This window comes from Papaver somniferum, chromosome 7 (genome assembly GCF_003573695.1).
Source record: "Papaver somniferum cultivar HN1 chromosome 7, ASM357369v1, whole genome shotgun sequence".
Classification (NCBI taxonomy): domain Eukaryota; kingdom Viridiplantae; phylum Streptophyta; class Magnoliopsida; order Ranunculales; family Papaveraceae; genus Papaver; species Papaver somniferum.
The window spans coordinates 68,300,765-68,371,728 of NC_039364.1; the positions used below are offsets into that span (position 1 = coordinate 68,300,765).

At 39.3% G+C, this 70,964-nt stretch overlaps 6 protein-coding genes across 15 annotated transcripts; 5 read left to right on the forward strand and 1 right to left on the reverse strand.

Moving 5' to 3' along the window:
• Positions 1-1,185: 1,185 nt before the first annotated feature.
• On the forward strand, positions 1,186-3,436 carry LOC113297545. Of its 8 annotated transcripts, none has more exons than XM_026546041.1 (8): positions 1,186-1,342; positions 1,422-1,527; positions 1,613-1,816; positions 2,085-2,127; positions 2,241-2,275; positions 2,403-2,530; positions 2,845-3,000; positions 3,174-3,436. In XM_026546041.1, the coding sequence occupies exons 3-8, from the start codon at positions 1,814-1,816 to the stop codon at positions 3,220-3,222; spliced, it is 414 nt and encodes a 137-aa protein (XP_026401826.1). In that variant the 5' UTR covers positions 1,186-1,342; positions 1,422-1,527; positions 1,613-1,813; the 3' UTR covers positions 3,223-3,436. The 8 variants fall into 8 exon arrangements, 6 of the variants coding, with proteins under 6 accessions (XP_026401826.1, XP_026401827.1, XP_026401828.1 ...); XM_026546042.1 differs by having other exon boundaries at positions 1,635-1,816; XM_026546043.1 differs by having other exon boundaries at positions 1,477-1,527.
• Positions 3,437-9,731: 6,295 nt separating this feature from the next.
• LOC113294727 lies at positions 9,732-11,750 on the forward strand. Its single transcript, XM_026543102.1, has one exon. It carries the CDS (start codon positions 9,732-9,734, stop codon positions 11,748-11,750), a length of 2,019 nt encoding a protein of 672 aa, XP_026398887.1.
• A 7,372-nt stretch (positions 11,751-19,122) lies between these two features.
• LOC113297546 (xylulose 5-phosphate/phosphate translocator, chloroplastic-like) lies at positions 19,123-21,595 on the forward strand. Its single transcript, XM_026546047.1, has 2 exons — positions 19,123-20,421; positions 21,002-21,595. Exons 1-2 carry the CDS (start codon positions 19,200-19,202, stop codon positions 21,007-21,009), a joined length of 1,230 nt encoding a protein of 409 aa, XP_026401832.1. The 5' UTR covers positions 19,123-19,199; the 3' UTR covers positions 21,010-21,595.
• A 544-nt stretch (positions 21,596-22,139) lies between these two features.
• Positions 22,140-25,780, reverse strand: LOC113297547 (protein NUCLEAR FUSION DEFECTIVE 4-like). Its single transcript, XM_026546048.1, has 3 exons — positions 25,358-25,780; positions 22,889-23,790; positions 22,140-22,777 (listed from the first exon to the last, which is right to left on the reverse strand). Exons 1-3 carry the CDS (start codon positions 25,664-25,666, stop codon positions 22,291-22,293), a joined length of 1,698 nt encoding a protein of 565 aa, XP_026401833.1. The 5' UTR covers positions 25,667-25,780; the 3' UTR covers positions 22,140-22,290.
• An 18,537-nt stretch (positions 25,781-44,317) lies between these two features.
• On the forward strand, positions 44,318-52,308 carry LOC113294728. The gene is made up of 18 exons (XM_026543103.1): positions 44,318-44,671; positions 44,959-45,039; positions 45,508-45,645; positions 46,062-46,172; positions 46,256-46,306; positions 46,417-46,517; positions 47,786-47,876; positions 48,278-48,412; positions 48,515-48,778; positions 48,895-48,938; positions 49,050-49,072; positions 49,280-49,371; positions 49,460-49,543; positions 49,745-49,819; positions 49,897-49,944; positions 50,158-50,253; positions 50,450-50,679; positions 51,282-52,308. Exons 1-18 carry the CDS (start codon positions 44,504-44,506, stop codon positions 52,306-52,308), a joined length of 2,859 nt encoding a protein of 952 aa, XP_026398888.1. The 5' UTR covers positions 44,318-44,503.
• Positions 52,309-52,516: 208 nt separating this feature from the next.
• On the forward strand, positions 52,517-57,679 carry LOC113297548. Of its 3 annotated transcripts, none has more exons than XM_026546049.1 (10): positions 52,517-54,772; positions 54,866-54,945; positions 55,175-55,258; positions 55,407-55,478; positions 55,559-55,667; positions 55,772-55,826; positions 55,963-56,091; positions 56,216-56,333; positions 56,459-56,541; positions 56,637-57,679. In XM_026546049.1, exons 1-10 carry the CDS (start codon positions 52,609-52,611, stop codon positions 57,091-57,093), a joined length of 3,351 nt encoding a protein of 1,116 aa, XP_026401834.1. In that variant the 5' UTR covers positions 52,517-52,608; the 3' UTR covers positions 57,094-57,679. The 3 variants fall into 3 exon arrangements, with proteins under 3 accessions (XP_026401834.1, XP_026401836.1, XP_026401835.1); XM_026546051.1 differs by having other exon boundaries at positions 56,640-57,679; XM_026546050.1 differs by having other exon boundaries at positions 54,869-54,945.
• The last annotated feature ends 13,285 nt before the right edge of the window (positions 57,680-70,964 follow it).

Genomic DNA, 70,964 nt, shown 5'->3' on the forward strand with positions numbered 1-70,964 from the left:
TACCGGCTCTGTTACATCGTTACAGCTCAGTACCAATCAATATCCGACCAAATATCCTCCCAAAATCTCTTTGTGATCAATTCAGGAAACCCGAGTTTATCTTCTTTCTGTTTCGTCGAAGACGATTATCCAGCCCAGTTTACTCGATCCAAGAAGACATCTCGACCCTGTTTAATCCTAGCAAGTCCATCCCAACGATTTTCGGTGATTGAATCTCTCTTAAATACGTCCAATTCTCGAACAGAAATTTCTTCCCGTGACTACAACAAATTCCCGCCAAAAATGATTTCAAAAGGTTGGGGATGACCTCCCCCTAAAAGATAAGGGGGTGTGAATAGCATTCGGCGCCCTGGGTGCAAATAGTAACAGTGGTGCCCCTTAGTAATTGAGTGCCCCTTAACTGAAATTGGGGTCCATTTAGCAGCTGTCCTCCAAAGGTCCAAATACCATTTTTTAGCAACTTTTTCCACACAAGTGTATTTCTCCGAAAATACCTACACAAACATAAAAATACCATAATAAGTATAAAATCAAGCACTAACAATAGAGACACATAGGACAATTTCGATACAAAAATGTGTCTATCATCGTAAGGATGGGTGACTTGTCCCAAACAATTGCACTAATTCATTCCCAGGGTACACGTACACCACACACTTAAAACTAACCCTAGACCTTATCCTTTTCCTTCGTTTCATCCAATGTAGTTAATATCGGATATCGGTTCATCTCGGTCGGGACCGATACACTGGTACGATTTTATATCGGGGATATTATCGTTGAAATATCGGTTCTAAATTTAGAGACTATAATTTTATATTAAACATTTTCTCCACACATTTTCGGATAAGATATAATAGATAACATCAATTTTATCAAAAAAACAAAAGAGTAACTTTAATAACTTGCTTTGAGAGCTACATGCACCTCTACTACCACCTGGAAGACTTTCTTCGCCAAAATTACCCTTAAATTTTATAGAAAACGACCAATACCGTCTCATATCGGGAAATGTAGGAAATTTCGTATCGACCGATACGGCCGATATTATCGGGCGAATATCGTATCCCCGATATCCTTCTTATCGTATCGTTCTGGACCGATATCCGAAATATCGGCCGATACCGCCGATATTGACTACATTGGTTTCATCTCACTCTCATATTCTTTTTTCTTCCATTCTCTCCTCTCCTCTCTCAGCGGCGGCCTTACACCCTTCTCCTCCTTCTTCTTCTTCATTAATAGATAAGAAAATCTAAGATCATTTTCTTAATCTACAGCAAATCGACGACACAGATGCGAGCAAATCGACGACGCAGATGCGAGAAAAAAAAAACGGAAGGTAAATCCTTCAATCCTGTCTCTCTGTAGATTTTTTTTCTTCTGATTTTAGAATTACAAATCAAGTGCTTTAATTACAGACTTGCTGATGGAGTATTCATTTGTTGAACATGGTTACTTTGGCGTTGGATTTAGGGTCGCAGCTTAGGGGCTTGTTTTGCTATTGGAATCACCGAACAACCAAAGGTAAAATTCATCTTTCAAATCCCTGAACGATGCTCCAATATGATGCAATTGGGGCTTGCTTTGATTAATTTATTTGATTTTGCAGCTGATGCTCATGTTTTTTCAAGGTTTTGAGCCAAATCTCGGGATCAAGATTACTCGTTCTCAAGAGATTGAACCTAGGCGCTGCTGGACCTGAGCTTTGATTGATGACTCTTGTGAGCCATTTTTTGTCTTCTACAACGATAGTGATGTTATTAGTAGATACCCACTCAAGGAGATTGTCGAATTCCATGACTCCAATTGCATGGTACTGGTACCTAGATTCTCATTGGAGGAAATCCCTAGTTTGTCAGATGTTTTTGATTACCTTTTTTATGGTTTAGATCTGATTATTGTTTGGTTTTTTTATTTGTAGGTGAGAAACGAATAAGGATTAGAAAATTGATTTTTGTAGTACAGAAATCACTGTTAAATTTTTTTTATGTTGTTGTAAGAAACTGAAGTAGGGAATAATGGTGTAGTCTTTTTATTGTTTACATTGCATTTTTGTTTCATCTGTTCTTGTTTATTTGCAGTCATGCAGCAGCAGAACTGACATTTTTCTCAAGCGTGTTTATGGTCAGCTTATTGCCAGTCATTCTCATATAATTTTCATTGCTTCAGAATAGGATATTAACTGTTAGTTTGATGTTTGGTAAGAACTGATTGGGCGTTATTGTTGGAATTAGCAGAAAGTGTGCAGGAAATGAACATAGGCAAAGATAAAGTAAGTTTTTTAAATACCCAAGTTGTGAAGTTCTTTAAGATCTTCTTGAACTGCATTAATACATGTTTTAAATCCTAGTGATCTCTTATAAGTAACTTCTGTTTATTCTTTCACTTTTTCAATGCAGAGGCGGCATAGAAGGCCCTTCGGAAACGAGGCGCTATCGAAGCATCAGAGAAGTCGTCTCAAACTGCTGCCGAGGGTTTTTGCTTTGCTACCAATGAGAAATTTCATCATTTACTACTTTAATAAAGAGTATGGTAGCACCTGATTGTGTGGGATGTGTTAGAAGCGTACTAGCGTGTTAGAGAACTAGGATTAGTATATATGTTGATACTCAACGCGCATCACGCTGAAGTCAAGGCAATGAAAAGAGTTCTTTTATTCTTTGCCATAGTTAGATATTCTCAACCCCTGTGATACTGCGGTAAAATGAATGTTTCCTTATGATTACACTGACACTTGAAACAACTGTAACCGATAACTTATATTTGCATTTGATTTGGTATCTCTACATTTCAGCAACACATAGGGTTGATTAATAACCTTCTTGCAATTTACTTTCACAGGGTGCTGGAATTCCTAAAAATCTTGTTCCTAGAATTGGTATCGGTGGCCACAGGCATAGAAATAAGTCATTTGAAGGGCTCCAAACCATTGTCCAGCTTCTTAAGACATACAAGGCCAAGCTTGTTGTCTTCCCAAGGCATGCATGCAAATTCAAGGTAAAAAATTTTCTGCTGCATTTTCTATTGTATCATGCTGGTGCCTTTTTTAGGAGCTTCTGTTTAGGCACGATGGAACCATTCTCTGGAATCTATTTTTCTTTTTTAGTATATTAATTTTCATTTAAATTTTGTGGTGTTATCATAATCATACTCTCAAAATTTGTTAACAGAACTATTCCTGGGAAGCTGCTTGTGAATTTTGATGAGGCAGAGAGATAGATGGTGGATCCTGATGTACCACATTATGTTCATAATGACTTAGGAGCTTTAGTACTAATTGACGTTGGTAGTTATTTTTCATGGATCATTGGGAAATATTTCAGTGAATCCAAAAGAGTCGGGTTTTGACGGTATTTCAGAACCTTAAACTTACGATTCATCGAACACCTATTAAGTTCTTTCTAGTCTATAACAATTCTCTTTCCTTTTCTCACATTACTGATTTTGATTTGCGGACATGGTAATACGACTTTGTCAATAAATCAACACGGGTATTTCAGTGAAGATGAGTTATAATGGTGTCTTGAACATTGAGGGTGGTCGCAATGTGATCGCTGTCGTAGGCGTCAAAAATAATTACACTTTCTTACTACTCTAAATATATAATGAAGCAAGGGCAAGAAAGGATCGTTCCCACAGAGAGGTCTTGGATTGTCAATATGTTATGGTTTCTTATAGATAACAAGGGGGAATTTTCTGATTTATATAAAAGTATACTAAAATAAAAGCAAAGCAAAGAAATAAACAAGCAAATCAAATAAGATGAGAATACTGGTTAAGGATTTCGTTTTCATTCACTAACATGTTCTTGTCTTAATAATTAGAATTGATATTTAATCTCTCATTCACTAACTGGTTAAGGATTTCGTTTTTATAACTCTTCTCCCAAAAGGATAATCTTTTTCAATTAGGTAGCGCCTCGTTCTTCTCAAAAGTCCATCTCCAATTGGTCCACCAAGTCCAAGTCCATGTGTGGATGATATCTTCTCTGAATTCTTTGGGTCAAAACTGCTCGTCGGGTTGCTGACGTCATCGCCGGTACTCGGTCACCGTCGCCGGAATATGGTCACCCGGAAACTGATTCTGGCCATCTGACATATCAGGAAACTGTCGCCAGGCAGTTACTTCCAGGCTCCAGCAGCTCAACTCTAGTTCTCTGCAGTTCAACATTCACAAAATACCATCTAAGCCGATTCCTTGTTCTTGCGAAAACGTACCCAAAAGCGTAGCTCCAAACTCATATACCCGGCCGCCAAACTTTACATCCGACTCGTACCCCCTTCATGATTCAGTGAAACTTTATGATTCTCACTTTCCGTTCCGAAATACGACAACCGGAACCAGTACCACCGTCTCGCCATTCTCGGTGTGTTTTCGCACAATTTCTGCAGCTTCCCTCCACTGTATTGCCATCAAGACCACGAGGTTCTATGCAGGATCAAAGCTTTCCCTGTAAACCTAATACATTCATCTAATCCATGTAACCTTCACGATAACAACACTGCACAGCTGCAACGCTGCTTCAGTCACAAGGCCAGCAACACATCACACTCACATCCTGCCATCATTCCACAGTCGGATACAGTATCATCTCAATCTCAGCTGCAATATCGTCTCAGCTTCTGTTGCAATCACCAGTTCCAACTTCCCTTTATGCAGCACAACTGTTCCAGCAACTTGAATTGCAACTGCAACTCAACAAGCCTATCTGCATCTCCTCCATGAATTCAATACCGTCATTCCCCTTCTCTGAGCCCTAACATTCACCTAGGTCAGTACTTTCACTTCAGCCCAAACTCAACATCCAATCAGACTGCACCCCATACATGACCAACAACAACTGCAGCTGCAAATCCAGTTCAAGAAGTCCACCTTCTGGATCATCCTACTCAACATCAACAGCCACTGCATTTCAGCTCAGAATTTCAGTTCTCTGCGCCACAACCATATAATTTCAGCACTTCCATTTGTTCCCTGTATTGCGTTCATTCATTCTCAGCAGCACCAAATGACTGCAATCCAAGTCCTGCAATTACCAACTCATTCTTAGCTCAAACCCATCTGCTCATTCATTCATCTTCAGACCTACACAACCACAATTCATCTGCATCTCAGCACAGCAACTACAACTCCACGGCAAAAGCTCCAATTTCAAGAACACATAAAGCTTAACTGAGTTAATTCCACCATTCCCCATGGATCAGCACCACAACCAATTGCAACCATCGATTGCCTTCAGCTACACAGCCATTCCATTGCATATGCACCTGCAACTGCAATTTCTACCTCATTTCAGTTCACCACAGCAACAACCATGGACTGACTGCAGTTACACAACTCCAGCTGCTTTACTTTCCCAAGCCATATACCTTTCCTGTGAGTCTCAATCCTAACATTCATTCGTCTGCAATTCAATCCTGCAGCTCATCAATTCCAAGGCCTCCTAAAAATTTCATTCACACTGCCTTCAGCCCTCGACAAATTCCATGGGTAACACAATCAACTTCAACTTCTTCACCCATCCAACGTAACCACAACAACCATCTAATCTTTGATTCAGTTCACTTGCAGCTTCAGATTCAAAGTATTGCTTCACATCAGCTGCTCAAAACCCTTCCAGTTCCTTGAAGCTTAATTCTTCATCTTAGTCTCCTCAGCATGCTCAGCATCATCTTGTAACTGCAAATTCATCCAGCTATAGTTCAATTTATCTTCCCAGCTACGGCAGCAGCTCAAGCTTCTAACATCACAACCAAATTTCTTTCACTTGCAACACCAGTTTCATCTCAAACAAGCCATCTAACCTTACTGCCACTTTCTACAGCTCAAAACCAAATCCCTGTATACAACTCAATTAGACCCTTCTCTCCAAAATTTCTCAGATTCATTCTCGCACCAGAACCCTTGCCTGCAGCTCAATCAATCTCCTAACCATTCAAACATCAACGCCACTTTCTCATTTATTGGTTTCACGGTATCATAACAGATCAATTCCATTTCGGACTCTCCTCAGACTCAATTGCCCCACCATTTCTTAACCACAATCTGTGTTCTTCTCAGTTCATAACCACCATAACCTAAATCGACCACCATCTTCACTGCCAATCACCAGTCCCTATATTTCTCTGTCAAGCCATGATTACAAGCACAACCCAACTTCCTTGTTCAGCTCGAGCCCTCAATTCTTCAAGAACAAACCCAGAACTCATCGATTCAACAATTCCCAGATCCCCTTTCTTCATATCTGATTTCTTGACTCAAACTTCTCTCTATTCTTCCATTACTTCACAGCAACAATGAGCTGTTCTTCCTTGTTCTTCTCGGTGAACTGGTTGTCCAATACAATCTTCCCTGACCTTAACCAGCGCGACTCATGCCGGCTTGAAAGAATGAGAGAGCTTGGCAGCAGCATCTTGGTCCGTTTAGAAGAATTAGACTGAAAATCTCCACATAGTTCTGCTAGGTTATAGCGTGAGAGGGGTTTAGGCACCCGAATGATGGATATGGGCCACCCAGTGACAACCCCTTAGCTAAACCTCCTCTATCCCACATAGATACTTGTTGTGTTTGCTAGCTTCGCAGTCCCCACTGACTCCAAGCAATGGATTGAGCCCTTAATTCTATTCTTTCGCTCCAATGACTCCAAAATACCTAATAAACTCAAAACACATGTAATAATACGTAATTTACAAGAAAACATAGCGAAGAAATCATAAACTATATATAAATATCAAGATGTTTTAGACACCTATCACAATGCTAAGTGTATTGATCTCTCTAGAGCGAAAGGACTAGAGATTTCGGAATGCCATCTAGTTTGAAACTGGTAACTTTGTATATCTTGTCTTCTGTTGTATTGGTAGCGATGTTTTACATGAGTTTTGCTTACAGTAACTTGTGTTTGGCAGTGTTGGAAAATTTGTTTTTCGAGGAGCATACTCATGAAGTATATTACAGAGATAAATCCATTATAGGCAACTTGGAATTATATATGATATAAACCAGTTTCCTCCCACAAGCACTCTTGTATACACTTGGGAATTTTCTCTTTCTACTGAAATTTTCCCCATCTGATCATATGTTCCAAAACTAAAAGGAAAATAAGTTCTAGAAATAATTTGCAAATGGGTGTCACGTTATTTAGCATTCTGATCATTATTGTTGTTATTGTTGTTGCAGAGAACATTCAAGCTGGAGATCCACAACCCAGTTGAAGGTGTTCCTTCAGAAACCTTGGATCCAATCATCTCCGCAGTGAGAGCTAAGCTAAGTAAAGATCCAATCTCTCAGCAGCTAGTAGTGAGAGCATAACTAAGTAAAGATCCAGACTCTCAGCCCCCTCAAATCTCCGATTAGGCCAGTGTGTCCTCTATATATGTATATTGTAGTTGGATGTTTTGAATATATTTTGGAATATTTTGAATGTTAATGAGTCGGTGATGTTGAATTTTATTATCAAAATGATATTTGCATTTATTTTTCATGATATTCTTGATAGACTACCCTCTCACAACTCAAATATGTAGCGGGACATGACTTTGAGCAACACTAATAATATCTTGGGCAACTGATTGTGTATGGCTCAAACCTATGAGCAGCCGAACTAAACATGTCTCTAGAGATTTTCACCAACTCAGAACTAATACCTGATACAACCGAAAGTTGGTGGATAAAAACCTTGACCAACAAAAAGGTTGTGGTAGAACCTTTGAACCAACTGAAAAAACTGCGGCTGAAATTCTTGTCCAACGAACATTGCAAAAGCTTGAACTCTTGAGCCACTAATATTTAGTGGGAGGAAACTCTCTTCCATCAAGTCATATAGCGGTTACAACCCTTCACCAGCAGCCGCAACAACTAAAATTCAATAAGTTAAATCCTTTAGAGGTTGACAACGTTTTATAATTGTCCACCTCAACCAATAATGCTCAAGTCTTCAACAACGAATATTTTTGTGGGTTAAATTGTTCAGCAACAAATGCTATATGCTTTACCAACGACAGTTAATCGTTACCGGAAAATTGTGCCGACTAAAGCTTGAGTCGCTTTACTATAGTTGAAAGATATCTATTCCAACAATATGGTTGGTACAGATCTTTAGCAAATCAAGCTTCAGCAGCACAGCCTATCCGTTGCCATGACGGTTGCTATAGAGCTTCGAACACCAAAAAAGGCCCGTACCTACTGAATCTGGGTAGTCACTAATGCCAAGTTTTCTTGTAGTTGCTTCTTATTTCATTTCCATGTATTTTGATGCTTTTATTTGAGAGAATAAATATGGGAGACTTAGATACATGAAATACTATCGGGGTAATTTGCGTTACCTCCCTTGTAAAGATTGGTAATTTGCATTACCTCCCCTAAAAAAATTTAAATTAGCAAAACCTCCTCTCGTCAATAATTCCGTTTATTTCAAGTTAGCTGACTCAGCACTAACTTATACGTGGTTTTTATTTTTTTGGAGTAATTTGTGTTACCTCCCCTGTAAAGATTGGTAATTTGCATTACCTCCCCTGTAAAGATGAGTAATTCCCCAATACTATCCTTGAAGTTTCTGTCATACATTTGAAAGGATTTTATGTTGAATGGTGATTGTCTTTGAAAGCTATATTTAAACTGCAAGTTGAAAAACCATGTTTTTGACATATTTTTCTGCACCCTGTTGACTGCAAAACTGGCACCAATAGGTAAGGATTTAGGCGACACTTTCTTAACGAAAAATGTTTCCCTATGTCTTGTCTGTAATGGGTTCAAAGGGATTAGTGTTTCGAATTATCGTTTAGGATTTCTGGCCTTCAACGTCCAGTACGCAAGATTTGGAAACTGCAGGTTCGCAATTCTGTGACCATCTTTGCGCATACTTTTCACAGACGAAACGAACTCAAAATCTGGATTTTTCAGGTGCATTTGAAAGCTGGGTCTGTCTAGTTTTAAAATTAGGGTAAAGATCAGAATTTGAAGTCTGTGAAGCCTCGAAAACGTAGGCTGTTTGAGACGTCAGTTTTGCGACGTTTCTGCCCAGTTTTTCGATTGTGTACTGTTTGTTTCCTATATATTTGTGCTTTGAATTTTACACTTATTAGTGAGGTGCAGATTAATTCTCTAATTAAATTATTTTAGGCCTGGATATTGAATTGTGGGCACAAAATGTAAGCCAAGAAGTAGGTTTAGGCTTCGATACCCGCCCGTAACCTCTAGAATTTGGGTTAATCCAAGATCCGAATTTTGGGGTGTTACAAGTTGGTATCAGAGCATTAGATCTTACATGGGACCTTAGGTACATTTTCTCTTATGAAAAAGAAAAACTCTTTGATTGGTTGCTTGTTAGGTTTGTTTGTATCGTTGGCTTGATTGATTGCTTGTTATGTTTGTTTGGAGTGTTAGCTTGATTGTCACTTGATATTATGCGATTCTTACTGAACCATTTAGGACTGTTAGCTAAATATATAGGTACCTCTTTGAATTGTTTGTTATATCCTATATAGGATATGGTTGGTGATGTACCTCCTGAAGTCAATAATAAATCTACTGAGAATGGTGGAAATGGAACTGAAGTGCTAGCTAAAGCAATTCGAAAAATGACTGCCAGTTTGCTTGCAAATAAGGTAAGCACGTCAGGTTCTCAGGTACGCGATGATTTTAAGGTGATGGATGAATTCCATAAGTATAATCCAACGTCATTTAAGGGTACACCAAATACTTTGGATGCCGAGAATTGATTACTAGAAATGGAGAAGAGAACGGAATTGCTTGAGGTAGAGGATCGTCTTCGAGTTAAAATTGCTACGTATTACCTTCAAGACGCTGCTGGTCATTGGTGGACAATGACCAAAACGAAGGAAGGGATGCAGAACCTTACTTGGAATGAATTCAAAGAACTTTTCTTCCAAAAGTTCTTTCATGTAGCTTTAAAAAATGCCAAGATAATGGAATTCATACAGTTGGATCAGGAGAAGGAGGGCTTGTCCGTTTTGAGGTATGATATGAGGTTCGATGAGCTATCTCGATATGCTACTGATATGGTGAAAACTGAGCACTTGAAGGCAATTAAGTACCAAAAGGGGATGCTGCCAGATATTCGTTTGAAGCTTGCACAACAAATGCTCACGAGTCGTAATGAAATATTTGAGAGGGCCTTGATTATTGAGACAGCCTACAAAGAGTTTCGAGAACGGAAGGATCGAAAGAGAAATAAGTTTAAAAACATAAATGAGCCTCCTAAGAAGCCAAGGCAAGATAATGCACCGAAGAGAGGATACGTGGTTCACAACAATAATGTGCAAGAAAAGACTTGTTATGAGTGCCGCAAGCCTGGACACCTTCGTAGGATTTTTCCTCTTCTTAACAAACAAAGGTCTCGACACAGTAATCGTGGTAACAACGCTCCACAGAACAAGCCTAATCAAGCGAGACCAGCACCACCGACTAATCAACAAGGAAAGGCGTTTGCAACAGTAAAGACTAAGGGAGATGCCGACAATGCTGTAGTTGAAGGTACACTTCTTTTATTCAATTCTTGGGTTAATGTTTTATTCGATCTGGGTGCTACTCATTCCTTTATCTCTGATCGGGTTGTTTTACGTTTGGATTTGCATTCTGAACCATTAGAGAAAATGTTTCATGTGATAACACCAGTTGCAAGTGTTAGTCTAGGTCGTATTTTCCAGTCTTCTATAGTTCGGGTTGGTGATCAAGAACTATCAGGAGACCTTATTGTCTTAGGAATGACATCGTTTGATGTTATTTTAGGCATGGATTGGCTTGGGAAATATCGAGCCTTAGTGGATTGTTTTAGGAAAAGGGTAACTTTTCTTTCCAAGGATGGTGTATCCTTTTGTTTTGATGCTGTAAGGTATTCTCCTGACTTCGTTACTAGTATTATTTTGTGTGGTATACAATCAAAGTTGTGTCGTAGTCTTAACTTCTTAGCTCATATGGGTAGTGACAGTAAGTCTAGTGGGGTTACTATTGAGGAAATTCCAATAGTTAGAGATTATGTTGATGTTTTTCCTGATGACTTACCGGGAATACCGCCGAAGCGTGAAGTTGAGTTTACAATTGATCTTCTTCCGGGGACGACACCAATTTCAGTTACGCTGTACCGTATGGCACCGACAGAACTCAAGGAACTCGACAAGCAACTGTCAGAATTACAAGAGAAGGGTTTTATTCAAACTAGTACTTCTCCTTGGGGCGCACCTGTTCTCTTTGTAAAGAACAAAGATGGGTATCTTCGTTTGTGTATTGATTACCGCAAGTTAAATGTTGTTACTGTGAAGAATATATATCCACTACCAAGAATAATTGACTTGTTCAATCAACTTAAGGGAGCAAAATTCTTCTCAAAGATTGATTTGAGAACTAGTTATCACCAACTTCTGATTCGATATGAAGATATACCCAAGACTGCTTTCCGAACACGATATGGACACTTTGAATTTTGTGTCATGCCCTTCGGATTTACTAATACTCCAGCTGCTTTCATGGATTTGATGCATCGTGTATTTCGACCCTTCTTGGATAAATTCATTATGGTATTCATAGATGGCGTTTTGATTTATTCCAAGACCAAAGAGGAGCATGTTGAACATCTGCGTATTACCATGGAAAATTTAAGGAATCACCAGCTGTATGACAGATTTAACAAGTGCGAATTTTGGATTCAAGAAGTGCAATTTTTGGGTCGTGTAGTAACTAAGGATGGAATACGTGTGGATCCAGTTAAGATTGAAGTTGTACTCAAATAGGAGAAACCGAAGAATGTGTTTGAAATTCGAAGCTTCCTTGGCTTAGCAGGTTATTATAGAAGATTCGTAGAAGGCTTATCAAGTCTTGCAGCACCGCTGACAAAGTTGAAAGGAAAAGGGGTGAGATTTTTCTGGGATCAGGAATGTGAAAAATCATTTCATACTTTGAAGGAGAAGTTAACTTCAGCACCGATTCTAGTTACACCAGAAAGTTGAGTGGGTTATGTCATTTTCAGCGACGCGTCTTTGAAAGGACTAGGATGCATACTAATGCAGCGTGGACGAGTGATGGTTTATGCTTTTAGACAACTAAAGTCTCATGAACAGAACTAACCAACCCACGATCTAGAATTGGCCGCCATTGTCTTTGCTTGGAAGATTTGGAGGCATTATCTTTACGACGAGAAGTTTGAGATATTTTCTGACCACAAAAGCTTGTGATGCATCTTCACTCAAAGGGATCTGAATTTAAGGCAACAACGTTGGATGGAGTTTATCAAGGATTATGAGTTTAATTTGCAATACCATCCAGGTAAAGAAAATGTTGTCACTGACTCCTTGAGTAGGAAATCAAGATGAACTCTTGCTTGTTTTGGTTTACATACATGGAAGCCATATGAGGCAGTTGAAGGGTTGATCCTAGAAGAGAAAGAAACAGAAGTTCGTGCCTGTAATATAGTGGTGCAATCCGTTCTTATTCAAGAGATAGTGGAGGCTCAAAAGAATAGTGATGATTTCAATGAAATATGCAGGAAAATTGTTGATGGAACTAGACCGGATGGATGTGAAATTCAATCTTATGGAGGATTAAGATACTTTGGGAGGCTTGTTGTACCTGGTGTTTTGAGGAGAAAGTTTTTATACGAAGCTCATAAGTCTAAATACTCAATTCATCTCGGTGAGTCAAAAATGTATAAAGACCTAGAAGGCAATTTTGGTGGAGTGGTATGAAGAAGGACGTCGCAGAGTATGTATCTCGTTGCCTAACTTGTCAGCAAGTGAAGATAGAACATCGTAGACCGTCAGGACTGTTACAACCTTTGCATGTTGCGGAATGGAAGTGTGAGCATATAACCATAGACTTCGTCACCGGACTACCTCGGACAACATCAGGTCATGATACTGTATGGGTAATTGTGGATTGTTTAATGAAGTCATCACAATTCCTTCATATAAAGAAGACAGACACTCTTGGCACACTAAGTCAACTTTATGTAAAAGAGATCGTAAGACTTCATGGAGTCCCTTTGTCCATTGTGTCCGACAGAGATCCCCATTTTACATCTAAGTTTTGGGAAAGCTTCCAAAAGGCTATGAGTACGACTTTGAGCCTTAGTACTGCATTCCATCCGCAGACCGATGGACAATCTGAATGAGTGATCCAGATTCTTGAAGATATGTTATGTGCTTGCGCTTTAGACTTTAAGGGGAGCTGGATCGATCAACTACAATTGATTGAATTCTCTTACAATAACAGTTACCAAGCTAGAATTGGTATGGCACCGTTTAAAGCACTTTATGGGCGACCTTGTAGATCACTGGTTTGCTGGGCTGAAGTTGGTGAGAAGAGTCTTCTTGGACCTGAGTATGTTCGCGAGACTACAAAGAAGATTCAAATTATTCGACAACGACTCCTAGCTGCACAAAGTAGGCAAAAGAGCTATGTTCACAATAGGAGAAGACCCTTGAAATTCTATATTGGTGACATCATTTTCCTTCGCGTAAACCCACAAAAAGGAGTAATCCATTTTGGTAGTGAAGGTAAGTTGGCACCAAGATATATTGGGCCTTTCAAGACCACGAAACGAGTCGGCGAAGTCTCCTATGAACTTGAATTACCAGCGCAAATGGGAAAAGTTCATAATGTTTTTTCATATTTCTGTTTTGCGATTGTACAAACCGGACGAGTCGCACATCATCGACTGGAAAGGCCTAGAAGTTCAAGATGGTGCTACATACGAAGAGGAGCCTATTTTTATTTTGAACTCAAAAGAGCAAGTACTGCGAACCAAGACAATTCGATTCGTTAAAGTATTATGTAAATATCATGTTTCCAAAGAGGCAACTTGGAAACTTGAGTCTGAAATGAAAGAGAAGTACCCGGATCTTTATAAAGGTATGATTATCTTAATTTCGTGACGAAATTACTATAAGGGTGGGAGGATGTGATACCCTCCATTTTCCTTCACCCATTTTATATATGTTTCGGGTCGGGTATCAACCATACTCGATAATCCGTTTTTTATTATTTTCTTTCATTTGTTTGATTAAGACTAAATGGGAGGAATTTAGTCTTATCGTTTTGCTTGTTATGTTTTCAGTACATGGATAGGCTAGTTATACATTTATTATTGCTAGTTCTCGATACTCGGCATTTTATTTAACAGTTTCATAGTTGAACACATTTTTAAGGCTTAGAAATTAAATAATGTTGTTCCACCCCTCTAGAAGTAATAGGCTTCGGTGGGAATAGTCATTTGTTCACAAGGGGTTTAGGAAATGGAGATAAATGTTTTTACAAAAGGGAATTTATGAACATAGAGAAAATGGGAAAGAATGGGTTTTATTGCTGTTGGGAAACGAAAAGTTTGGAAAAGAAATTGAAACGTAGGGGTTATATACCAGAGATTTTCCTAGAGTTGAAGCTAGGGCATGAGATGGATTCTAAGGAAAAATTGCTAGGATTGAGCTAATTTGAGGTAGGTTTACTACTCATTCTCTTTGAGAATTTTCTTTACTTGTGTGATTTTAATTGATATTTTGAATTCCATGGTTGTTATGTTGTTTTTCTTCGACTTGCGCAATCTGATCTGAATTGATGGTTTTGTTATCAAGAATTGTTATGTGAAATTGTTTTGGTACTGTAAAGAAAAAATAGGGGTTCAAATGTGTTTTCAGTATTTTCTTAAGGGACTTAACGTGTTTGTATAAATGACTATTAGAGAATGAATTTCTTTATAATAAGTTTGCATATTCATAATAAACATATCCCTTTTCTTTTTGTCAATTTATGTTGGTGGAAAACTTACTCATTTTGTGTTTGTAAAGGGGTCGATTTCAAACATGAATGTTTTCTGATTTTGAAAGTGACAATAGAGTCCATAAGCATACACAATATAGATCTTGTTGACGAATTCTTTCGTGGTTTGCTTTGTTTTGATTAAGAAATCAGTTGAGTTCTATGTGAATAAACTTTATGCGCGTGATTGCAAATGAAAGTTATTAAGAAAACTGGTTGAGTTCATGTCTTCCGTTAGTTGGAACATAGTTCCATTTTGTGCCGGGTAATAATCCCCGATATAGTGAAATGGGTAATGATCCCCATGGGGACGTAGCTACCCGACCATCGATGGCGGGTGTCCGTGCCGAGAAACGATAGGTGGGTGCACGAACCAAGGTTTTCGTGCCGTGGACTCAATGTATCGAAATCTAAATGGATTGATTTGCCGAAAACTTCATTGGTATTGTGAATATTGTTTGTTGAATACATTGTTTACTATTCGAAGTTTTATCGTCGTTTCATTACTTTTAATCCCTTATGTTTTCTGAGATTTCTTCTGCATCTCTTTGAGGATGGGAACGTAAGCCTATTGAGCCATCATCTCACCCCAATTGACGTTTTGCATATTTTATCGAAATGCGAAGCAAGTGAGGAGTCTTTAGTTTAAGCGTGCATTGCTTCTTGTTTCATTTCCATGTATTTTGATGTTTTTCTTTGAGAGAATAAATATGGGAGACTTAGATACATGAAATACTATCCTTGAAGTTTCTGTTATACATTTGAAATGATTTTATGTTGAATGGTGATTGTCTTTGAAAGCTATATTTAAACTGCAAATTGAAAAACCATGTTTCTGACATATTTTTCTGCACCCTGTTGACTGCGAAACTGGAACCAATAAGTAAGGATTTAGGCGACACTTTCTTAACGAAAAATGTTCCTCTATGTCTTGTCTATAATGGTTCAAAGGGATCAGTGTTTCGAATTATCCTTTAGGATTTATGGCCTTCAACGTCCAGTACGCCAGATTTGGAAACTGCAGGTTCGCAGTTCTGTGACCATATTTGTGCATACTTTTCACATGCCAAACGAACTCAAAATCTGGATTTTTTAGGTGCATTTGAAAGCTGGGTCTGTCTAGTTTTAGAATTGAGGTAAATATCAGAATTTGGAATTATATTGAAGTTTGTGGAGCCTCGACAATGTAGGCTGTTTGAGACGTCAGTTTTGCGACGTTTCTGCCCAGTTTTCCACTGTGTACTGTTTGTTTCCTATATATTTGTGCTTTGAATTTTACACTTATTAGTGAGGTGCATATTAATTCTCTAATTAAATTATTTTACGCCTGGATATTGAATTGTGGGCAGAAAATGTAAGCCAAGAAGTAGGTTTAGGCTTCGATACCCGCCCATAACCTCTAGAATTTGGGTTAATCCAAGATCCGAATTTTGGGGTGTTACAGTTGGACATCAAGCACCGTGAACCTGAGGTCTCAGGTAGAAACACCCTGCACTCTTTTATTTTTAATTAAATATAGATATATTACATGTTCAACTACATAGTGATCGGTCTTAAAGTCAAGAATCGTTGATAAAAAATGAAACCTTTGGTTTTGAATAGATTCGATTTTCTTATATGTTTGAATTCGTTTTCCAAATTCTTGACACGACTCGTACGAGTCTAATAAGCTTGTCGGGCGTAGTCATGCCTTCTCTGCCTAAATTTTATCAAATTCATCATTGACGTGTCCAGTTCCAAGAATCCTCTCATGTGTGCATTAAAAAAATCTTTTCAACCACCTTTCGATCTTTCTTCATTTCTGCAGTCATTTTCTTACGCTCTACTATTTTAACAATATCATTTTTTTCTTGTTTTTGAAAAAAATTCTTGAATATTGAGTTCTGTAGTTGATGATTATGCAACATCTTGAGTTGTCTTTATGTTCGTTTTTGTTAATTTGACACCTGTTGTAATACCCCGGTTCGGCAGGTAGGGTTCCCCGGTCGGAATATAGGTAATAGTTTGTCCTTTCCTAACACCGAGGCCTTATCATCATAATTGTCTTTAGAGTTGGCAGAAAATTCTGCAATTAAGCATGCTCGGGCGGGAGTAATCCCAGGATAAGTAACCTCTCGGGAAGTTTCTTATGGATTACCGCAGTGATGCTCGTTGAAAACCCACACTGTCGAATAACCGTAGTGTCTAAGTGGGGACATATCGGTGGAGGGTCGGGTCAGTGGATAAATGGGGACAGTATCGGTAGAGGGTTGGATCATTACACCCGGTCCATCATATAATTTTGTATTTCCATTAATATTGTTGATATTAGAATTATCATGTCGGGATCCGCCAGTGTTACCTTGAGGGTTTGAGTTTGTTTCTGGTGAAGATATGAAGACCCGATTATAGAAAAATATTTATGGTCTCGTAAAGTGATTCCTTTGATACATGATATCATGTTAACAGATCAGGGTTATATTGGTTCAGCTTTCTGAGCATGTAAAAACATGTTTCGTGCTTGAAACTTTTTTTTCTCGGTAAATAAAAAATATATTAAGAAAGAAGGCTAATTACAAAGGAATCATACAGGAAGCCACCGAGCAAAGGAAAAAAGGGAATAAACCAAAAGAAAAAAAACCCAAGAAATAAATCACCACTACTATGGAGGTCCAAACAACAAAACTTTCCAGTTAAGAATAACATTTTGAAGATATAAACTGTTGAAGGTGGATATGTGGTTGATGGAATCCCAACGAAACGAATTAACATTGCAATCAATTATAATTCTTCAGTCGGTCTGTTTTTCAGTGAAGCAACGGGAGTTTCTTTCAAGCCAAACATTCCAACAAATGCTCGCGGGGATGCATTTCCGCACGACTTTATCGCTCAACAATCCACTGTAGATAAGCCAACTTTTGTGCATCTGAATCAGAGTAAAGAAAGTGGGCAGACGGATATTAGCTTGAGCGCAAAAGTATTTTCATTCTTGCTTGAAACTCGAATTTCTTGTTTTTTTTCTATTCCTCTGGAGTTTTTCGTTGCTACAGTTTGAACATTTAAGTTGGCTATTATAACAAACATACCACGTTTTAATAATCAGTTAAACAATTTGAAATGTGACTTACCACATCAACTCCAGTATCATCGCTTATTTTGCAATGATGCATTTGCATCATTGAAGCTACCCAACTTTTCATGTGTTTGTTGATTGTATTAAACCGACCTGACAATATAAGAGCATCACGACTTCTTGGATTCCTAGTTTCCTAACAAAATTGTTTATTACAGTTGTTGTCGAACACCATTGATAGGATCATGTGTAAGGCTAACCCCTATGGGCTAGATTGAGCTGCTAGATTGGCCAAAAAGTGTTGCAAATCAAGAAAAAAGTGTGGGAAAAAAATTAACACTACTTATGTCTACTTCTCTCTCATAGCAAGTGCTTGCAATGCAACTAACAGCGAAATTGAGACGCTGAATTATTCAGCGTTCAAAAAGTAACTTAAACGCTGAATGAAAACGCGCTTGCGCTGAACCATACATCGCCCAAAAGAAATTTCTCGCTAACAACAAATAAAGTAAAGTTGTGCTATAGGTGAGGGGACAACTGAGAGGGTATGAAGTACGAAAAACAAATAGTATTAATAGCATGATCACCATGTCACTTCTTCTCATTCTTGTCTTCTTATGGACTTTTATAATGTGGAAGAGAGATAGAGAAACACGTGGAAGAGTGATGGAGAGAGAGGAAGAAATGTGATGGAGAGAGAGGAACTTGATAGGATTGTTTCTGAAAATGGTTGAGAGAAGATGTAAACTAAAATGATTATTTGTTTCGGATAAAGAGAGAGGAAAAAGTACGATGGAGAGAGAAACATTTTACGTTGTTTCATTCAGCACCCAACGTTGTTCCATTCAGCATTCACCTGCTAGATTCGCCATCCCATAGGACTTAGGAGATTGTCCTAGCTGACGTGGATGACCAATCTAGTTGCTAGATTAGAAGACCGTAGGGATTAGCCTAAGTGCTACATAACCTCTGCAAATCATCCATACATAACACTTTTTGTTGAAGTATTTTGTATTTGTGATGAACCTGTCAATATTATTTTATTTTTACGGATTTAGTATGGGAAGTTTGAAATTGAATGGAGTTCATTCAAGCCTACCCTGGGAAAAAAGGCCATCCGATATCAGATATCGTGTCGGACTTGCTGTAACGCGTATGTCGATCATGTCCGAATTAAGTTTGGTCATAGAAAAAATACCGAGGGATATCCGTTGGAATATTGTGGGGGCATCCCTTAAACAGTACAATAATCGGCAGTTGTCTTATAATCCTACACCGGATCCACAGGATCTTCACTCTTCTCCGTCTCCTATAACAAAGATCTTCACCGAACTATCTCTCTCCCTCTCTGTATCTCTTTTCTGCAAACAAAATAAAAATGTTAACTTTAAACTCCGCCATCACTTACTCAAACCCTCACCAAAAACTCTCATTATTTTCGAATCGAAATGATCTAATACTCAAAACCCACTTCACAAAAACATCACTTAACAAACCCTTTTCTCAAATCTCTGAAACTTTAACTCTCAAATCTCAAATCCACCCAAACCCATCATTGGGGTTGTTTCCACTAAAACCCAAATCTCATATTCTCAAAGCATCAGCTTCTTCTGATGTTCCTGCTGAAGAACCAAATCTAGAGAAAGAAACTGAACTGATCCCAGAAAAGAAACCATTAAACCTTAAATTACCCCTCATTTTTGGTTTATGGTATTTTCAAAATATAGTTTTTAATATTTACAACAAAAAATGCTTGAATCTTTTTCCATACCCATGGCTTTTAGCTTCATTTCAACTCTTTGTTGGTTCAATATGGATGGTTGTTTTATGGTCATTGAAACTTCAACCAAAACCTAAAATCTCAAAACCATTTTTAATAGCACTTCTTGGACCAGCATTGTTTCATACTATTGGTCATATCTCAGCTTGTGTTTCTTTCTCTAAAGTTGCTGTTTCATTTACTCATGTTATCAAATCATCAGAACCAGTTTTTTCAGTTATATTTGCTTCATTTCTTGGTGATAAATACCCATTAGCCGTTTGGTTATCAATTTTACCTATTGTTTTTGGTTGTTCTTTAGCTGCTGTTACTGAAGTTTCTTTCAACCTTGGTGGACTTTCGGGTGCTTTGATTAGTAATGTAGGGTTTGTTTTGAGAAATATTTACTCTAAGAGAAGTTTAGATAGTTTCAAGGAAGTAAATGGGTTGAATTTATATGGTTGGATTACCATCATTTCATTTATATATCTATTTCCAGCTGCAATTTTTGTTGAAGGGTCTCAATGGGTTGGTGGCTACCATAGAGCTATTGCTGCAATGCAAGCTTCAGGAGGAAGTCCTTTGAATCTTTACTTTTGGGTGATCTTGTCTGGGGTGTTTTATCATCTTTATAATCAGTCGTCCTACCAAGCTCTTGATGAAATCAGTCCCTTGACATTCTCTGTTGGTAATACAATGAAAAGGGTTGTTGTTATTGTTTCTACAATTATTGTTTTCAGGAATCCAGTTCAACCTTTGAATGCTGTTGGTTCTGCAATTGCTGTCTTTGGTACTTTCTTGTATTCTCAAGCAACATCCAAAAAAGCAAAGAAAATTGAAGGTGAAAAGAAGAACTAATTTGCTTGTTTCTTTATGATTCAGTGTTTCTTTTTGGTTAGACGCATAAGAAAGCAATCGAATTTTGGTGTTAGTTGTTTTCTATTACTGTGTTGACTAATAGCAGAAATTGTCTTTATTTTTTCAATTAACACTTGTTCTTGATATGAATTACTCCTTTCTTATTATTCTTTCAGTCTTAACTCAGTATTGCATGTCTTCGCTAGCGCTTGATGTTCATATGAATTATGTTTTGATTGTTAAAATATGCCTAGATCTACTTTGAAATAGGAATTTCAAATTTTTAGAATTTCTAGTTAAACTCCTGAAATTGGATAGATTGGAAACTGGGATTATTATAACATTGTAGAAGTATGCATATGGGTGCAAAGTAAATCATATGTGAAGGGAAAAAAGGAGAGGAAGAGATATAGTTAAGTTAATAGCAGATCACTAGTTGGGAGCTATTCAGAAGCCCTTTTGTTCTTGCTCCATAAACATAATAATAGCCAATCCATGTTGTGCTTGTTTTTTGCACATCTAGTTAGTAATGCCTGAAGTTTTGCACTTCTATTCGACCACAGGATCCTGATTGTTAGCACAAAAGAATGGAGTATTACTTTGAGCATGGGGAAGAAACTAGATATTTGCATGATGGGATATGAGAACAAGTTAAGAGAACCTATTCTGGTGGTTCTACGTTTGTTGTTTCATCAGCACAAGTGCACAACACAAAAATCAGGCTGCCCAAGTATTGAGCTTGAATAGAGGTGTTTAGACTTTCAGTCATTCTGTCTTCATACCAAGTTTGTAGATTTTGTCTTCTAGAAAGAGATGTATTGGTTAGGAAATCTACACAAACCTTTTTCCCAAGAGGTCCATGATGTTCTATGGTAGTAACGCATCTATGTGTAATTTGTAGATTAGTAGAAACCTCTGACCTTTTCAGGAATGCCACTGTATACTTTTCCCTAGTGCAACCCTAAGTCATATTCTTTGATCAAGGAAGCCTAAACCCCCCTTAAAACCCAGAACGCTGATATTAAGATCTTGTAATTTTGAAGTTTTCAAGTTGTAATAGAGCTGAGCACTCCTGCCCAAAAATTGAAAGCTGAATACATTTTTGATATTCCAGCAGTAGAAAAAGTAAAATTTATTTGTGTTTCCATGTTCCTTGCTAGGTTGAGTTGTAATCAAAAATTTGTACATGTATGCGATTTCTCCGAACATCTTCTAGCTGAAAGTATATAGGAATTTTCTTCATGTCTCTCTACCTAAGATCAAAATATTTACCTGCCAATTTCACTTGTTGGAGGTCCGTGTAAGGAGTATGATACTTTTTTGGAGTGAGTCAGTCACTCATGACTTGATGTCTTTGGTTTACAGACATGGTACAGTTTCGTACTGTATCTCATTCTTATGTTAGGGATCCCTGTTATTAAGAACACAGGTTTACATTGACAAAAAAAATATTGAAGATCATTGCGCAAATTCTTTGTTGCGTCCGTATGCTGATGAATCATTTAACAAGATTTGCCTATTCTTCTCAAGTTGCTTCTGCTCCTATCATATTGGTTTCAGGGTTCCTTCCTGTTTATCAGTGAATTGTCTTGCGGATCCTAGATTGTTCTTGTAGTCTTTACTTAGACTAATATATTTGTCACCGTTGCCAGTCACTTCACTGTCTTTAGATGCCCAAGAGCAAATGCTAGAGAGAAAATGTCTTGCTAAAAGATTTCCAATAAAATTGCTCACAATGGATTTAATCCAAAAAAAAAAAAATTGCTTCTTTGACTAATTACAAATTAATATTCCTCAGGGAATATGACTCTTTCCCTTCAATTTTATCTAAGTAATACAAGCTTTACATCATTCAACCGACATTATCAGTTGTCAGAATCCTATTCTCTTCGGAGCGATTATAAGCAGGCTTTGTTCGCACGAAAAGAAGGCCACTAGATGACAAGCCGAACAACGAAATAACACCCCACCACAAGAATGTCTGCCAGTAACATTGTCTTCCCATACAAATCGATACTCCATCGACTATTTCCATGTTAGTCAATCCTGATGATTTAACATTACCATCATAAACCATTGCTGCAAGTAATCCATAAGCAAGAGAACCTATTGGTATGTTTGTGATCAGTATATTATGGTTGACACCCATACTGTTGGGTCCAAATAACTCCGAAGTAACTGACACTGCAGCTGCAAAAATGAATCCGGAGCTCAACCCAATGAGGGCTGTACCAGCTTCCAATGCCCTCTCACTACTGGATGTAGTGAGCAAAAAGAATGCAATTGGAGTAGGTAAGAGTGCAATTGCCAACCACCCTGTCCTTGCAAAGTACAGCTTCCTGCATTTTATCACATTTTATTTGTTTATGGTTCATAAGAAGAAATCAAAACATGGTGAGGGAACAAAGTTTTCTAAAGTAAAATGAGTGAATTCATTTTTGTTTACTTACGCACGCAAGAAGTCAGGGGCAGCAGAGAGTAACCGGCCAAAGAAGGAGCACGACGAATAAAGCGCAAGGAGCTCAGTAGTTTTGGAAGCATACCCAAGGGACTGTGAAATTTGACCTAGATTATTACTGTATACTAACCCAATTGTACCTCCACAAAAGTAAGCAACATAGTATAACCAAAAATCCAATCTGCTAACAAGAACTCTGGCCGGGTGTTCTTCTCCAAGAACCAACAACCGATTCTTCACGATCACCTTCTCATAACACCCTTCTTTCTCTTCCTCACTTTTCATAACACCATTATTCATGGTGTTCTTGTAATACTCTTCTCGCCCGATAAGTAACTCTTTGTGAAGCTCCAAATCATCAACGTCAACAAGGTTAAAACCAGAACCTTGCAAACGAAAACTCGCATGAATATTCTTAAGAGCCCAATCACGAGCATATACAATTCCAGGGATACACAAGGGAAGAACAAGGAAAAAAAGTGCACCACCAAAGATTATCCTCGCAGTTGAAGCAATCGTGGTTACTGAATTTAGTAACAGAAGGTACAGACCAGTAAAAACAGCGAGGATATTAAGAATAAGAAATATGAAGGAATCTCGACGAACAGCGTCCTGGGGTAAAGATTGTAGTGGAGGTTGACGAAGGATAGGAACAAGAGCAGCAAAAGATGTGAAGAGTGGAAGGAGAGAATTAAGAATTAGATAAAGACTACATTCTGGTGAGGAGATAGCTTTGGCAGCAAGATTGTAAATTGCTGGACTAACTCCATTAAAACTAATGGTCAGAGATAACGCCAACGCTCTGTTTGTGGGGAAATTTTGATTACACAGTACAAAACATACTGTATTGAACCAACATACACTACATCCCGACAACAAGCACAGCAGAAATACCTGTCAGGAATTCAAATAACAAATCTAGTTAGTCTTTTAGCTGCATTTTAGCTCAATTTCCCTACACAACATTACAGCAGTTTAGTAGCATAACGCCAAGATACTGTAATTTTTATTAAAGATGTAGAGTCCATATAAAAGCAACAATAGTCCAATCCAAGCCATAAAAACATTATTTACTCTTATTTTAATTATTACCTCTTCACATAACAAAAAATCTAAAGCAACTGTCAGATGCAGTACAAAACCAAACCACTTCACCTCTTCTTATAGGGTTCCTAGAGCTTAGTTTGTCTGGAACTACTATAGAAATTACCTTGCCAAATGCCAACTTACCATCACAAGGCCACTATCGTATATGCCTTACTAGTACAACAAAAACAAAAGTTCTCAACAAACCCGACTTTTGACTCCTCCAGAACCATCTTCTTTGTGTGGGACTCGATTGTCACCCCCACCTCACCCCAAAAGGGCTCTCTATACCCTCTTTTAAGGCGTAACAAGGGACTCTCTTAGAGATTAACCAAGTAAGACGGTTTCTAATGGTCTTTTGACCATAAAGTGCAAAACATATTACACTGTCCACCAAATGATCCATAGAGAACTATTGTGATTTTTATGCTGTGTATTAGCTATGTCCTTGCATATCAAATGATTCCCGAGTGCACTGGCCTCGTGTACCCACGTGCAACACGCGCTCTGGAAATTTAAGGAAGACCTAAGGTATGACCAAGAAAAGACAAAAAAAAGAAGTTCAAGGTCATTTGATTTTTTGATTTTATCACGACGTACAGAAATTCATACATATACACGCAGGTCCCACTCGGATTAAGAAATCAACCGTTAGTATTCACAAACAAATCAATTCGTAATAAAAGCAGCCAAAATATTTTAGGACGTAAATGGAATATTCAGTACATTAACGTGGTCCCTGATCTCGTGCCATATTAGTGGAGCAGCCGCGCTGGTTACTTCGTGGAGGATGCACCTAACAAGCTCTAATACACGTGTAGCAACGAACATTGGAGGTGTTGTCGACCTGAAGATGTGGGACCTAACCTAACCTAACCTTTTAGATTTTATCCTTTTCTCATTAGGTTTTTAATTTTAATTAATAATAATTAGAAACTAATTAATGTCAAAATCAATATACTAAACACGTTCTCAAAAGCGGTTATTAAATCCCATCAGTGTGGCACTAAGTTTGGCATCAACTCCTCCACGAAGGGGAAAAAAACAATTGGCATCAACTGAGAAGGAAGGTGACGCTATTAATGGAGGAAAAAAAATCAAAATAAATTAAATAAATGTTTCTGTGTTTTAGTTCTCTCAAATTCGCAGTCAATCAATTCTGCGAATATCTGATCAATTAAAATTACCTAATTGTCTTTCTACGTCTAGAATCTGAAGAAGAAAAATGGTAATCTAGTTCTAAATTTATAGGGTTTACGTGAATTGAAATAAGGAATGAACTCAATCGATTCCTTTTGAGATGAAAGATGAAATTTCATAAATATTGATACGGTGCAAAGAATTAAAGAATGAGAGCGAGTGTGAGAGTACTAACCACGAAATAAGGGAGAGAGATGAGATTCTGAATAAGAAGCCATTGAAGACCATAACCAATGAAATCCATAAAAGCAACCAAGAAAAGAACAGACCAAAGAAGGAAATATAAAAGAGCTAAACCAGAAGACCAACCAAAAACTTTACCAAGATCTGAAGCTGTTGCTAAATAATTCAATTGGACTTGTGAAATCCCTAATACTGATTTTAAACTTGATGAATAAGCTGAGAAATCAAAATTTGTTCCTGTAAATGCTTGTATCCATATTGTCGCTACTAATATCATCCATTTTCGTGATTGTCCAGCCATTCCTACAACTATCAAACCCTCAATCAAAGAATCTCTTCCTCTTCTGCGATTACAATGAAATTGTTCTCCGAAAAAAACAGAATTTTGATGCGTTCCGTTTTTCTTGTATATTTTTTTCTCTCGTAAGCCCTTCCCATTTATATCCTTTCGGGGTGGGCTAAATAACTAAATAACCAAGTGGTTTGCTTGTTTTAGGATTTGTTGGCACGAATTGTTATTCGAAATTGACACAATCATTATTTTATTTTATTTTGATGCAAAACAGGGGGAATTTTATTAGAATCCTATTATTGGGACCGTAGGAGAGAGAGATTTTGGGGCTTAAAATATTAAGTGGAGCCCAAATGTTATAGGGGGAGATCAGGTTTATGCAAAAGTTCAAAAATACCCTCACTAATTTTAATTTATTTCCGTTTTATCCTCTCATTAACTACCTAACCTAATAAAAAAAAAACTGAAAAAAACGAAAAAATCATTAAAAGAAAAAAAACTGCCGCCCCCATTCTTATTCTTCCCCTTCTTTCTTCTTCTCATATTCTTTCTTCTTCTTTTCTTTCTTCTCCTTATTTTCTTCTTCCATTCTTCATTGTTCAACGATTAATCGTCGATTCCAAAAAAAAAATTTCGTCGATTAAACTCATTTTATAAAACCATGAAACTTAAGGAAAATTTAGGTCAAGCTTCGTCGAATCAACCTCCTTCTGAAGCAGAGAAACCAACTTCATCAAATGAAGATGAAACTGAAGATCAAGAAGAAGTGAATGAAGGAGATGCACCAGCCGTCGCGAGTCCTGATATGACAGCAATAAGGTATGAATTTCAAAACCCACTCTTTATCTAAGCGTTTTGTTGATTATTCTGTTGGTTTTGAAAAATTTAGGTCTGAAAAAACAGTTTATGAAACTGCTTACGGCTGGGAGTTCTTGTATTCTCAGCCGTAAATAGGTCTTACGGTTGGGATTGTTTGTTCTCCCAGCCGTTTATATGTTACAAAGTTGGGATATCTAAGAACTCCCAGCCATTTGTAGGATTTACGGTTGGGATATCTTAGAACTCCCAGCCGTAGTATAGTCAATGCGTACGAGATGGAGAAATCCTATCCGCAACAAGTTGTATACGGCTAGGTTATTCCTAGCCGTATATTCTCCTGTGTTCGAATTTTTTTCAGCGGTAATATTTACGTCTCGGCCTTTTTGTCCGTAACTTTGCTTCCTGACCGTGATATTTAGTTTCCCAGTCGTTTATAGGTTACGACTTGGAATTTCCTAGTCGTATATAGTATTGTGTTGAATATCAAACCAGCTGTATTTACACTATAGGTTTTCATATCCGTTATTTGGATTTCGGCTGGATCGCTTATTTAGTTTCCCAGCCGTTTACGCATTATGGCTTGGAGTTTCCTAGCCGTTTTTATTACGGCTAGATCGATTACTAATTTTCCCATCCGTTATTTTTGTTGCGTCTTGGTCTATCCAATTTTTCTAGCCGTTTTGGTTGTCAAGGATTGGTTGTGTTAATATTTCCCAGCCGTTTTTGCTTATCTTATTGGTTTTTGGCCTTGCTTGTCTTTGAACAGAGGAAAAGAAAAGAAGAAGAAAAGATCACAAGAAGTAACACCTCGTAGTGACCCGACTCCGCAACCTCGTCACACAAAACCATTGGGTGCAAACGCAAGGAATGCAAGTGGAGTTGTGACTGCTGGAGAAAATGAAGATGGAGGAGATGGAGTTGGAGTTACTGGAGGAACTGAAATTGTTGTTGCTGGAGGAACTGAAGTTGGAGTTGCTGGAGGAAATGAAGTTGGCACTTCTAGTGGTGCTGCTATTGATAAAGGTAAATCCGTAGTTGAGGAGGACAAGGGGGACAAGAAGGATGGAAATAAGAAGTATAAACCTAAGACAACGGCAAGAGAAGTAATTGATGCTATGGAGCCTTTACCTCCCAAGAGGAATGAGAGACCTTGGGTTGAGGCAAATGATCGTTCCGTCGCTACACGTCTTCATGGGATGCTAGGGTTTGTGGCATAAAGGTACTAAATAAAATTACATATATGTTATTTTCATTTTATTATGGATTATTAATTATAACAACCAATTGTTTTTTTGTAGTTCCCGGATAAAGCGGTCCCCAAACTAAAGCACCAACAAGGAAAGTTTTAGCCGTTGGACAATGAGCATCCAGATGTGGTAGCTTTGGTAAAAGCTTCAGAGTTATGGTCTGGAATCGAGGCTTTGCAGAAGACATATGATGTTGTGACAATTTGTGGTTTTAGAGAAAGATTTTGTCCCGAAACTAGGACTTTTCACCTCCCATTCGGCGAGATGACTATCACTCCCGATGACGTAAAGCAAATCACTGGTCTAGCTTTGGAAGGAAATGATGTGTTTGAGGGTTTCAACAATTCTATGCCTTTTGATGAGCTTTGTGCCTTGGCGAAGAACTGTCTTGGGTGGGGCAAAGATGAAGCATAAGAAGAGTTTGAGATACGGTATGGAGCACCGCCTAGAGCTAAAAGGAAATTTAGTGCACCGGGCGAAATAAGTGAAGCAGTTAATATGTTAAGGAAGATTAATTTGGGTCGTCTGAAGGATAAGTTTGGGGATTCTGACACCAAGGGTAAGAGTGGATTGTTGGTGATGGACGCAGAAAGAGCTAGACATATGGCTATAGCTTACTTGTTGCATGCTCTTGGGACCGTCTTTTTCCCCGATTTTTCAGGAAATAAGGTAAATGCCTGTTATTTGCAGTGGTTGAAGACTCTCAATCTCGATCCGTAAACAAATGAGGTACCTAGGTACTCATGGGTCATCGCCCTCCTTGTTGATGTGTTGGATTGTCTTTGTAAAGCTTCTAGATGGAACGAGACACAAATTACGGGATGTGTTGCTCTTGTCCAGGTATCTTTTTGTTTTAATATAACGAATGTTTATTTATTTTACTTTTATATATTGACATACTTATGTCTTATTAACAATTTTTTTTTTCGACGTAGTCATGGGCTTACGACCATTTTAAAAGCTTGAGGCCTACTCGGGATACAAAATGGCCTCTAGAAAAACCTACCGGAGGAAGATACCCCTTTGGAGGGACCCAACACAAGTCTAAAGATACGGAAATGAAGGAGATGAGGAAAAAGTTGGATGCTTTGACAATCGAAGATGTGGCTTTTGATCCGTATTTGAAGCTTGATGAGGATTAAGACGATGAAGTTGGTGATAGAGTATTTTCTGATGTGGCGACCTATACGGGACCTTTGTCTCATGCAACTGGTGTTAGAGCATAGCTCGGTCAACCTTGCATGCGTTGCTATCTCAAGCATGTTTGTCAATGTTAGTGATCAAAACTATAAGTCTTGATTTCTAGCCTACATAGCTAAGTCTTGGACTAGGATAGAAAAGTGTAGTTGATCTCAAGGACTTCATGGCGATTCATCATACAACGACGAAGATCTATACAAGAAACCGTGTAACTTCATCAACAAAAAGGTATGTGGAGACTTGAACTTATCTATCACTCAAAAGTCTATCTCTTCTATCTCTTACTTCTTATGAGACAAAAGTCGTATGCTATATATAGTAGATCATACACATTTGAAATTTCGAGCTGAGCATTCATTGCTTATCTTTTATCTCGAAATCGTGTGTTTGTAAAGCGTTTCGCTTTGATCAAGTTTATCTTCACCTAGTGACGAAAGTCATGAAAAGTTTAAATCACTTTGAGAATTGCTCTTACGTGAATCGGTCTGTGAATAACGGCTACATAGCGTCCTCTGATAATGTCTCAATGATTGAAATGAGAGTTTAGATTACATAACCATGTATTCCTTGAACCGAAGTTTACGAACTTTGTTGATCAAGAGAAATCGGGAGGATTGTGGAATTGGCTTGCCAAGTCCGCGAACCTAGTTCGCAGACTCAATCCGCGGACTATCGGAAGTTCTCGGCCGAGAATTTATGCTGGGATTTTCCAAAACTCGTTTGTGTGCTAAGTCCGCGAACCCAGTCCGCGAAATGGCGGAAGTTCTCATCCCGAGAATTTCTGCTGAGTTTGGAAAACTCAATCGATTAACTTAAATCCGCGAACTTGTTTGTGAACTTAAGAGGTTATGATCTAAAGATGTGCTCTGAACATGAAACATTAAATTACTAAGGAATGATTTATGCAAACCATGGATATAATGTTCATGAGTCGATTCAATCGAATCGAATCATCTTTGTTTCAATTGTGTCTTGTGTAGTTACATAAGATCTCATAGCAATTGAACAACTCTTTAACTAGTTCGTTTGAGTCAATTGAACTAGTTATGGTGAAGAAGAATAAGGTTAATATGAAATGCTCATATGGTTAACCTTTTGGGTTACTATGTTGAACCAACATACACGTACATGTTTGGGAATGGTTTTCACGAACCCAGTAAACTTCTACCCGAGTGTGTGTGACAAGCTAAGTTTTCGATCTAACGGTTGAGAAATATTAGCTTGAATCTAAATCAGGTTTTCATCTAACGGTGAATAAGGATTTCTTTGTAACTAAGGCAAAACCCTGATTTGAAGGCTATATAAAGGAGACATCTAGCATTGTGCAAAACTAATCCCCACACGTCTGTGTGCTACTAGTGCGCCCGCTAGAGTCGATCTCCATTAACCTTTGATTTTCTTCTCTAAAATCAGGTTAACGACTTAAAGACTTCATTTGGATTGTGAAGCCAGACCGATACTACTTTATCGTAGTTGTGTGATCTGATCTTGCATCTTCTATCGTACGAGTACAATCGATTGATTGACTTGAGATCGTGAGAGTTCTCTGATAGGCAAGATAAAGAAGTCACAGACATCTTCGTCTCACTGTTTGTGGTTCCTCGACAATCCGCTAGTGCAGTCAGAAAGGATTGTAGAGAGGTGATTGATTAATCTAGGTTGTTCTTCGGGAATATAAGACCGGATTATCAATTGGTTCATGTTACCTTGATTTTATATTTAAAGACGGAACAAAACCTAGGGTTTATCTGTGGGAGACAGATTTATCCTCTTATAGACTTTTCTGTGTGAGACAGATCTGTTTATTATCAAGTATTTGATTTTGGGTTACAACAACTCTTGGTTGTGGGTGAGATCATCTAAGAGAATCAAGTGCGCAGTATCCTGCTGGGATCAGAGGCGTAGGAGTACAACTGTACCTTGGATCGGTGGGAGACTGATTGGGGTTCAACTATAGTCCAGTCCAAAGTTAGTTTGTAGTATGCTAGTGTCTGTAGCGGCTTAATACAATGTGTATTCAATCTGGACTAGGTCCCGGGGTTTTTCTGCATTTGCGGTTTCCTCGTTAACAAAATTTCCGTTGTCTGTGTTATTTCTTTTCCGCATTATATTTTATATAATTGAAATAATACAGGTTCGTGATCATCAATTGGAAATCCAATCTTTGGTTGTTGATTGATATTGATTGATCCTTGGACATTGGTCTTTGGTACCGTCCAAGTATTTCTTGTATTTGATAAAGACTCACTATTGTTTTTAGCTTGAGTAAAAATCAAATCAAGAGAGAGATATTAACTCCTTGAGATACTTTTATCTAGATTGAGTCTGACTGTCTAGTTGATTCTCTAGCAAAGTATTTTGAAGTTAGTCCATACAAATTGCTAAGAGAAATATTGGGTGGTGTTGTTAGACCCCCGCTTTTTCAATTGGTATCAGAGCGGTCAAACACGTTTAAGATCTCATCAGTCTGTGTTTGTAGCAATCTGACTCTATGGATAAGAGTACTATCTCTGATAACGCAACATCAGGTCAGGGTTATTCAGATAAGCTTCAGAGATCTGAAACCTTTGAGAAAAACTCCTTATCGTCTCCTTCTACCGAATCTACATTCAACTGGAAAAAATTCTCTTGATGAACAGTTGGATGATCTTTCAGATGACAGTGATTCAGAAGAAGAACAAAGCGTTGAGGAAGTTTCTCAATACATCATGTTGTTTAATCGTCAATTAAAAGAAACCAAGACAACTGCTTCCCCGAGAAAATTCATGGGTCATCTATGTCAAGAAAACAGAAAATTGAGAAAACTCTTCAAGGGTTATGATGGTGGATACAAACTATTACAATCTACCGTTGAAGATTATGATGAAGAGGTACGCTAAAAAAACTGAATGCGATAATCTTCTTCGTAACCTCAGTGTGTTAAAAGAAAGGCTTGACAAAACTGAAGCAAGATATGAATCTCAACGTAAATGGTTCAAGGACGAAGAACATCAGTTTCTTACCAAAGAAAAATCCTTGAAAACTGAACTTGCGGCTGCGCTTGAGAAAGTACAATCTCTGGAGGAAAATCTGAAGAGATTCAACATTAGCTCTACAAGGCTATCATCTATGCTTGGAACATGTAAAGAACATCGTGATACACGTGGTCTGGGCTATAAAGGTATAGACATTCCAAGCACATGTAAGATCAACTTTGTTAGAGCCGTTAATAATACTTCATGTGAAAGACATGTGTTAGCTTGCAAGAACAAGGTATCTACTCCAACAAAGTCTGCTAGTAAGAGAACCACTGAATATAAATCCTTTCACTGCTATTTCTGCGGGAACAAAGGACACTCTGAGCAAAGATGTCATATTGGGAAAAGGAATGAAAAACTTCGTAACATTCTTGCGTGGATGTCTAAAGAAGATTTTAAACCTGTATCACAGATTGGCAGAATCAAGGAATCTCGCTATCAAGGGATGAAGTGTGATAAAGTTGATCCTTGCCATGTTCCTCCGAAGGATTTCAACAAAGGAAGAAAAAAGAATGGCAAAAGTCTAAAGGATCTGTTAAATCAGTCTGAAAATAGAAAAAGGAACAGAAGGAAGAAAAGGTCAGGTTCCTCAAATTCTCTCAAAAAGGACTGTGAATCAAAGACTTCCAATTCAGACTTCTTACTTGTTAACAATCGTGTCTCTGATATGAAGATTCACATAAACAGACTAAGACGGAATATCAAGAAAACATGGAATGCTGTTAACCCAGGTACTTCTAAATCTTCACTTGATAATACTTCTTCAACTAAACCAGGTAGTTTGTTAAATACTGATGAAAAGGAAAAAGAAGAAGTAAACAATGATGAGCAAGATGCTCATCTTATTACATCCTGACATGTTCATGTTGCATCTCTTTTTAGTTTCTGTCCCGTTAAAAAGGGATGCTCTTGATTCTCAAGATTTTTCGTCTTGAGAAAGCTGTCAGGATTGTACTGCATTCGTTGTTACTTTATTCTGTTTGCTCCTTAACATCTATTTTGGGCTTCCTGATCTATCATAGGTATGTTTCTCTAGTACACGCACCAACCCTCACGAACGTCATGGTTCTTAGGGTTTGAAGGAATTTCTTATATATATATTGTGTTCCAAAGGTGCAAAAAGATTCTCTAAAAGTCTTTTTGGTGCACAATGAAGGGAAGCAACAAAGTTGATGATGTTGAGTTATGTGCTATTGATATCTCATGCTTTCATGCTCTTGATCATGAAAATGAAGACAAACTTCCAGTTCTGATTTCTTCACAATTGGTAGGAAATCTTCTTGGAGACTTTAAGATCGTTCCCGAACAGCTTGGTATCGCAACACGGAATCTAGACTACCTAAAAGACGAACTAAGGAAGGCAACTGAGGAACTCGTTCTTGTTCAACCCCTGGTTGCAGACAGGATTTAGCGTTTCGTCTGATCTTGGTTCTAGTTGTTTACCTAGTATGTCTTCCGTTTTGGATTAGTTGGAAGAATAACTAGTGCTTTGAATAGCGATGATTGTGACTACATATAGCTATTTTTGTTTTCATCTTCTTATGTTATTTTTTAGGTTTATTGGTATTAAATTCTAAAAATATTTGGAGGATGATGTTTATTGCAGTATTTTAATGGTTTGTGATATTGCAATATTTTTATGGGATATGTATTGTTTACGTCCGTGAACTTGAAGGTCCCATATTACAGTCAAAAGTAAAGTCGTTCATAAATCGGTATTCGTATTTATGAAAGGACGAATGGACTTTTGACATATACAAAAGTTAAGCCTATGTAATCATCAATTTGATGGAAAATGGGATAAAATCTTTTGTTCAACAAGGATAAAGTCTATTATGTCGTTGTGATGGAAAATAGAATAGATCCTTATATGTTATCCACGGTATTAATCTTCATTGATCCATTTTATTATGTTTTACCGTGAAGGCTCCATTGTGTGTCTTATGTTGAGCACCTTACAACTAAGTCGATTTACCTTGGATTTGTTGGTTGTTCCATAAGATGCTATATGTCGAACATTAAGAACTAAATTAATCAACCTGTTTGGTTATTTAGTTTGTACTCCATAAGTTTTCTTTCTTATGTCGAGTACATGTACGGTTAAGGTTGTCATATTCTATGATGAACTTAGTCGGGGTTCCATAAGTTCTTTTATATTGAGTCCAAAATAATTAAATTGATTACTTCGGTGATTAGTTTGGTTATTTGTATTCCAAATAGATTAATTATAGGTTCTCTTGTAATTAATCTAGTTGAGTTTTCATATATTCCACATGTTCTTGTGTTGAGTATATGAAAGGCTACACTATCATGTTCTTTGGTTAATGTAGTTATATATTCCGTAAGGTTTTCCTTATGTTGAGTATTTGAACGGTTAAGTTAGTCATCTCCGTGTGATTGACTTAGTCGTAGCTCCGTGAGTTTACTTATGTTGAGAACTTTCAATTAAATTGATCACCTTTGTGGTTTGATTTAGTTGCGTATTCCAATTGAATTAATCATGGGTTTACTTGTGATTAATTTGGTTGAGCTTTGGATATATAAAATCATTCCTATGGTTTTTGGTGTCCAATGTAAAATCCTTCTTTTCTTTCGAAATTAAGGTCGCTCTTGTTGTTCTCTCGGGAATGACATCAAATGGGGGAGAGTTCTTTTGAACTTGTGCTTAATGGTAATATCTTGCGGGGAGTGCGGCTGTGGAATTTTATAGGGGTTATCTTGTATCTTAAAACTCCTTGATGAATGCTGTTAGCTTCGGCTATTAGATTGCATCTAAATTAAGTTGGTATGTATTTTTCTCTTGGTCATAAAATGTCTCTTGTGGAAATTTCATTATGATCCCATTCTTGTACCTTTGCCAATTTTATTGACAAAAAGGGGGAGAAATATTGTAGTTCACACTACAAATACATATGGTTTTCAGATCATTGTGTAAGGGGGAGTGGTTTCCATGATCGAGATGGAGTATTGACTAAGGGGGAGTGATACATATCACCGTAGTATTATTGTTAAAGTCGTGATAAAATTGGACTTTGATGTTATATAATAATACTATGACACTGTATAATAATAATCGAGAATCTCGATTTCTCTCATTGTTATAACTACAGATCTTCAACAACGATGGTGCTCAACTTACAACCTTTGGGATCATTGGAGTACTTGGAAGGACGAAGATTTCAAGGAACGTTGAAGATTAGACTATGGAATAGGAGCCACTAAAGTCTATCTTTTTTGTATTCCATATGTATAATATTTTTATCACTAAAATTGACAAAGGGGGAGATTGTTAGAGCATAGCTCGGTCAACCTCGCATGCGTTGCTATCTCAAGCATGTTTGTCAATGTTAGTGATCAAAACTATAAGTCTTGATTTCTAGCCTACATTGCTAAGTCTCGGACTAGGATAGAAAAGTGTAGTTGAGCTCAAGGACTTCATGGCGATTCATCATACAACGACAAAGATTTATACAAGGAACCGTGGAACTTCATCAACAAAAAGGTATGTGGAGACTTGAACTTATCTATCACTCAAAAGTCTATCTCTTATATCTCCTAATTCTTATGAGACAAAAGTCATATGCTATATAGACTAGATCATACACATTTGACATTTCGAGCTGAGCATTCATTGCTTATCTTTTATCTCGAAATCGTGTGTTGGTAAAGCGTTTCGCTTTGATCAAGTTTATCTTCACCTAGTGACGAAAGTCATGAAAAGTTTCAATCACTTTGAGAATTGCTCTGGCGTGAATCGGTCTGTGAATAACAGCTACATAGCGTCCTCTGAGAATGTCCCAATGATTGAAATGAGAGTTTAGATTACATAACCATGTATTCCTTGAACCGAAGTTTTCGAACTTTGTTGATCAAGAGAAATCGGGAGGATTGTGGAATTGGCTTGCCAAGTCCGCGAACCTAGTTCGCAGACTCAGTCCGCGAACTGTCGGAAGTTCTCGACCGAGAATTTATGCTGGGATTTTCCAAAACTCGTTTGTGTGTTAAGTTCGCGAACTCAGTCCCGAACTGGCGAAAGTTCTCATCCCAAGAATTTCTGCTGAGTTTGGAAAACTCAACCGATTAACTTAAGTCCGCGAACTTGTTTGTGAACTTAAAAGGTTATGATCTAAAGATGTGCTCTGAACATGAAACATTAAATTACTAAGGAATGCTTTATGCAAACCGTGGCTATAATGTTCATGAGCCGGTTTTCCTGAGCAGCAAAGTACGCATACTTTGGTTCAAGGAATAAGGACTTACACACATGTGTTACCACATGATGTTTATATCCTTCCATGGTTATATAATCTAAACTCTCATTTCAATCATTGAAACATTCTTAGAGGTCGTTATATAGTTGTTATTCACAAACCATTTTTCGTCAAAGCCATTTTCAAGTGATTGAAACTTAACATGACTTTCGTCACTAGTAAAGATGAACTTGGCCAAAGCGAAAGCTTACCAACACATATTTCGAGAAATAGATAATCGAGATAAACTCGGCTCGAAATAGCAAATGTGTATAATCATAGTCTATATAGAAAATCGACTTTTGTCTTAAGATAGGAGATAGAGTAGATAGACTTTTGAGTGATAGATAAGTTCAAGTCTCCACATTTAGTCGATGAAGTTCCACAAGTTCCTTGAGTAGTTCTTCGTCTTTGTATGATGATCTCCATGGAGTCTTGAGCACAACTACACTTTCTATCCTAGTCCGAGACTTAGCTAATAGTAGAATAGAAATCAAGACTTATAGTTTTGATCACTAACATTGACAAACATGATTGAGATAGCAACGCATGCGAGTTCGACCGAGCAGTGCTCTAACAGTTATATCTAACGAAAGAGTAAAGCATTGACTAAGGGAGAGCAATATATCATATTGTTATTGTAGTTATCTTGACTACAAAAGGGGAATAACAAAGATGTTCGGATTGAAAATCTACCTATCTTACTGTTGATGGTGGTTTTTAGCTCAGGGTTAAATCTGTAAAACCTTGCATCTGATGTGACGTCACTCTGCGAGGAAACGGAGCCATGAGTGTTAACCTCTCCGCTGGCATATTTATTGAACCATTCAATATATTTACATGAAATTTATCCAGACTGGCGCATGTAGCAACCATCCCATTTTCTGTAAATTTCGGCACCTTGCCTATATTCACTTAATATAAGTTTCTTTGAATGCTTTTTATACTATGTTCCCCAGCTGAACCCTTAATGTTGATATGTCATGACAATTTGTGTTCACTCGCAACAAAGTAGCACGAATTTCCAAATATCAAGGATAAGGTCTTTGCATAAGGTATTCAATCAGAAAGTATGCTGCTCTCTGGCTATGAACTTAAAGAACTCTGTGTCAACACATAGAATTCAATCAATTACTTTTGCGCCTTGCGCATTATACCAGACCTTGCTTGTTGAAAGTAAGCCTAGGAAAACTAGGTAATTAATCCGCCATGGATTAGTATATGCAAAACCTTGCCCGGAATCACAAAACAGGGAGCCGCAGCAGCAAAGGGAGGCATGGCCATGCCTTAGGCCAGCTGGCGCCACTTTCCATTGGCCACGCTCCATCCTAAACCAACCCTACTTCCCTCGACCAATTAGGTCGCCTTAAAACCGCCACGCTCACACCAGTTGTGGCTGGGCCCATACCTGTCGTCCCCAATTCCCATCGACCAATCAGGTCGCTCTAAAGCCGCCACACTCACGCTGGAAGTGTGGCCACACCATGTTTGGCTGGCCCTCCCCTCTTCGACCAATGAGGTTGCTTTAAGCCTGCCACAGCTTTAAAAGAGGTGTCAAGATGTCGCCATACCATGTTGGCCTCCCAAAACCGCGCCAACATACTAACGACATGCCAAACACGCCAAAAAGCATGCCAATCGCACATGCCAAACGGGCATGCCAAGTGACGTGCCAAACATGCCACTTACCGCTCAACATGCTAACGGCATGCCAAACCTGCCAAAACGCGTCAACGCGCCATAAATAGCTCCCTACGTGCTAACCTACCTCCTGTTCGGGACTAACGCCATGATAAGCTCAAATTAGGGTTTTCTAGTCAGAAGCACGACCCTGCATTAACCAAAACCCTAATTTTCGCAACACAAATTATGCCGCTTCGGCCCCACAACATGCCACGAGCCGTGTGTGGCCAGGAAGCCTTAGGAAGGGCGCCATATCATAGCCACCCACGTCAATCCTTACTCATGTGGACATAGTTCCTTTGGCATAGCTATGGCACCTTTTGCACAAAAAAGTGTCGTCATGCCGCGGTCGAATGCCACACGCACCGATTAGGGTTTCGACATGCCAAACCCTAATTTAGGCAAAGTTGCTACGCCAACCAAGCCAAATAACTTTTCACAGAGTGTTGGGATTGCTGTGGCAATAGGGCCAATGTTGCCACGCCACATTTGGGTCTAACAACGATGTGCCAAAATCTAGCGGCCATGGCTACCCCAGGCGCTACTTCGTGCCACTGGCATGTGCTAACTATGCCAGCCACGCCACCATGCCACAGTCATGCCGCACGTGCTAAATAGAGTTGCGATACGCCAAACCCTAATTTAGCTAAAAGTTGTCATGCCAACTGGGTCCAGTGACTCTCCCGAGACTTCAAGATTAACTTAACAACAGGGCCAATGTTTCCAGAAGCCATATTTGGGTCTAACACCAATATGCCAAAACAGCTGCCACGGCTACGCCACTGGCATGGCGCTATGCCATGGCTCCGCCAGGCGCCACTATGCCAATGGCACCACTTCGCTATACAAAAAGATGCGGCCATAATCAATGGCCGTCCTTCCTCATGAGATGCAATCTCAGCCATCCAAGTTCGTCACCGAACTGACAGACTTGTGGCAAGTTTCAGGCGACCATCTGCCTAAATCTAGTGGCCATGGCTACGCCAAGCGCCACTTGCATCACTGTGCCACTGGCATGCATGAGCCATGCCATCCATGCCACATTGCCACTGGCGTACACCAAAACACCATCACGCCATTATCAGGCGCCAACACAAGGTAGCCATAATCTACGACTACCCTCCTTCATGAGATGCGATCTCATCCATCGAAGTTTACCAACGAACTGACAAACCTGTGGCAAGTTTTACGCGGCCAGCCAAAACGAGCCTAATAGCATTGCATGTTATTTTCCTGCGGTAAGTCCCTCGACTTTGACTTGCCGCACGTAGCAAAGTGATACATGTTTTCCACGAAAACACTCGAGACATCAAACAAGTCACAAACTGGGGATGCTCATCAGGGTATTGGTCTGGCGGTTTACAGCGTGCGGCGTCCAATGCGCCCGTTACAAGAAAGTGTCATGAAGCAGGACAACTAGTGGTGGTAAAAAGTAACGGTGTAAACGAATTCATTTCCTTCATCATGGAAGCATAATGACTGACGGTTACACGTTACTCTATTCTTCCACCACTCAATCGTTTCCACTTTCTACGAGACCAGGGTATGTTTCAATATGACTTGTATAAATAGGCTTCACCTATTTTCACCAAAGAATATTTTTTTGGTCGGCAGCAACATAGTATCCAGAAATCACCAAGAATTGATAGCTTTTCACTCTGCAAGCCAGTTCCACTTTCTTATACAAGTCATAAAACAAGCACATCTTCAGAATTAACCATTATGGACTCAACACTCTCTTCGCTTCCCTCCCTAAGACCAACCCTTCTCCTTCATTTTGTGACCGAAGCAAGTCTGGAACGACCATTTCTTGGTTTAGGCCAGGATTGTACAGATTGATCTCTCGAATCAAAAGTACTCTTGTGCAGTGCATTGTTTAGGGTTTAGATTCGTTTCTCATCCACACACTCAAAATTACCAAAATCAGCAGAAACAGTTTTCACCCACAAACACTTACCTTTAGGGGGAGTATTAGCTTTGTTATTCAAATGTCAACAACGTCATTTATGGATTGAATATATGCAGGTTATTGTGCTGTTGAAACTTGGAATCAAGCGTATGTGTAATAAATTCTTGTAATTTGTTTATCCATATGTATTAAGTTTTTTGTCACTAAAGTTGACAAAGGGGGAGATTTTTAGAGCATAGATCGGTTGAACCCACCAAGCGTTGGTATGTCAAGTTCGGTTGTCATATTTTAGTGAATCAAAACTCATCTAAGAGTCGCTTGATTATGTACTAGAGACAACTTCACATAGGTTAGACTATAAAGTTTAAGATTATGAGACATACAAGTATTACACGAAGACTCGAAGAATGTGAAGAAGTAACAAGCTACAACGACGACATCATCCTTCCTGAGGTTAGTAATATTTTACTTGAATTGTTTCATTCCTAACGTATCTTTCAATTCGTGCTATATCGAAAACATAACTGCGAAGCTGTGAATGATTATACTCTAGTAGTAAGACATGATCACATGATCATAGTTTTAAGGAATTAGGATACGAAGTATAACGCTTATTTTATGAAGTACATTCATGAACTTGTTTTATGAATCGAAAGGGAAATCGCTAGGCTTATTGGTATTGTTATTCATTGCATAGATTTGGATTACCAATATGTGTGAGTTAGTAGAACCGATCATAACTTGTTATGTATCTTGGTATAACTAGTCACAGTGCCTGACTTATGATTTGGTATGACTTTTATTAGTGTAACCGATCCTAAGTAATCACCTAAGATGGTATGATCGATATTTGTAATTGGTGTGACCGATCACAAAAAGAGTTGTGTAATCGATCCTTGTAGTTGGTGTAACCGATCCTGGTAATTGGTGTAACCAATCCTAGTGATTTATGTAACCGATTACAAGTAATACCATGAGTATATGGTAATCGGTCCTGATAATTGACGTAAACGATCCTAGTAACTGATGTAACTGGTCCCAGTAACCATATTGAGGTAGAACCGATCCTTAGTGATTTGATATTTGATCAATCACATAGTTGTCTTGGAATACAAATAAACCAATTCTAAACTTATTTGGAAGTGTGGTATAATCGATTCCAAGGTTGTAAATATGAAAAAGGATTTACAAAGAAAATATGTCAACATACTTTGAACATGATCAGTAACTCTTATCTTTTATTATTCAATGATATTCCTTAATAACTCAAGGAGATCCCGGTCCGAAATAAATTAAGAATCTTTTAATTAAGGTTGTTAATTTTATATGCTTTAATTACCAGCAATTAAATGCATATCTCTAGAAAATAAAAATTGGTAATGTGCATTTACTTATTAGAGATAATCTATGAGAAATTTGGAAATATTGGACAAAGCATTTCCAGGAATTATGAAAACCGATTTTGGGCATTTATTGCATATCTTGAGAATATCCGGTTTTGGAAATTCCTTGGTGTCCAAACATCCTTGCTCTATAAATACCCAAGTTTGCATTTCTAGCAAACTATCCTAAGAGCTAGGCAAACTTCATATTTTTGTTGTTTCTGGTGGAGCCGTCTATCCGGAGAGGAAAGTACCCTAATTAGGCGAAATCTCTTACGATCGCCCGTTTAAAGATTTCCGTGGGATCAAGAAGCTCTACGAGTACCGTTGACGGGAAACTATATAATTGCAGTTTGTTTTAGTTTTCGATTGATTTGATTGACTAACGATTGTTGAACTTTGATTGCACCTAGTTTGTTTATTCTTGAGAATCTTCTCTTCTGATATAAGATTCACTCAAACTAGATCGAAGTGTAGACGAGATCTTTAGAACTGTTTGTAGATCTAAAGACATCTTGTGATAATCCATTGTTAACAGACTCCATTCTGTGCGTGATTGATCACAAGAGATTCAAGTGGTGTTGTGCAGGTGTTTATTGAAGATTAAAGAAGATTTGAAGACAAAGAAGATTTCTTATTTGGTTTCTATATCTTTGGGTGTGCACAAACCTTGATCGGCTGGGATCCAACTAGAATCAGATTTATTCGATTGGTTAGTTGTGTAAGATCGGCATCACCTTATAGTTTTTTGTTTGATTCTATATTGATTGATTGCAAATCTAAACTCCGCTACTTCGGTAGTTGTTGGATAGATTGATCTGACCAGGCAAAGGAGTTTATTTGTTAAACGAAAAAGCCTTTGCATATGACTTGAGATATCTTCATCTGAAAGAATCAAGAGTGTTGTTACCAAATAGATTTGTTGTTCCTTTACTGTTTGGAATACGATCCAAAGGAATTGTTCCAGTGTGTGCACTTATTGAATGTCGGAAGCGCAGGGATACTGAAGAAACTAAGTGAACTATAGGTTTAGTTGCTTTGTCTCAACTATACGAAGTCGGTTTAGATTTTTTATATCGACTTAATTATGAGAGTATTCAATTTTGGACTAGGTCTCGGGGTTTTTCTGCATTTGCGGTTTCCTCGTTAACAAAATCTTGCCGTGTCTTTTACTTTTCTATTTCCGTAATTATAATTGTTTATTATAATTAAAAGTAAAATACACAAACGTTAACTCCGTATTACTTGATAGTGATCCTATAAAGTTTCGTTAAGTCCGAACCTATTATCAAGTAATCAAACTTTGATTGTTGTCTCGATCTCGTATCCATAGACGATCACACAAAGTGTGAATACCGATATGTAGTATTGTCTCGACTTTGTCCATAGACAATCACTTTAGGTAAGAGGACTTATAGGTGGATGATTCAAAGATTGTGGTGTATTTGGGTACCCTCGTCTTTTCATATCCTAATCTGAGACTTGACTAATTCTAGATTAGAAATCAAGACCTACTTTTGATCAACTAATTTTGACAACAAGCTTGATATAGTAACACTTGTGAGTTCGACCGAGCAATGCTCTAAAAATTTCCTCCTTTATCAATTTTAGTGACAAAATTATCAATACATACAGATTTAAAAAATAAAGCTTCAAAAAACTCCTTGAATCCATCATGCCTGATTTCCTTGGTTTCTTCAACTGCTTGAATTCTTCGTTACTTCAAGTTGCAGTGATTGTGAATGTGTTCAACTCAGCATCGTTGTTACTGAAAATCCATAGCGATAACAATTTTGAAAACTAATATTCTCAATCATCATTATACAAAAACATAGTATTATTATCTTCTCCAAAGTTCAATTGTATCACAACTTTGAAGTAAAACTACGGTGATATGTTTCCCCCCTTAATCAATACTTACATCTTTTGGATAATAGGTGAAACCTATAGATATTGATTCACTCTCTCTTACATAATGATACGTAAATCATGTGTATGTAGTACGGAACTACTAATTAATTATCCCCCTTTTTGTCAATAAAAATTGGCAAAGGTACGAAAACTATGGATCGTAATGAATTCAATCAAAAGATACTTCAATACTTTAAAGGAATTACGTATCAAATTTTATTTAGATGATATCACAGGGTAAAAAAATACTTAACGCTCATCTAGGAGATTTAATATACAAGCATCCCTGTAAATTCCACATCCACTCTCCCCACAAAGATATAGTGATTAAGCACAAGTTCACTTAAGAACTCTCCCCCATTTGATGTCATTCCCAAGAGAACAACATGAGTGACCTTACTTTAACGAAAAATGAGGATTTTGTCGGACATTAACAAATCACATGGATTTGTATCCTAAACATCGACATAAATTAATCTCAACGCCAATTACGAACAAAGAGATAATTTTAATCAGTATGACTCAACATAAGAAAATCTTACGGAGTTGATAGTGCAGTAATTACACAAAAGTGTGACCACAAGTAGATCAATAGTGCGAAAAATTCTCACAAAGCTTGTTTTATTTTCAGTTCATAAAACTTAATAGATTTAACTTTTGAGCATATATGAGATATCAGTTCAATTCACATGAAGTAAAGGACACATAGATCTCATAAGACATTGAGCAATACACAAGAATATCCATGAGGATCAAGTATCACTATCATCTTATCTAAGAAACAAACTTGTAAAGAACATACAAGTTGATTTGCTCTTAGAAGGAAGAATCAATCTTTTTCGCTGAAGAAACTGCAAGGTCATTAAGGACGATGCACAATAAGTTCACATAAGAAGGTTGTGAATGTTCCATGTCTGCAGGTGTCCAATTAGTATCCGGAAAGTGTCTAATTAATGTCGATTTTTATGCGACAAATGATGTGGTGTATCCATCGCGTGTCGGCAAGTGTCGTAATCATATCGTGTCGGTTTGTGTGTCCGGCACGGTTAGTCGGCTACAACATCTTTCTTGTCGTGTCCGTGGAACATAGCAATAAAGGGGTCCGCTTGCCTATTGACCACTGTGATAAATTAAGTTTGCCCGTCCATGTGGACAAGCAAACAATCAAATGAGACTAGTCCCAGTGGACTTGCTGCGAGTCGGCCAAAACAAACTAGTCCAAGCCCATTTTTGATGGTGGGAAACTCGGAAGACAAAAAAGGTTATAATGGCGAGAGAACTTCAGAAGAAATAAAAAACCAGATCAAATTTTGGATGCTAAAACCCTTCTCTCTCTCACTCAAAAAGCTTGAAGAACATCAGATGTTCAAATTCTAAAACCCATAAGAAACAAGAAGAAAAAATGTTGAGTTTACTAATTTAAGAGAGATGGAAGTAATGGAGCTAGAACCAAGGGTAAAACCCTTATCATACAAAATCAAGGGCATGTCTCGTGAAGCCCCTTCACAAAAAGCACTTCATGTTCTCGATACTGATCTTCGTTCTCACTGGTCTACTGGTACTAGCACTAAAGAATGGATTTTGCTCGAGCTAGACGTAGTTTTCTCTCCCTATATCCCCATTCTTTGATTTTTACTTAGCTATTGTTTCTGCCTCAGTTTCATTATTTGTTACAAAGTTGTAATTTCCTATAATTTTTGTTGAATTTAAGTATGTTTGCTGTACTAAGATTTTATTTTTATTTTTAATCACATCTTAAAATTTTAGGTCTTCTAGATATGAAATTTCAGGCAAGTAAATGTTCGCCTACCGACTGTTAAACCTTGTTAGTTGCTTGCTGTATTTATTTTTCAGAATTTTTGAGTTTCCGAGTTTTATTGCAGGAACCGTGTCTACTATCACATATACGGATTTACAATAAATCAGTACTTGAATGGGAGATTGCAGCTGGGTTGCGGTACAAGGTTAGGGAATTACACTAGTTAAATATTGAAATTGATGGGTTGCATTGTTTTTCAGTACTCCCTTTCCGTTAACTTTGAGAAAATGTTAACTTTGTTGTACTTCATATATCTGAGCAGCCGAAAGTGAAATAATGTTGAGAGAGTTGATTTTATGAAAAATGAGATTTTAGTAGTTTTCTTTTGAAGCATGTATTGATTTTAAGAAGCTATAATGTTTTTCCTTTCTCAGATATGGTTAGTTTCCTTCCTGCAAATGTGAATCTATAGCTTGATTTGATATTATTACTTTTCGTTCATTTATATACGATTCCCACTTTACTGCTAATGAAAGTAGCTCCAATGTGATCCTTAACGCATTTCCCCCCTTCAAGTTCTTACGTACAACATCTCATAATATATGGTTTGGATTGAATGGACCCTTCTCTAGTTCTCTGCCAAGTTATGTTTTCTAGTTGCTATATTTTGCAGCCAGAGTCATTCGTTAAAGTTCGCCCCCGATGTGAAGCACCTAGGCGTGACATGACATACCCTATGAACTACACCCCATGCCGCTATGTGCGAATATCTTGTTTGCGTGGGAGTCCTATTGCTATATTTTACATTCAGGTAATCAACTGGAATATATTCCATTTCATCATCTTTGATAGAGCAGCTTCGTTGATGCTCAAGTCTCTTTGCATCTCTCTTGCAACTCGCTAACACATGCTACGAATACAAGCTATCATATGTTCTGTACAATATGTTTATGTTGAAGAGATAATAAACTTACCATGTGTCCTTACATTGCAACTTATACTAAATTGTCACCAAGTTGTCATCTTTATCTTTTGTGTACCATGCACTCCCTTCATAATTTTATCAGCCATCAGCTGTTCACTGTGTTTATACATATCAAGAGATTCTTGATCATGAGTTGGCAAAATATGGATTCTAAATAAAGACTGTTAGATGTATTATTAGTTCGGGTAACTGTGTTGTAGACTTCAGATATCTAAACTTTTGCCGCTTGGCTCCTACTGCAGCTAATAGGAGTTTCCGTGCCTGGTCTGGAGCCAGAGTTTCAACCAGTTGTTAATTATCTTTTGCCACACATTATCTCTCACAAGCAAGGGGCAGAAAATCTGCATCTTCAGGTAGACCATTTTTTTCCTTCTATTTTGGTAATCTGTGCATTGTCTTGCTATCAGTTTGATTTCTAATATTCATCAGTTTGTAGTTGCTGCAAGACATCACAAACAGGTTGCTGCCATTTCTCCCACAACTCGAGGTACAGCTACGGCTTACGACTTATGATGGAACAAGAAGTGTAATGCTACCTTTATTCTGGGATATATATCTTGCTTGTTCTTGTTAATTACATATTTCCTTAATGTGCAGGCGGAGCTTACCAATTTTACTGAGGCAGCGGAATCTAACATGCGTTTTTTGGCTATGCTTGCTGGCCCATTTTATCCAATTCTATATGTAATAAATGAAAGGTCAGTTCTACTTTGTATTGTTTATCCGCTTCTTCATAAGGATATACATATGCATGTATATAATGTCAAACGACAACATTTTTTGTGTTTCAAAATTTCCTCGCATGGAGTCGTACCCGACATGCGAAGACGCGGAACAGCTTTGTTAGCTGTTAACTTTAACACCTTTCGAACTTAGTTTTATAAAGGTTTGGAAAAGAAAAAAGAGAGAAAGAGAAGAAGAAGAAAAAAAATGGCTGTCATTTACTTCAATATAGGTCTGGATGTAGACATTCTATTTTCCTAAACAGAATGTGCGTAATACTAACCTAACCCAGTAACCCTAACTCCCCTGTCCCCATATTTAGCCTTTCTAGGTTGATTTGGCAGAGACCATATGCCGGTATCGGACATTGCCACCTGCACCCGTGTCACGTTACATGGTTCTTTGTTTGTTTGAATGATAGGATGAGCCCTTTTTAGAGCCATTCAAAAGAAAATAAAGCATAGTAAGTACAAGAAACAAGGAATTGTACTATATCTGTAACAAATTCAGTGCTCACCAGATGATTGCTTGTGTCATTGCATCTTATGGGAATGGGAGAGCAACATATAGCTTAATTTGGTAAAATATTTCCCACAGTTATGTCTATGTCCAGGGCTATTTTGTTAATACCAATTAGGTAAGTAATAATTGTTTTATGCATTCAACAGATTACAAAAAGTATATTGCTGAGAACTTTAAACCATTTGTGGAAAAAAAGAAGATATTGTTATGGTATTAGATAGTGTTAACAGAGTGATTTTAAAATCACAATGATGAGTGAATCGGTCTCTTAAAAATTTCGCATGTATACTTGCAGAAAGAACGCATTTAACTTGCATTTTTGAGGTTAGCATATTGATACTATCCATTAGGCATTAGCCTATTTTACTGGGAATGTTACAATTTATGAAGAGTAGCAGGAGGGAAGAAGTCAGTGGAGATAAAAAAAAATCAAGCCACACTTCTTTTACGGCCGTTGTTGGACTTATTTGGGAACTTTTATGTTTTCGTAATGCTCAAGATATGTTCTCGTCTGTCCGCATTACGTTTCTTGTCATTATACGAACAATTGGACATCGTGCATATTATGTTGCCTAATCATTAGGCTTAAGTTGTGTTTTATCTGATTTCTTCTTCTTACTCAAATCATCTTTTGTAATGTTTTATGCCGTGGCTACTGTATTGACTAGTTTATTGCATACTTCTTCTATCCATAATTTCGTGTTCTCTGGTGGAAGTGCAGAGAAGCAACTAGAACTTCGTGTAACTTTCTTGATTCAGATGCTTCGAAAAACACCCTACCTCCAACCTTAACCGTTTCCTCCAATTTTGAGGTGACTGCTCTGTTTCATTCTCGTGGATTGTTCTGCTGATTATTCGATAAAGTCTCATATTCTGAATTATTATGTCGTTTGTTTTATATATTTTCTTTTTACTGATTGTCTGCACTTCGCTTTTTGTTGTGTGTTACTAGTTAAGTAACACTTCAAGATTCGAAAGAGTGCTTGCATTGGCCACCGTTTCATCTCTAGATTAGTCAGTGGATATTATTTGCTTGAAATTACTTAATTAGTTAATTTGTAAATTCTTATCATGGCTAGCAAATAAATTCTTGTAACCCAGGTGAGATATGACTTGAGCATTACTGTAAACATTTACTTCAGAAGTTCTCTTGGCTATTGTTAGATTTGTTTATGGAAAAATGTGAATAATTTGTAAATGAACTTGAATTTAGGTCCAACCGAGGAAGTTACGTAGCCCTTCATCATTACTTCAGCCTGCTTCGAGTTTAGTTTTTCGTCCCGACACAGTCTTCATGCTGCTCAGAAGGGGTTATACAGATCCTCATCTAGGATCTATTTGCCGAATGGTATGTACCAGAGCCTTTTTTGTCTATTGCTGTCAGTAGTTATCCTGCACTTGTGTTGAGCATGAATCTTCTGATCGGTGGAGATCACTGTGTGTGTTTCAGTTTTCTGGAGTTCTTCGAAAGCTCATTGAACCTAGCGAACCACTAGAAACACCAGTTCCATCCACTGATTTGACATCTACAGTTTCTGATGAGACCAGCAAAGCTGAAGCATCTAATTATATGCTTTTAGCCGATTACTCAAGCTTGTTTGGGGAGGAACTTAAAATACCTGAGGATCACTGGGACCCCAATTATGCTAATGTCTTGGATATTTCGACCGTGGAAGAGGGGGTTCTACATGTCCTATATGCATGTGCGTCACAGGTGAGCCATGGTATCAGGGATGTGTTGTTTCTTAAATTTTAAGGATCCAACTCTTATTTATAGGTAGTCTTATTTAGCTCTTACATTCCATGTATTTATTTCTGTTCAAATTTCAGCCTCTCCTCTGTCACAAGCTAGCTGAGAGTAGTTCTGAATACTGGTATGTTCTACCACTGGTTCAAGCATTGCTTCCAGGTAGTGTATCCTTCTACATAAGTTCACTGTGGTATTGTGACGGAATCTCTGTTTTTCTGTTTATTTTGTTTTTTAGGGTGAGAAACAGTTGGAGACAATGTATGTTTTTTCCATCTCAAGCTGCTTTTCTAAAATTGTCTAAATTAGATGTTCTTTCAAAGTCTCCTTGGTATATGGTATTCTTGCTAGAACATGAGCAGAGTAATCTACGATAGACAAGGCTTTATTTTAGATTGACGCGCAAGTTCTCTAAGTTAATTGTGTTTGAATCAGTTATTAAATGTATACATTTCTTGCGAACTGCAGCACTTCGACCTCCAGTTAGCGGTCCTTCAGACCATGTTGAGGACGGTTTTTCTCAATGGAAACAGCCATTCGTGCAGCAGGCCCTCTGTCAGGTTATTGTACATACTTGATTTATTTTTATATTTTGTCTTTTTGACCAGAAAACTTAATTTCCTTGTCAAATTCCATTTGTTATTGCAGATTGTAGCAACGTCTTCGTCTTCAGTGTATCGTCCTTTGCTATGCTCGTGCTCTGGTTACTTGGCATCATTTTCTCCATCACACGTTCGTTACTTCTAGCTCCTTTGTACATGATACATTTTTGTGATCCTCTATTTTGTGTAACACTCGCGTGTCAGTTATTCTGTTTCATATTCTAATTCCTCAACCAAATTGTAACTTGCATCTAAATAGCAAGTTGTCCCCCATATTGCAACTGCCCTGGGTATTTGGATTTAATAGTATGCTACCTGCTTATATTGACAGAGAAAGGCAGCTTGTGTTTTGATTGATCTCTGTTCTGGACCACTGGCACCATGGATATCTGTTGTGATTGCAAAGGTTCTCTCTCTCTCTCTCTCTCTGTACTACTGTCTTTTTTCTTTCCCTTCTTGCTTACTGGTCTGATTGTACTGCAGATTGACTTGGCAATCGAGCTTTTACAGGAGCTCTTAGGCATTATCCAGGTAAACTTGTTACCTCATTTGGTGTGGTTAGGCCCATTTCAGGCTCTAAATTCATCCTACTGATCATTGTATTTATTTTAGCTTTCACTCATTTTGGTTTTGGTTAATTTATTTGTTATGGTAGTCAGAAAGGTTATTCATTTCATGTTATATTCTAAGTATGATAAGGAAGAGTATGAATACAAGCTTATTCCTGCTTTTCTCATGTTTAAGGGTGCTCGCACTTCTATATCTTGGTCTCGAGCTGCTCTTAAATACATCGTTTTGGCACTCTCTGGACATATGGATGATGTACTAGCTGCGTATAAGGTGCCACAATTTTTCTTTATCTTTTTTAATCTCGTTGTTTGTTTCACATTCATGCTCTTGTTTCCAGTTTACCAAAATTACAGTACAGATCTGTTGTTTGTTTCACATCTGTATTAATAATTTTTAATACAGATGGTCGGTCTCATGCCGCGGGCACAAAATCCAGGGTTATTTACAATTTTGTGCTTATGTGTAGGATGCGAAGCATAAAGTACTCTTTCTTGTGGAGATGTTAGAGTCCTTTCTTGATCCTGCCGTAACTGCAGCAAAGAATACAATTGCTTTTGGAGACGTTTCCAGCATTTTCCTGGAGAAGCAGGAACAGAATTGTGCTGTTGCTCTGAATGTTATACGCACAGCAGTGCGTAAATCTGCTGTACTTCCGTCACTAGAATCTGAATGGAGACGAGGATCTGTTGCTTCGAGGTAACAGAACCGCATTCTGGATTCTCATATATCTATTTCTAAAATATTTATAAGCTAATTACTTTGAGTTTATTTATTTATTTGGCTTCTAGGTAACCAGTAACTGTTCCCGAGAATTTAATACTTAATTTGATTAGTTAGGAAAGGGAAAAACTTAGCAGTATAATATCTTTTGATCAAGAAGTTATTAGAGATGACTCTATTGCTCGAGTATACCTGTACCACGAGGCTCTTCTTTTTATTGGTAAATTTGGCTTCTAGGTAACCAGTAACTGTTTCCCGAGAATTTAATACTTAATTTGATTAGTTAGAAAAGGGAAAAACTTAGCAGTATAATATCTATTGATCAAGAAATTATTAGAGAACGACTCTAGGGATTTGAATGATCTTGCTCGAGTATACCGATACCACGAGGTGGCTCTTCTTGTTCTTGGTAAATTGTTTCCTAATACCTGACTACAAAGTCCATGGATACAAGAAATGTCTGAGATGTTTCACATCTTAAACTTAAAATGCTTAATTAACACATCTGATTATATTTATGTAAAGCTAGTAATTAGTTTCCCAGATTGCTCAGAATTGACACAATACAATTAATGCAGTGTGCTTCTCTCTATTTTGGATCCAAACTTGCCATTGCCTCCTGATATTGACCTTTGCGTATGCCCTGTTACAAAAGTATCAGAGCAAGAAGAGTCGGTTCGCTTTGGAGGAGCCTTTGCAAGACCCAATGATCAAGAAGAATCTGATGGGAAAAGTGAAATTCCGGAAACACCTATGAAGATAGACGTCCTGGATGATGCTGGTCTTTTCTTTGCCCCACCGGAATTGAAAAATGCTGCATTGAGGAACCTTTCTAACTCTTTCACAAGACATAGTCAGGATAAAAACTGTATAGAATCCAATCATGGAAATGTCAACAAAGGAGGTAGACATCTAATTGGGAAAAATCTAAATACGCACTTTGAGAATGGTTTAGTTCTGGATGTTGGGTTTTCTGTCGAATACTTCAACTTGCAGGCTGATTATTTGCAACTTATGAATCATCGAGACTGTGAGCTTAGGGCATCTGAGTTCCGGAGTTTGGCAACAGAGTTACATTCACAACATGATATTACTCCTGAGGGTCATGATGCTGCTATTGATGCTTTGCTTTTAGCTGCTGAGTGTTACATAAATCCCTTCTTTATGACAGCCCTTAGATCTCGTCCAAAAGTTAACCCGACGAGTATTAGCATAATCAGCAATGTTAAGAAGGATGAGATATCAGTACCAAGGGTTTGTGAAATGAAGTGCAACGACTTGGAAACAATAACACTTCTTGAAAGGAAAAGAGACTTGACTGTTCTCCAAATACTCCTCGAAGCTGCTCAATTGGACAGGGAGTATCAGAGAAGGGTATCTGGCGAGGATCAAGGTTTACATGATAATGGGGGCATGGAACAAGGGATTGAAGTATTGACAGTAGATGAGCATGCTTCAGATGCAGTTACTCTGGTTCGACAAAATCAAGCTTTGCTGTGCCGCTTTCTGATCCAACGGCTAAGTAAGAACATAGCTCATGCCGAGATTCTCATGCAGATCTGTTGTTTTTCTTGCACCCGCACTGAACTTTTCCTGCTCTCCTGAAGATGGTGGATTGACATTGATTGGGATCTGCTGAGTATCTTAATGGCCTACTTTCATCTTTCTATCACCAGCTTAAAGAGGGCAATTTGCAGTTAGATGACGAAATACATGGGATACAAGGCGCTGGATTATTCTTCAGAGATTAGTCATTGCATCCAGTGGAGGTGATGAAGGACCAGACTTTGCAATGAAGGTCAACAATGGTTTCGGTTCAAAAATCTGATTCCTCCTTCCTCCTGGTTAGACCGGATACCTAAATTCTCTTCTTCTCAATTCCCACTTGTTCGATTCCTGGGATGGATGGCGGTATCCAGTTATGCAAAACAGTATTTGAAAGAGAGACTCTTTCTTGTCTCGGATCTCACAGAGATGACGGGTTTGTTATCAATATTTGCAGATGAGCTTGCCCTTGTCGATAAAATAGCAAAAGATGAGGCTGCAAAGTTGGGGCTGACCAGAGAGAAAACTGATTCTCAGGCCAGTGAAGGGCTTGAACTTCATGAAAGACATGGGACCGGATCATTCCATATTATTTACCCTGACCTACATAAGTTCTTTCCAAATTTGAAAAGGCAGTTTGAGGCTTTTGGGGAGAATATTTTGGAGGCTGTCGGATTGCAGCTGAGGTCTCTTTCTACGACATTCGTTCCTGATATGTTATGTTGGTTTTCTGAGCTTTGCTTATGGCCATTCCTCGACACCGGAAGGGATTGTTACTTGAACAGAACTACTTGTAATCATTTGAAAGGTTATGCTGCAAAGAACGCAAAAGCTATAATCTTATATGTACTTGAGGCAATGGTGGTTGAGCACATGGAAGTTATGGTGCCTGAGATACCCAGGGTGGTGCAAGTGCTGGCATCCCTATGTAAAACCTCATATTGCGATGTGTTTTTTCTCAGTTCTGTTTTACGTCTGCTGGAGCCACTCATCTCCTATGCTCTAAAAAAAGCGGCTGATGATGAACATATAGTGAAGGATGAATCTTCCTGTCTTAACTTTGAGTCTTTATGTTTTGATGAGCTTTTCTGTTACTTGAATAATGGAATTGAGAATGAGGATGGTACTACAGAAAGAGTATACCGTGGAGCACTGACCATTTTCATTTTGGGTTCTATCTTCCCTGATTTATCATTTCAAAGGAAGAGGGATATTTTAGAGTCCTTAATTTTGTGGGGTGATTTCACGAAGCACGAACCACCATCTGCTTTATATGATTATCTGTGTGCATTTCAGAAAGTAATGGATAGTTGCAGACTTGTGCTAGTCAAGACCTTAAAAGATTTCAACCTAAGTATCCCAGTAATGAATCCACAATTGCCTGTGGAAGGCTCTACTCCTGTCCTTGATGATAGGTCAGGAATCTTTGGTATTCATGATGGTATCTGCGATCAGTTTGAAGGTGCTGAGGATGATGAAGACCTGTCAGGTAAAAAAGTCCAGGCTTTGCAAGGTGAAGAAATTGATGAGTTTTGCAAATGTTTAGATGGATTGATTTCTAAGCTTTATCCAACAATCGAGCTCTGTTGGAAACTTCATCCTCAACTAGCAAAGAAGCTGATTGTTACACTGTCCAGGTGTTACATGTACTTTAAATGCTTGTCATCTCTGCAAAACTTTTACGAAAATGAAAAGAGTGGCGGTGAAGATGTGTGCCCAACTATCACAAGTGAATGTGTCGCACTTCATTGGAGAAGTGGTCTTGAAGGGCTTGGGAGATCTGTTTTAAGGCTCTTAGAAAACCGTTGCTGGCAGGTTGGGTCCACTATGATTGATTATTTACTTGGATTGCCTCCATATTTTTGTCTCGATAATGTGCTGGGATATATATGTTCTGCAGTAAAGCATATTTGTTGTCACGCGCCAACCTTAGAATGGCGCCTTCAGACTGATAAATGGTTGTTGATCTTAGTCTCGAGGGGTATCAGTAGCCTTCATGAAAATGAATCCTCATTCTTGGATATGTTCTCTACGATGCTGGCTCACCCTGAACCTGAACAGCGATCTATCGCATTGCAGCAACTTGGGAGACTTGTAGGAAAAGATGCAACAAGTGGAGCATCAAATTTATCATACAAGATTCATGATATCAAATTAACTGCATCTGACTTGTCCAGTTCTGTATCTGAGTCGGTTCTGTCTCTACTGGTGTCATATACGTGGGATAGGGTAACCCTATTGGCCTCATCTGATCCATCAATGGTTTTAAGGCTTCATGCAATGGGTATTCTAGTTGATTACGTTCCTTTTGCTGAGCGGAGTCAATTGCAATCTTTTCTTGGGGCGTCGGATACTGTTCTTCATGGTTTGGGCAGACTTGCATACTCGGTATGTGAAAGCCCGCTAACACATCTCTCACTATCCGTTCTTGCTAGTGCCTGCCTGTATTCCCCTGCTGAGGATATTTTGCTAATACCTCAAAATGTTTGGAGAAACTTGGAAATCTTAGCAACATCAAAATCTGGTATGCTCTTTCTTTTTGGTTTTTTTGAATGTTGATTGGGCAGGGAAAACCTTAGCTCTGCTGTAATAGGCTTCTGATAATTTGTTTGCACAGAAGGAAGGCTTGGTGATTTGGAGAAGAGGGCCTGCCAAGCTTTATGTAACCTAAGAACAGAAGTTGATGACGCAAAAGAGGTATATGATATTGTAATGTTGTGCAAAAAACCCTGTAAACATGCATCATCACTTCTTCAGACATATTTCAGTGTTCCTGGCATCTATCTGGTGTAATTTTATATTTTAGCAATATATAGTTGGCTGGACTAGATTGAAAATCCATCTGGTTTATAGTATTCTTATGCCTCTGCTAGTTTTAGTCAAAATCTACTGAAATGTTGAGCGAAGCATTAATTTTACCTATCAGGTCCTGAAAGAGGTTCTTTCTACAAGTACTTCTACTAAAGACAGTGACCCAGGTTTTGGAAGTACCCGGGAATCTATTCTTCAGGTACGGAGCCGTTTTGCGCAGGAATACTTTTTTTTTGCGTCTATTATTTTTACCTTCCCGACCTCTTCATTTTTGTTGTTCACCTGTTTGAAACATGGCAATGGTATTTGTTTCCAGTTTTGACCTTTGGTTCTATTATTCTGTATAGGTCCTTGCAGATTTGACTTCTGTTCAGTCATTTTATGATGTCTTCTCGAAGAAAGTCGATCGAGAGGCTATGGTAAGTGTTGAATTGGAATTGTCAGTTCTGTTTTCAATTTTCAAGACTAAGTTTACATGCTTAAGCGAAAACTGTTTTAGGAACTTGAAGAGGCCGAGATTGAAATGGACCTACTTCAGAAAGAACGAGCGCTTCAGGAATTGTCTGGTGTTAATAAAGACGAAACTCAGCAGATTCCCCTGTTCTCTAGTAATAATTTCTTTAGCAATCATCTTCGAACATGTTTTCACCGTATTGCTTGTACGCATCTTGGCTTTTGGTAGGCTGATATCTATCCTTCTTATATTTAATAGCTCAAATGGAGAATAATAAAGGTCTTCAGCAAATTAAGGACTCGATTCGTTCTCTGTAAGCATTTTGTGCAGTTTTCTGGTTTGGGCCATAATACTGATTTTTACTTTCTTTCCCAACCTCTCCTTTTTCTAAGGACGCCAAGAAGTAACCTATCATGATATTTGTTTCTGTTGAATGTTTTAATGATCAGGGAGAAGTCCATGCTCAGAGAGGAGATAGCTGCTCGAAGACAAAAAAAACTTCTTGTTCAGCGCGCTCGTCAGAAATTTTTGGAAGAAGCAGCATTACGCGAATCAGAGCTACTCCAAGAACTCGATAGGTATTGCTGAAGATTCTGTGGTTAGTCTTAATTGCTAGAATAATTGGGATGCGTCTACATGCATGCCTGTAGATAATCAGTAAGGGTAGTGTTTGGAGCTAACACCTGTTTTATGCATACTTAGGGAAAGAACTACTGAAGTGGAGCGTGAGATTGAAAGACAACGAGTGTTAGAGCTTGAGCGTGCAAAAACAAGAGAGCTGCGCCACAACCTTGACATGGAAAAGGAAAGGCAAACACAGGTAAGAATATCTCAGTTAATTATCATTTGTGAAACAATCAAGAACAATTGGTCGAGTTGTTTAGCGCATTCTTTGAGTGTCAAACTTGAAATCATGTAAATTCTAAAAGAGACACTTGGATGTAGAGAGAACTACAGCGGGAACTAGAGCAAGCTGAATCTGGACTTAGATCATCGCGTCGAGAGTTCTCTTCATCAACTCCCAGTGGGTATGTTCTTCGTTCCACTTGAATTTTTTTGTACATTCAGAACAAGTTTCAGTTAGTCTCCGCTAATTGCTTTTTGTGGTGCATTCTATCTGCAGTAGGCAGAGAGATAGGTACCGGGATAGAGAAAATGGACGATCAGGTCATGAAGGAGGTATTAGGTCAAGCAGCACTGGTCGAGAGAGTGGCCCTACATCACAGACACCAATTAGTGGCGCCAGTTCTAATGTGGCATCTATTCCAACAGTAGTTTTAGGTGGCGGTGGTTCACGTCAATTCTCAGGTCAGTTGCCAACTATTCTACAATCACGGGACCGTCCAGAAGAACGTGGTGGTGGCAGTTATGAAGACAATTTTGAGGGAAGTAGAGATTCAGGTGATACGGGTAGTGTTGGCGACTCGGATACAGCATCTGCCTTTGATGGGCAAGCTGGGGGGTTCGGGTCTGGGCAGAGGAATATATCTCGTGGTAGCAAGTCTAGGCAGTTGGTGGAGCGTAGAGAACGAGAAGGAGGCGGGAGACGCGAAGGAAAATGGGAAAGAAAGCATTCATGACATGTTTAGGATAATCTGCCACCAATTGTGGATAATTCTACTTCAGTTGTGAAAAATGCAGATGGGAGAAACAAGCTTCACGCCAAGTCTCACGTGGATCTGCTAGTGTACAACAACTCGGATGTTAACTCTGGCTTGATTCCCTAGGTTGAAGAAGCAAGCCTGGCGATGAGTCTCTAGTGGAACTGCTGGTGTACTCTCTGATGGTTATTCGTGGCACTTCCTTCTTGAACGTCAACTCTTGAACCGGTCTCCATAGAAGGCATTCCACCCCAAAGGCTTAATGCATGTTTTGAGTTGGTAGACGACCAATGGAATTGTGGCTTGCCGTAGAAAAATTGGGTAAAAAGTTGGTGGTAGATAGGAAGTGCCTCTGGTTAGCAGCAGATGGCCAATACTAACACAGATGCTTCACTAGATTAGTGGGTCAGATATGAAATGTACTTGGGATCAGTTGGTTTTCTGGTATCACCCTACAATTGTTGTTGCACAGATGTCTAATGACATGTTTCATAATTAAAATTCTTATTTGAAATACCAAATTGAAAATTTTGGAGACGTAAATTTCATCATCAACTTCGGACCACTTCTGAATTTATTGCAAAACTAAAATACTTTTCGCCCAATTGGCTCATGCTCTATCTATTTGACATTAGTAGTTGTGCGGTTTATTCAACAGGTACTAATTTGCTGATTGCTTGCAAAAATATTTCTGTAGATTAGTGTTCTTAAAATGTTCTTTAGACATGTCACCTATCTTATCTATCAGTTTGCACTTTGTCGTTTTTAACAATGTCCATGGATCCTCCCTCATACTCTATGTAGGTACACATTTCATCTTCCGCCACGTGTCCACAAAGACACACGTGGAGGACATGCGGCTGAGAGCATCAAGATATGATATCACACGTGGACAGCCAAGAGACGTGCCTTGTCAAGATAGCGTCGCCACCCGCCAGATCCAACGGTAGAGGATCGAGGAGACGGAAACACTAGAACACTGCGAAGCACTGGAAGATAACCCAAGAGTCACTTTATCCTATCCCAGAAAGATCTAAGATCTACGGCTGGAGATAGTCAGACTGACGCAGACAAGACAGGGGCAGAGGACAGTTGTCTACCGCGGACAAACATCTCAACTACCCGCATTAAATACCCTCAAACAGCATACGTGTCAGTCAGCCTGTGGAGGAAGCGCAGATAGCACTGAATATCCAAACGGAACACGCAGAGAGAACTGAGAACACGAAGATCTCTGCGTAAGCGGCACAAGACACAAAAGGATAAGGTTATAACGGGCTTCAGAAGTGGACCCCACATAACCACCCTATAAATACGCCTCTCTCCCAAGTGAAGAGGGGGCGAAAAACATTGAGGAGAGAATAGGAGAGAGACAGAGAGATAGAGAAAGTGTAAGTGAAGTTCCTCCTGCTACGCAGGCTTATATTGGTCTCAAAGTCATTCGACTATGTCTGTAACCCTCACACATATAATGAAAAACCCAATCCCGGAGACAGAGATCTGAGTGAGAATCATATAAGTTAATCGTTTCGTCTATGTTCATACATTTATGCTTTATATGTTCAATTCGTTACTTATGTTATATCATGTTTGTACATTTCATACTTCGTCCACTATTTATCTTATGGTATGAGCTAAGGACAATGATTGTAGTTGATGAGACGAGGAAGAGTATTAGAACTCTGAGTCAAGGATTCGACATAACCAATCAATTCCCCTCAGGCGCAGCCTATTTACTGTATTTTCACGAGTCTTCGCGCATTGTTTGTGAATACTCAGATGACATTGATCCGTGTGTTCACAATCTGGCGCTAGAAACAGGGATTTTCATCCCGGTAAAAGATTTATCTTCTCCTGTGACTTGTTTCAGGCTTCGTTTCCTAAAAATAACGATGTATGGAACACTACGGTTTTTTCCGTTCGTGATTTCAAAAACTAAAATTATGAACAGATCCGCGTTTATCTAAATAGATATGATTTTTCATGCGTTTTCTAAGTTTTCACGCCTTCGAAAACTAAAATTATGAACAGATCCGCGTTTATCTAAGTAGATCTGATTCTTGATGCATTTTCTAAGTTTTCACACCTTTGAAAACTAAAATTATGAACAGATCCGCGTTTATCTAAGTAGATCTGATTTTTCATGCATTTTCTAAGTTTTCACGTCTTTGAAAATCAAAACTTCGAACAGATCTGCGGTCATCTACGTAGATGGGCGCCTTTCGTATGTTCAAGATTTTACACCTTTGAGAACTCAAAACGCTAATAGATGTCACGTGGGACCCATTTGTCTTCGTGACTTTTTCTCTGTTTTTCAGGGAAATATTAAAAGATGGAGAAAAGCAAAGATATCAGGAAGGCAAAAGCTTCGTCAAAAGAGATGCCAAGGACAACTCCAGTGGTAACTAGGAGTAAGCATAGAGGTGAAAAGCTGAAAGCAGCGGATAGGGCGCAGGATAATGCGGAAAGCACGACCCCCATCAATGCCAACATCATCACAACAAACGCCGCGGCAGCCAAAGCAGGAGCTTCAAGAGCTGGCGGATCCAAAGTTGGAGCTCCCAGAGTAACCAATGCTCAACTACAGGAACATCAGGAAGTCGTAGCAGAGTCAGGAATACAACAACCCCTCTATGGGATGCCCTTAACCAACGAACAAAACATACCTTTTCCGACCAAGCAACCACTTCTAATAGCAGGTCAACCCTCACAACAACTGTCGGGGTCCCAGGGTGCACGGTTAGATCCACCAGAGCCAGTAATACAGATCGTGGATGAGGAACAGACCATAGCCGCCGATGAGCAATTGCGGGCAGGAATACCAAATCAAGGGTCAAATCATTCCGCTCAGATGATGGCCGAGCTGGCAGAATTAAGGAAGAACCAGAAGGCATACGCAAATGCTGTGGCGATATTAGCACAAGAGAACCAAACACTCAAGGAAAGAATCATTCATAGCGCAGAGGTAGAAAACCAACGCGACGAAGCTAACTCCAAGGCTGTAGCACCTAATCAAGATAGAAGAATGGTGATCGCAAACAACCCGATTCCATTGAACCGAAGAGGAGCAAAGAGCATCCAAAGATCAGACCCTAATTACAATCCCGAGAACTCGGACTACTACGACGGTACCACCCTCCTAAGAGCAAAATCTACCATTCGTGAAGAGCACCAGATCGCAATGGAAAATATGCGTGCTGAGATGCTGGAAGAAATCAAGGAGATAAAGACTAGGCAGGGAGGCGGAAGACTAGAGCAAGTGATGAAGGAAGCAAATACTACCCCGCTGACGCCACACTTGGCCAGGGCTTCCATACCGCAGAAGTGTTCGGTTCCTGCTTTCGATTGCTATGACGGATCAACTGATCCTGCGGCTCATCTTCGATACTATAATCGAATGATGGCCCGTTGGGATAACGAAGACTCCATACTGTGCAGATACTTCCCATCAATCTTAAAAAGTTCCGCGTCGTCATGGTTTGATAACTTGCCATCAAACTCCATCGACTCCTACGACCAACTCACGGAAAAGTTTCTAGCAACATACATGTACAACAAGGTTGTCAATACTGGCATGGACAAACTATTCTCACTGGAGATGAAATACAAAGAGACCATCAGAGAATATACTAATAGATGGCACAAGATTTGCCAAGCTATTGGCAACGTAGATCCCGTGGTTAGTATCAACTGCTACAAATGGGGGATGGACAGGATGAGTCCTTTATTTGTCGAGATCCACGGAACCATCCCTACCACCGAAGGAGATCTCCGGGTAATCATAGAAAAGCATGCAACGCTAGAAGAAATTCAGCGTGAAAATCCCAGAGCTCATACTCAACGTCCCACACGCACAAATTCCGTGGAGCAAGCCAGCGGGTCCAAAAGAGGAATTACAGAAGAGCATCCCAACGCAGAAAGGAAAGAACGAAGGGATGATAGACGAAGAGATGATCGAAAATTTGAAGATCAAATTTATACTAAGCTGAATACCAGTTATTCGCGCATCCTGAGGGAGATCAAGGGGAGGGAGAATTTTGATTGGCCATGGTCCAAGGGAAAGCAGCCTCCTAGATCAGAAAAATCCAAGGAATACTGTGAATATCACTGTTTCAACGGTCATCAAACAGAAAAGTGCAAAAATCTCAAGACAATGATCCAAAAACTAATCGACGCAGGAGACCTGAAGCAATATACACAGAAGATTGATAACGAAGATAGAACCAAGAGAGGCAAGCAGGTTCAATTACCAGAAGGAAACCGCACCCTCAACACGATTTAATGTTCAGAGATTCAAGGACCATCCCTAACCGCCCAGATTGGGAAGAGATTGAGAAAACAATTCGAAGATTATTGTGAGATTTATAATATCGATGGGAAAGAGGTAAACGAGCACGAACAATGGATGGACGCGCCCATGACTTTCGATGCGGACGATGTAGAAGAAGACATGGAAGACCATAATGATCCTCTAGTCCTCACACTCCCAATAGCAGGGTGCAATGTCAAGAAAATTCTCATCGATGGAGGAATCTCAGTCAACGTCCTGTTCTATGACACGTTCAAACGTATGGAACTCAACGACGAGCAACTGCTGTCATCTTACTACACCATCTACGGATTCAACGGCGCAGCTACAAAGCCCCTAGGGGACATTGTCTTACAAGTAGACGCAGGGCCCATGAAAGTGGGCACTCGATTGAGCGTCGTAGATGCACCTTCACCTTACAACGCCATCATCGGAAGAAGATGGGTTCAAAATCTCAAAGGAGTGGCGGCAACCTACCATCAATATCTCAGATTCCCAACACTCCAGGGAGTCATGAAAATTAAAGGATACCAAGTAACTGTGCGGGAATGTCAGACCTTACAGAATCAGATCAATAATGAGCGGGAAGAAAACCACCAGTCCCGAAGAGCCAAAAATAAGGAAATAACCATAGATACATATCTGGAAGAAATCTAAGCCTTCTGAACGTAAGCACCACTGGCAGCGCAGAAGCCATCACCTCCGCGACAAAAAAAAGACGGAGAGCCCACCAAATAGCAATCAAAGAATGTTCCTCTCTTGGGGGAACCAAAAACCACGTTTACGCCTGTCGAAGCAGCTAAAGAAGTCAACATAGGTACTGAGGGAAATCCGAAGATTATCAGAATAGGAACCTTGATGGATGAAGAAAGAGAAGCCGCGCTAATCAAACTTCTAAAGGAATACGCGGACATCTTTGCTTGGAAATTAGGGGACATGCCGGGAATTGACCCAAAGTTAGTTCATCACGAACTTCAAATAAAACCAGGTACCCCCCATTTTAGGCAGAAGGTGCGCAAAGTAGCTCCAGAATACCATCGAGAAGTTGAAGTGGAACTCCGCAAACTACTGGACGCAAGATTCATCAAAGAAGTTAAGTACCCAACATGGATCTCTAACATGGTCATCGTACCGAAGAAAAATGGCGGAGTAAGGATATGCATCGACTTCACCAACCTCAATAAGGCTTTCCCTAAAGATGGATATCCACTGCCAAGCATTGACCAACTTGTTGAGGCAGTTGAAGGATACGAAGAAATGTCATTCATGGATGGATACTCTGGATACAATCAATTATTCCTAGCAGAAGAAGATCAACAACATACAACATTCTATACACCGCACGACCTCTATTGCTATGTAAGAATGCCCTTTGGATTGCGAAACGCAGAGGCAACCTACCAAAGAATGGTGGATGAAATTTTCAAACCTAAAAGATATTGGAAGTACCTGGAAGTACGTTGGAAGTATATGTGGATGATATGCTCGTTAAAAGAAAGCTGCCCAAAGATCATCACCAAAACCTAAAAGATATTTTCCAAGCAATGAGAGTGCACAACATGAAGGTAAACCCAGAGAAGTGCACTTTTGGTGTCACTTCCGGAAAGTTCCTCGGATATCATCCATGAACTACAGCACTCTCAGAAGTCACAAGTATTAGCAGATTTCCTAGCAGACTTACCATTGGATAACTGCGAAGAAGTCATCATCGAAGGACGAAAGGCAGCAGGACTACCAGAGATGGACGAAGGTAAAGACCCTATAGACATCTTGGAACCAAAAAATCCTAGGCAATGGGAAGTCTTTGTAGATAGGTCGAAAAATAAAGAAGGGGCGGGGATAGGCATCGTAATCACCACCCCAACAGGAGACAAGATCATACATGCTTTCAGGTTAAAGTTCAAGGGGCATACCAACAACATAGTTGAATATGAAGCAGTGGTGCATGCCCTTCAATTGATAATAGAAATGGGCATAACTGACGTGCATCTGACAAGCGATTCACAGCTAGTCATCCGACAAATAGGGTTGCAATATAATGTTTATGACAGAACATTGTCAGCATACATGGAATTGGTGCAAACACTGGCATCACAAATCCCAAACATCAAATTTCGACACATGGCAAGGAAGGAACTCAGGCACGCGGATGCCCTGGCCTACATATCATCGATGCTCAAAAACGAGAACGTCAAAGCAATCAATGTAACCAAGATTTACGAGCCTTCAATTGATATTCAATAACTCTGCGCTGCACAGCAGAGGAACCACGCAGAGGAACCACGCAGAAGAAGATATTGCATATGATGACGTGGGATAATTCATCGCGAATGATTTCCAAGAAGACGACATCACGGCTAAGGCAGATCAAGATGAAGACTTCAGCAAAGAAGAAGATTGGAGATCTGAGATTCATCTTTTCCTAAAAGAAAGAATTCTACCCTCGGATCTAAAGCAAGCCAGAAAAATACAGTCAAAGGCAGGAAGATATGATCTGAGAAAAGAAATTTTATACAAAAAATCTTTTCTCGGACCATTATTACGTTGCCTATCCAGATCCGAAGGACATTTGATTATGAAAGACATACACCGCGGCGATGCAGGCAATCACAGCGGAATGAGATCCCTAGCAGATAAGGCGAAAACTCAAGGATATTACTGGCCAACAATGATACGAGACGCTGCAAGAATGTCACGAAGATGCGAAGAATGCCAGCGTTTCGCCAAAAAAATCCACGCACCCGCAACAATGTTAAACCCAGTAGACAGCCCTTGGCCATTCTCAAAATGGGGCATAGACATCGTGGGTCCCCTAATCGAAGGATCAGGGAAGAGAAGATTCTTGATAGTGGCCACGGACTATTTCAGCAAATGGGTAGAGGCTAAAGCCCTGGCAAGGATTCGAGACGCAGATGTCTTCACATTCATTTTTCAAAACATCATTTGCAGGTTTGGCATACCAGCTGAGATTGTATCTGACAATGGCAAGCAATTCCAGGGAAAAAACATCGACTTACTCTTCGATACTTTCAAAATTCGAAAGAACAAGTCAACAAATTTACCCTCAAAGCAATGGTCAGGCAGAAGCCACAAACAAAACCCTCGCACTCATCCTCAAAAAGCAGTTGGACGAATACAAGAAGCGTTGGTGTGAGCAACTACACAACGTTTTGTGGGCTTATAGGACAACTCGAAGATCAGCCACGGGAGAATCCCCATTCTTACTCACCTATGGAGCCGAAGCTATTATCCCAACAGAAATAATCATGCCAACTACGAAGACTGAAGCATGGGAAAAAACCTCACAGCGGACATGATGTTGGAAAGGTTGGATGATCTAGAAGAGAGGGAGGAGCACTACAAAAAATGGAAAACTATCAAAGGAAACTAGCAAGGGAGTATAATAAGAGGGTTAAGCTTAGAAATTTCGTAGAAGGGCAGTATGTGCTGAGGACCATTCCCCAATACCAACGAGAAAAGAAGTGGGGAAATTAGCACCAACATGGGGGGGACCCTTCGTCATACATGATGTTGCAGGAAATGGGTCTTATTATCTGCGCAACCTAAAAGGGGAGATCCTCAAACACCCATGGAATGCAAAATATCTCAAGCCATACTACCCGCAGAGCGCAACGCAGACCTGCATCTACGTGAAGAGCGCCAGAAGAAGAAAACGACGCTTGCGATCGACATGTTTCTATCTCTGAGAGAGGAATAGCAAACCTCAACCTATCAATCAAGCAAACTTTTGGCAAAAAATAGTCAATACATGGAGCAACATAGTAACAAGACGACTGCGTGTAAATATAACACCTCACGAGAACCATACACCTGTAAATACAGCCTCCGCGTCAATACTTCATCCTCCTGTTTTTTACTATTTGCTACCTCAAAGGTTCCATCAATGAAATTCTTTTAAATTTAACTCAACAAACTGAATAGACACTTTAACCCTCTTTCACCCGTGGACGTAGACACTCTGCTGTCGAACCACGTAAACACTGGTATTAGTTGTTGTTCTATTTTACTTGGGGAAAGTAGTCACCTACAATCTCTCGGGACTCCACTATCAGCGTCTATAAGTGTAGTACCATGGGGAAGGCATCCAGCAGAAAGAGATACCCAACCAATCTTATGGCAGCGGGTTGACGGAATGAACATACATTCCAAACAACTCATATCCTAGAACGCTGCCCCGACCCCCACCGTCTGGGAATCCTCTGGCCCAGGATTAGCCAGCGGGGGGACAGGTCTCAAGACGTTCACGAAGATACGCATATCTTCGGGTTCTCACTCAAACACTTCACTTACACTTATGGCAGCGGGTCGACGGAATGAACGTACATTCCGAAAAATTCATATCCTAGAACGCTGCCCGACCCCCACCGTATGGGAATCCTCTGCCCAGGATTAGCCAGCGGGGTGACAGGTCTCAAGACATTCACGAAGATACACATATCTTCGGGTTCGCACCCAAACACTTCACTATCCATGATTACAGTCAGTTATATTCCAAATTAACCATAACAATAATCAATTCATTAAAAGTTGATTACAGGCTTGACAATGATACGAGGAAACAAGAAAATACAAAAGGAATCTCACGAAGACTCGTAATCAACAAAGATCAACTCTACAAAAATCTACTTGGATGGTTCAACCCCACCAGCAGGTTTAACAATCTTCCCCTTCTGCGTTGAAGGTACGCTCCCACCCGAGGAAGGGCCTGAAGAACCAGATGTAGGGGCGGGGGTTTCTCACGACGCGGATAGCTCTTGATAAGGACATGCCCAGTCTTCAGATCATACTCAATGTTATCCAGAATTTTGTTAGTCTCTTCCACTAGTTTACACCGAGCCTTGTACGCAATAACAATATTCATCATCTCAGCCTTTGACAACAACGAGGAAAGGCGACTCACTTCCTTCGAAGCGGCTTGGGAAGCCTCGTCCATTGCTGTAACTAAACCTTTATGATAATTAATCTGACTTTCCTGATGCACTAATTGAGATTGAGCCTCCGCAAGCTCTTCATTTGCAGTGCGAAGCTGTCCCTGGAGCTCTGCAAGGAAAAGAAAAACGCAGATGGTTAGGTCTTGGAAATTGCAGAATCACACTCGATAATATAAGCATATACCTTCGACTCTCGCCGAAGCTATTTCATATTCGGTAACAGCAGCATCACGGGCTTCACCAAGAAAATCATACTCATCTGACAACTTCTTATAATCCGCTTGAAGGGTTGAAAGAGCGTACTGACTCGCATCTAATTCTACCTGTTTCATTGAATACAAGTGACGAAGATGATTGACCTCATTGTTTAAACCCTCCATACCCTTGTTGAGCCGATACATATTTACTTCAAGATTCCTCTCAGCCTCATCTTGGCATACCACATCAGCCCTAGACGCAGCTAATGCTTTGCTAAGAGCACCAGCCTCAGCCCTAGCGTCATCTTTCTCCCTAACAAGACGCTGAAGGTAATCTTTAACATCAGAAGACTGAGAAGAACGAGGTTGACGCAATTCTTCTTCCAAGAGATTGATTTTAGCTTCCAATGATAAGACCTGTTCTCGGGATTCACGAAGATTATCACGCGTCCACAACAACGTTCCATCAAACAAACGACGATCATTGTTATATTGGTTCTGCAAATCAATCATTTGGACTCGTCTGACCCGCCACTTCTCTTCCAGAGCATTATGTTCATCGGCACGAGCATTCCACTTATCAGCCTCGCTCTTTATCTTCTCTACCAACTATGCGATGCGAGATTTCTGACGCTGCCGCTCTTTCCGAATCCATACTAACTCAGGAACTCCACCCACTGAAGATAGGGTGGGGGAGGGAGACTCAGACAGAACATTAATTATGGTAAAGGACAATATCAAGGAATAGAACAGATAGTCAAACCTGTAACAGCCGAAGAATTCTTCTTGGCCTCCTCCAACTCACTGCGAACCATAGCAAGATCCATACGAAGCTTCTCCTCCTCCTTGCCTTGTTGTTCCTTAGCCTTGAGGAGACTCTTCAACTCACATATCTCCCTATCCCTATCCCTATCAGCGATGACAGTCTCAGCCGCAGTAAGCTCCTCTTCCCGAAGACGAAGCTTAGCCTCCAACTTAAGGGATTTGGCCTTAAAAAACTGGTACAACATGTGATTGCAATGCTCACTCCTCATCATCTGCGAATCAGAAGATTAGAATACCTTGACTCTAAAATTGCTAAAAATGGATCACGAAAAATGATAAGAGAACTCACCTCTAACATCCGCTGTTGGGGAAATCCATACTGATACCCATCATCCAACGCCATCATATCAACAACAGTCGAGGGAGCGTCGACTACTAGGGAAACTTCCGAGGGCCGAAGATTCTTATCCCACGCTTCTACAACCTGGTCCTCGGGAGACAATTGCATCATCTTACGGGTATAGGCATCAGATTTCTTCTCACCCTCCACCACAGGAGCTGGATTGGGTACGAACATCAAGTTCTTCTTCTTAAACCAAGCTAAGATGGCATCATCACCCTCAAGGATCAGTGACTGAGGAAAATCATCCCCAGAAGACCCAACTGAGGCCTTACCCATGTCCGTGAATTTAGCACCCAAAGAGTTTGAGGCTACTCCGGCGTCCAAATATGGAAGGTCTCTAGCACCGCTCCCCTCTGGAACATCACTAGCATCCACGACTCCCTTGCCCTTTCCGTCCACCTTGTTAGAATTACCAAGCACATCCCAATCATTGTTGGGGGAAATAAGGTTGAACTCAGAAGCCAGGCCCAGGGCAGCGTTTATGTCAAAACCATCCTCCGCAGAATAAATCCGACCAAAGGAAAACTCTTGAGACATAGAAGGAACTTCACCACCAACACCCTCAACACCAATGCCAGTGCTATCATCACAAGCATCAATGCAACCCGCAGGATTAGCTTCGGCACCAGCATCATGACAACCCGCGGGATTAATTTCACCACCAATATCGCTGCCACCAGCGGTAGTATTTCCTTCAACAAATTCTTCATCATCATGACCTGGAGGGGATGTATCAGTACGCTCTTCTATATCAGACACATCTTCATCCTCTCCAAGCTCAGTCACAGGACTGTTAACTTCTTCATAAACCTCCGCCTCCTCGATTGTTGCAGTGGTGGACTGCTTGGGATTTATCCTCCTCTTCTTCGTCGCCTAAAAATAAAAACAAGGCACAAGAATAAAAATCCATGACTTTGAAAATAATTAAAACTGCCTCAACTAAAGGACAAGGCACATGAAAATCTTACCTTGACAACCGCAGCATTCTTCGCCTGAAGATCTGCATCGGAACTCTCTTCGTCATCTCCATCAACAACATCGAGGGCATATTGGAAATTCATGCCCTCAAAATTCAAATACCAAGGACGGAAATTACCATAACGAGAAAGAGGAGCATACATATCTGGCTATCTGCGGTAGGACGCCATCCTTGCGGACCTGAAACCCACCCCCAAGCCCAGGGACCAACGACCTCAATAACAGTTTCCTGCCATTCATAGTCATGATCACGCTTGATCCGCTCACGAGTAGGAAACACCAGTTTGTTAGTATAATTCTCTATACCCGGGACGTACTTCACCTTAGCACCACTTACTTCACTCAGAAGGCGGATCTCACCACGAGGAGCGGCAATATTCTGAAGACTCACACTCCACGGTTTACGATTCCTACTGTTAACATAGTCACCGAAAGACTTGTTAAAATTCTCAGGCGTATACCACTCCCTTTCCTCAGGATTGGGAACATAAAGAGTCATCATTGTCTCTCCTTTGCTCCGAAGATAACACTCCATCAGTGCACGAAGATAATTCCCATGAAGTTGGGAAATAGAGCGACAGTGTGTGTTCTTCGAAGAACCCTCTCTACCAGCCAGCACATCATAATAAAAAGAATCCTCAGACTTGTACAAAGGCAACATAAGACCCGCTTCAAAGGCCCCCACCGATATCATCTCATACGTCGATATCATCTCATAAGTAATATCATCATCAGCAGCGTAAAAACGAACATCGAATAGCTGAAGACCATGTTTTTCCTTGAAAACCTCCAGATCAATATGTTTGAAGGTCACTTTCTTCTCCCCAACAGCGACGCTGCGTATCTCTTGAGAAATATCCTCCTCCTCCACGGGATCAGGCGCAGAATCCTTCGAAGGGTTTCTATCGGAAGCTTTTCTCTTAGGATGAACCTTAGATGCATCAGTTTTCGAAACCACTTCTTTCGAAGACCTCCCCTTGGGTTGAGACACTGGAGGGGGAGGTAAAGGATGTTGGTGAGACGCGGAAGGAGGCGCCACTGACCGAAGAGGTAGGACATCCCGCGTTCTCTTAGGATCATCACGCGGATTAGCTGAGGGATGAGAAACAGCATACCGGGAGCCAGGAGTCTCTTTTGGCCGGTCCCCCTTCTGCGTATCCCCTCTATGCGACTCACTCCTCTTAGAAGTTAAGCGCCTCTGACCAGAAGAAGACGAAACCCTATGAACGCGGGCATCACCTTGGGAAGATCTAGACGAACCTCCACCAGGCGGAGAAACATCAGGATCCCTACACGGAGGATATCTACGCGGACTGGGCGGTGGAGTTTGATAAGAAACCCGCGGATGATCAGCCATGTCTGCGTAGTACGCAAACAAGTTTCAGATTTCCGCGGAGACAAAACGAAAATCAAAAAACCAATTTCGTTCAGTTCTTCATAATCATGAACCAAATGGAAAATAAGAACAAAACCTAAATAAAAAGGGGAAATAACAAATAGGGGCAAGCATGCACGAAGGAAGATATCACTACTGTTTGTAATGACGAACAAGGACAATCATACACATATCTACATATATGTTCTTCATCACAAACACATACAGGACAACAGAAAACGAATATATTTTTCAAAAGATAATCAAACACAGTAGAACCACTTACCTATAAAGGAAAAATCAGGGTCGTGAAAAAAGCCTCGACGAACAACAGCAGCAGCAGAAATCTTCGAGGAACAACAACAACAACAACAGAAAAGTTTCGAGGAACGACAACAGCAGCAGCAACAAAGACAAAAACAACAGTAGAAGCAGCAACAATTAATAACAAGGAAACAAAAGCAGAGAACAAAAAAAAAAGAGTTCTGAGGAAAGAGAAGGAATGAAATTTATGACTAGAGAATTTTCGTATTCCTTCTCATATATATATATACAAAGAGAAATAAAACCGCCCTGCTACCCAAGAAGAAGTTATTGCAAATAGTGGGGAACGTTCCCTAAAATCTAGGAAAATAATAAAGAAAAGCTGAAGAGAGTAACAAAGAGAAATAAAACCGCCCCACTACCCAAGAAGAAGTTATTGAAAATAGTGGAGAACGTGCCCTAAAATCTAGGAAAATAATAAAGAGAAGATGAAGAGAGTAACACGTTTTTTCTTCCCACTTCGACTAACCGCCCAGTAGGATGAAAAGGGGCAAATTGTAGGTACACATTTCATCTTCCGCCACGTGTCTACAAAGACACACGTGGA

Bases quoted from the DNA above. Each gene is read 5' to 3' on its own strand.
- LOC113297546 (XM_026546047.1), top strand. From the start codon at position 19,200: ATGTTAACTTTAAACTCCGCCATCACTTACTCAAACCCTCACCAAAAA.
- LOC113294728 (XM_026543103.1), top strand. From the start codon at position 44,504: ATGGAAGTAATGGAGCTAGAACCAAGGGTAAAACCCTTATCATACAAA. The intron at 46,518-47,785 runs GTCAGTTCTACT...GTGGAAGTGCAG, and splicing joins CTATATGTAATAAATGAAAG to AGAAGCAACTAGAACTTCGT. The intron at 47,877-48,277 runs GTGACTGCTCTG...ACTTGAATTTAG, and splicing joins CCGTTTCCTCCAATTTTGAG to GTCCAACCGAGGAAGTTACG.
- LOC113294727 (XM_026543102.1), top strand. From the start codon at position 9,732: ATGGAGAAGAGAACGGAATTGCTTGAGGTAGAGGATCGTCTTCGAGTT.
- LOC113297545 (XM_026546041.1), top strand. The intron at 2,128-2,240 runs GTCAGCTTATTG...TGGAATTAGCAG, and splicing joins TTTTCTCAAGCGTGTTTATG to AAAGTGTGCAGGAAATGAAC. The intron at 2,531-2,844 runs GTATGGTAGCAC...TTACTTTCACAG, and splicing joins ATTTACTACTTTAATAAAGA to GGTGCTGGAATTCCTAAAAA.
- LOC113297547 (XM_026546048.1), bottom strand. From the start codon at position 25,666: ATGGCTGGACAATCACGAAAATGGATGATATTAGTAGCGACAATATGG. The intron at 23,791-25,357 runs GTTAGTACTCTC...AATTCCTGACAG, and splicing joins TCTCTCTCCCTTATTTCGTG to GTATTTCTGCTGTGCTTGTT. The intron at 22,778-22,888 runs GTAAGTAAACAA...GATAAAATGCAG, and splicing joins GCCCCTGACTTCTTGCGTGC to GAAGCTGTACTTTGCAAGGA.
- LOC113297548 (XM_026546049.1), top strand. From the start codon at position 52,609: ATGGCGGTATCCAGTTATGCAAAACAGTATTTGAAAGAGAGACTCTTT. The intron at 54,773-54,865 runs GTATGCTCTTTC...TTGTTTGCACAG, and splicing joins CTTAGCAACATCAAAATCTG to AAGGAAGGCTTGGTGATTTG. The intron at 56,542-56,636 runs GTATGTTCTTCG...TTCTATCTGCAG, and splicing joins TCTTCATCAACTCCCAGTGG to TAGGCAGAGAGATAGGTACC.